Source organism: Nannobrachium achirus, assembly GCF_963921795.1.
Source record: "Nannobrachium achirus genome assembly, chromosome: 8".
In the NCBI taxonomy this organism is placed as follows: Eukaryota; Metazoa; Chordata; class Actinopteri; order Myctophiformes; family Myctophidae; genus Nannobrachium; species Nannobrachium achirus.
Genome location: NC_137817.1, coordinates 69660050 through 69732138, shown reverse-complemented (window position 1 = coordinate 69732138; position 72089 = coordinate 69660050). Strand labels below are relative to the sequence as shown.

Sequence of the window (72089 nt, the reverse complement as noted above, 5' to 3'; positions counted from 1 at the left end):
TTATCTGGCTTTACTAGGATGAGAAAATTATGGATAAATGTTTACATTAAGCTGCAAGTAACACGTCTTTTGCTTGAAGATCTGTTCTTTTTGCACACGCATCCATCCAAAAGTCCCTCCTCATTTAAACTGCCTGCTAGCAATGGGGATTTTGGACGTGTTGCAGATCCTCATCATCCTCCTGTCGCCAACTCAGATTGCCTGTCGCCTAACTGTAGAGAATGATGTGCGCAGGAACGTGCACGCAGCGTTCCTCACACCAGACGCTCACGCACACACAGCGACGCATCATTACTTCAGAATCAGATACAGTATTTTAAGCCCTTTAATTGCTCAAATCGCGGCCGAAGTGGATGTCTCAGTGACACTTGAGTTGACGCAGTTTTCCACTTTTTGACGGCTGGTGATATGACGGCGTGAGAAATACGATGTGTGGCGTGAGAGCGTGAGAAGAGGGTCATTTGCGTGAGTCTCACGCTCATTGCGTGAGGGTTGGCAGCTCCTTACTCCAAAATGTTCATTTTCGGGGAAATGAGCTCAAGTGGAGTAACCAACACTCAGATGTAAAGGGTGTTCAATAGCCCTGATTTATGCCAAAAATCAAAAACCTCAAAAATGTTTTTTGTCGCATTCCTAAGACACAAATTTGATAACAATAAATTTAACCCCATTCGTTCCGGATGGGGACCCGTTTCGAAACGGGTCCCCATCCGGAATCAATGGGGGTAAATTTACTCAAATCAAATTTTTGTCTTAGGAATGTTACAAAAACCAAAAAATATCATTGCCCCGTTTACATGCACGCATCTAATCGTATTAAAAACAAGATTTTAGATAAACCCGATCTAATTCTGCATGTATACACCTAAATAAACCCGATCAAAACCAACACGATTTAAATTCTGATCGGATGCAGAGGGGTGGTCTAGACTTTTTTACGACCCGATCAAAAGGAAAATCCTTCCATGTAAACGCCTAACCCGATTAGAATGTGACATGTCCTTTCAGCGCAGGCTTCCTGGCCATTTATTGTGGCACTTGCTGTGATGTTTCACCACATCTATTTAGTTTAGAAACGCATTTTTTAATCAATCTATAAATGTGCAGACTATCTGTGTAGCCTGCCTATAATCAAAAAGGAATCCACTTTCAAGTGAACTTCAATGCAAAAACTGTACACAAAGCTACTCCTGCAGGCCTGCCTACGTTTGTTTATAATAATAAACACATTTTCCCACCATAGCTGTTGTCATGCATCCTTTTTCAAAATGTAAAAAGACTTTAACAAAATAAAAACAAACCTGCTGCTCCAGGAGGGCCGAAGGACATTGTGTGCCTGCAGCCCACTGTCTGAATAATCTCTAGGAACTTCTAGAGGCAACACACACACACACACGCACGCACGCACGCACGCACGCGTTGAGCTTGTAGATTGGCTATGTTTGACTTTATGTGCATTGTGTCCCTCTGGAGTTTTTAGTTTAGTTTAGTTTATTTGATCATCACATTTTACAGGTCATACATTCATAAAATCATTGTTACAGGTGATCAAAAGGAATAGGCTGAAGCTGAAAGCTTGTGAATGCCTATCCTACGTATTCATGAATTAAGACATTTATTAGTTATAAGAGTGTTCAGATTATTATTTTCTTTTTCTTTTTTTTTTTTAAGAAAACAAATTTAAAAAAATAAAAAAAAAGATGGAAGAAGAAAGAAAAAAGAAGAAAAAGTGAAAAGAATTTAAAAAGAATTTAAAAACAAAGAATGTATATGGAAATAAAGGACTTGATAAGAATACTCATTTCATGATGATAACAATTCAAGAAACAGAGATATGTTATAAGAGTGTACACACATTTACCGTCTAGAGAATGATAATACATAGGTACAAAGTAATAGTAAAAGAAAATGATAATAAAAACAATGATAAATTCATGAATAAATAAATGAGTAAATAAATAAAATAAAAACTATACTTACATTTTGAGGTTAAGGCTATCCCTTAGTGGGGAGAGACCAGGCAAATGCCCGTCCAAGTTCAGCCATTGCCAAAATTCTCTGGCATATTTGAACTTTGAACAGGCATTTTTCCGTTCTCTCCCCACCTCCATGGTCTGCTTGAAACTCTCTAGGTATTCATCTGCAGTCAAAAACATAAAAAAATGGTGGTTAAAAAAAGTTATCTTTTGTTTTTCGCATGAAAAAGGTCAAACTGAAAGAAGTCCTTACAGGGTTCCGGCACTGGGGAAGGTTTTGGCACAGGGGGAGAGCCTTTGTAACGGTTCAGTCTTTCTTTGAGGCGGAGGATCCTGTCTGTCAATCTATGGACAAATGGGTCTGGTAGAGGAGATTTAAGAAAAGTTACAAAACACTTTATCAGTTGCTATGTCTAAACGGTAACACACACACACACACACACACACACACACACTCAACGAACCAACGCGCAGGCATCGATTGCAAGGATGTTCCGCGTTAACGTATGTGGACGTCCTGAAGAAGGATGAAACCGGAAAGATTGGAGACTCCGATGGAAGCTCGTCTGAGAACAGAGTTCTTTTCAACCATTAGTTGACTGACCCAATACACTGTCTCTCTGCATTATTCTTTGGTGATATAGTTTAACTTGGCACTACACTGTCATGTCACATTCCTTGGTCCTATAGTCTGTATAAATGCATACAGATGCAAAGTTAGAATGCATTCTAACCCCCTGCACTTCTAGAGATTGTAACCTAATAGAGAATCTTGGCATGTAAAGAGTTTATTGCTTTACTAGGCACCAAGGGGGAAATAATTTGTAATTTTGTGCAAATAACTGGTTTTACAGGGTTGAAGTTATTTCTAACCCCTTCCACTATTGGAATTTGCATAAGCATTAAATATATATTGACCGACAACCCCACAACAAGTTCCGCTCTTTGTTGCTCTTGATCTTATGGAAATTTCCCAGATGGGAATTCATATATAGAGACCCCTGGTACCCATAGATATTCACAGATATGGGCTTAACCCATTTAGTGCTCCAGACATGAACGGGTTAAATGTCCAGCGCGCCTTTCGCCTGCTCCGTCCGCAGCCAGTCTCTTATTTTGAAGGCCAGAAGTCGATTGCGCAAACATTTCCTGTTTGACGTCATGACGTCATTCACCGGAAGTGGTCATCGTCCCATACGGTTGGAGTAAAGGCCGATCGTTGCCTTTCAGCTTGTGTTATTATAGCGAGAATCTAATGCCATCCTTGGCTTCAAAAGTGTTTTTTGGAGAAAATGGACATTAGACCGTCGGCTACCATGTTAAGGGATTACTATTTAGTGCACGTGGATCCGCGATGATGATGAATCGGCGAGTCCAATCGTGCCAGCACTTTCCAACGGACCGTACGGTAAGCTTGCCAGCTTTACTGTATATACAGTATATAGCGCGAGTATAGTCGGGATCGGCAGTCCGAGTGCTCGAGTATTTTTCACGAGTATTTTCGGGATCGGCTACAAATGGGTTAATATTGATGGCATCAGCGATTTCCACATATGGGCATAATGGGGGTTAGGTTCCCCTGGCATCACAGGGATCTCCATAGCTCCATATATAGGCATAAAAGGGATTTTGGTACCCCTGGCATCACAGGGATCTCCATATATGGGCATAAAAGGGATTTGATTCCCCTGACATTACAGTGATGTCAGAGCGGGATGTCAGAGCGTGAGGGTCAGCATGATGTCAGAGCAGCAGATGTCAGATTTGGGCATAATCTGGAGAGACGTCCAGGAGAAGCCTAAGGACGAAGCTAAGCATAGCAAAGCATATCGACAGACCTTGTTAGAAGAACAAGATCGAGCTTGGGCATTGAAACAATGAGCAATAGTCAGAGGTTCTGCAAGCTATACGCGAACTTACGCCAGGGCCGATTAGCGCTCTATTTCAACCATAATGAATCCCTCATCTAACTACCTACCTACAAACCAAACTGCATCCATCATCTAACTACATACAGTACCTATCACCTTACAGCATCCATCTCCTAGCTACCTACCTACCTACCTACCTACCTACCTAACACCTACTGCATCCATCATCTAACTACATACCACCATACTGAATCCCTAATCTAACTGGATATACTGTTCCTCCGAAACAGTGTGGGCTTGCTCGTGACTATATTCTACAGCGTGCTAACTGTCATGTGAAGCTCAACCAACACTCCAGCTAACACCACTCCCAGATGTTCCACACCTCAATTGCACCTCATTGGCTAAGGGCCCTGCCTTTGTACTGTCTGCAACAGAACTCACACGATGGAACTCTATCTATAAATAATGAAGATAACATAGTGTTCTCACCTTGGGTTAGGGTTAGGAATGTGCAGGGGGTATATAAAGAAGGAGACTTACCGGTGAATTCAATGGAATTATTTGGCAGGACTTATTCAATCCACACAATGCTATAATTGCATTTTAAAACAGGGGACATTAGAATCGGTTCTAACCCCCTCTCCACTTCTAGAAATTATGCCTTCCTAGATAATATTATCATGCTGATAGACACTGAAGGTCTCAGTAAGCTAAAGTACACATTAGAGAAAACAGAACACAAAGACTCTTTTTAGACATCCCTGTATTCTATGCAATCGTATAGTTCATAAAAATGTGTCATACAGGGGTTAGAATTTCTAGAACCTCTTAAACACACAATGTTATGCACAACACTATCTCGGTGCAACCTAGGATCCTAGAGTGTACTGGAAAGCTACACTTTCTCTCTGCATGTGATTTGATCTTGCAGTTTATTCAGACACCACACCATCTCTTTAGACGCTATGGTCCTCTTGAATAGAATAGCATTGTTTGATGCATTTACAGATGCTTTAGTTTACCGAGTCAATACCCATTCTCTCTGGATTCTATGGTATCCATTATTTTATTGTGGCATACACTCGTCTTCTAATTCTGTGATGCTATCACTGTCGCTGTGTTACACATTCTCTATGGAGACATGGTAGTCTCCATATAAGAGTATCCAAAATAAACTAATATTTTGCTCTGTAGCAGTGTCTAGCAAAGCAATGGCATCTTTGTGCCACACCAACAATCATTCCTCCTGAAGTTCAACATCAATGATGGTCCCTCAACGGTCATTCAGCTTGCCATGGCAAAAAACACACTGAGAGAAGGCAAGAGTGCCGGACTGCGGTCTCGATAACATCATCATACAGTTTTGTAAACTTAACCCGCTAGGCAACAAGCTGCCTGACATGTGGTCTCTCTCCAACGTTATCCCGGTGCCTAACATTGGAGACCTCTTGAAGCCAGATAAAGGTCTACAACCGAATTAAACGTTGGAGTTAGCGTTTTGGCCAAACTCAATTCATCAGAAACCACCTAGGAATCATCTTTCAGACCCATGAGAGTTGATTGGTGAAACGTTGTTGTGAAACTTTAGGTTCCAAGAAAGAAAACAAGCTAGGGTATTTGAAAAATATCCAAAGACATCTCAATCGCACAGGGTATTTGAAAAATATCCAAAGACATCTCAATCGCACATTTCCATTGGGTGTTTTGGCCCACACCATTCATTCAGAAACCACCTAGGACACACACACACACACACACACACACACACACACACACACACACACACACACACACACACACACACACACACACACACACACACACACACACACTGTTCTCTCTGGTTATTATGCTATAGAACAATTTGAACTATGGCAATTTGGCTTTACTGGTTTGTAGGGGCAGCTTTACAATTGAGCAGGGGTATTTAAGAAGAAGAGTTACAGGTGAACTAGATAGATTGTCTAGGCAGGACATATCCAATCCACATAATGTTATAATTACATTTTAAAACAGGGTAGGTTATAATAGGTTCTAACCCCCTCTGTACTTCTAGTATTCTGCCTTCCTAAAGAATCTTAGCATACATATAGACATTGAAGGTCTCAGTAAGCTAAAGTACACAGTCCCAGGTTTAGAGAAAACAGAACACAAACATTTCATTTAGACCTCGCTGTATTCTATGCAATTGTATATTGTATACAATATGTTATACAGTGGTTAGCACTTCTAGATCCTCGTAAACACACACTGTTGTGTGTTTCCAAATAAATCATGATAATCTGTGATTCTATAGTCCCTATGAGACAATACACCCTACTTTGCAACAATTGATCCTAAGGTGTACTGGAACACTACAAGTTCTCTTTGCATGTGAAACAATACACTCTCTCTGTGCAACCTATGAATCTAAAGTGTACTGGAACACTACACTTTCTCTCTGCATGCGATTTGATTTTGTAGTTCAATCAAACACTATACCGTCTCTTTAGACGTTATGGTCCTCTTGAATAGTATAATATTGTCTCTCTGAAATGAACTCATATTTTGTTCTTTAGCAGTGACCAGCAAATCAATGGCATCTTTGGGCCACAACAATCATCATTCCTCTTGAAGCTCAACATCAATGCTGGTCCCTCCATGGTCTGGAGCTAGCCAGGGCGAAAAAAACATGCTGAGAGAGGGCAAGAGTGCCGGACCAGACAGCATACCCCCAGATGTTGTAAAGAACTGCAGTTTTGACAAAATCATCATACAGTTTTCTAAGCTTGCTCTGCTAGGTAAGAAGCTGCCTGATATGTGGTCTCTCTCCAATGTTATCCCAGTGCCTAAGGCTGGAGACTTCTTGGCTATTGTATCGAACACTAACTTCCCCCAGCAAACAAAACTCAGCTTCTTCTGTGAATAGACTATTTAAGTCTATTCTCCATATGCCGGTGAATGCCGGAACCTTAAGCCAACTCTGCAGAAGTCTCTAGACCGGTGGTACACCAAAATGTTTCGTGTAGTTCTCAACATCAGCAAGAGTAAACATGTTACAAACACAATTCTGTATGCTGAGATATTAAAGGTGAGCGATGAAATAGCTGCCATGAGAATGAGACTTGCAGGACACTGCCAAAGACACCAGGAGCTGCAGGCCAGCAAACTGCTGCTGTGGGAATCAACACATGGGCACCAGTCAGGAGGACATCCCACACTAACATAAGTGGATCTACTCAAGGCCAAGACCAGCTTAATGCATTCTATCCAGGTTCGATGCCAGCAACAATGCAGGTCCAGACATTACCATCACAATGGAGTGTGGTCATCAAGGTCAACTCATTTTTCAACCAGTCACTTAAGCAAGTGACCATTCCGACCTGTCACCATCATCGATGTATCCGAATCTTCTGCCATCAACTGTATGAAATGTTTCGAGAGACACAGTGAATCATCAGCTGCTCCTGGACACCCTTGCTGACCTAGGCATCACCGGGACAGCACTAAAGTGGTTCGCCTCCTACCTGTCGGACCGGACCTACCAAGTCTCATGGAAAGGTTTGCTTTCATCCCCCCGAACCCTCCAAACGGGAGTCCCCCAGGGATCCGTACTTGGCCCTCTGCTTTTCTCCCTGTACACTTAATCCCTTGGTGCTGTCATCTCTGCTCACAATCTATCCTGTTTTTGTCCTTCCCCCCCTTCTGCCACCCAGGTGGAAGAACGCATTGCTGCATGTCTGGCCGACATCTCACAGTGGATGTCAGCCCACCACCTCAAGCTGAACCCGGACAAGACGGAGCTACTCTTCTTCCCAGCTAAGTCTTGCCCCAGACAAGATCTCACTATTTCCATAGATAATGCATTGGTGACTTCAGTTCCAACTGCTAGAAACCTTGGTGTGGTCCTGGACAGCCAGCTATCATTCAAGGCACACATTGCATCAGTCACCCGGTCCTGTAGGTTCACACTCTATAACATCCGTAAAATCAGACCTTTCCTCACCCAAGGGGCAGCCCAGCTCCTCATCCAGACATCTGTCATATCAAAACTTGACTATTGTAACTCTCTCCTCACTGGTCTCCCGGCATGTGCACTTAAACCTCTCCAACTGATCCAAAATGCTGCGGCACGACTGGTCTTCAACCAGCCTAAGTTCTCACATGTCTCTCCCTTTCTCCGCAGCCTCCACTGGCTCCCGGTTGCGGCCCGCATGGAATACAAAACACTGATGCTGACCTTCAAAGCAGCCAAAGGTATGGCTCCTCCATACCTCCAAAACCTGATCAACCCCTACACCCCCATCTGTGCACTTAGATCAGGCAACACAGGGATGCTGACAGAACCCTCGCTAAAAACCCCAGGGCAAAAATCCACTCGTCCGAGACAGTTTGCCCTCCAGGCCCCCAAGCTGTGGAATAAACTCCCTGTTGCACTTAGAACAACGGACTCACTCGCTAGCTTTCGCCGTGGACTGAAGACTCACCTTTTCAGACTCCACCAAAACCCTTAGCACTACTGGAAAATCAATGTCCATACATGAAGCTAGTTAGCAATTGTTTTTTAGATTTTTTTAGAAACCTTTTTTATTATTTTATTTTTCTTTACAGATTATATTGTTTTTCTAGATAGATATTCATTTGCATTTGTTATATTGCTGTTGATGTACTGACATTTGTTTATTATTGTGATATTTTATCTGCTTATTGTAATTCGCTTTGGATTAAAAGCGTCTGCTAAATGCCTTACCTTACCTACCTTGACACTTTAGGGTCCATAACAAGGATACTGAGCTAAGGTCTTTGAATAATATTCAAAGACATCTCAAACACATAATAGGTGACATTTTCATTAAGAGTTTTGGCCAAAACATTCACTCAGAACCCACCCAGGACCAAGTAAGTTACCATAACCCCTGATTGGCATAAAGCTGAGCCTATTCCATGCCACTGTGGGGTCTGTCCTCCTGTATGGCTAGGAAAGCTGGACCCTGACACCCACCCTGCAGAAGTCCCTGGATGGGTGCTACACCAGAATGCTACGAGCTGTTCTGAATGTGGACCAGAACATCCACATTACCAACAAGGACCTGTACAGGCAACTGCCGAAGCTCAGCAAGAAGGTAGCAGCTAGGAGGATGAAGCTGGCCGGCCACTGCCACAGACATCGGTAACTCCCGGCCAGCAGGCTGGTCCTGTGGGACCATGTATCACTGTACCTTTTCCTATGCAAATAAAGTAAGCTATACAACCAATCAATCGACACTGGTGCTGTATAAGATGCAGCATAATATACTGTAGCAGGCTAAGCAGTAAGCAATAGCAGTAAGCAATGGCTGTTGTTACAGTACGAGTCAACAATCAGTAGGCTATCCCTTTATTCAGCTATAGCCTGTCATGTAGAAATATGTATTTCTATTCTCATTACTTGAAAAGAGTCCAAAACGGGGTCTTAGTGATGAGGACAGTGACAGCCTGACAGGATTAAGGCAATATAGCATCGGGAACCCAGGCGTTTCTAAATGAATCCCGACTTGTAAAGCAAGTGCAACTTTTTTGTTGGTTGTTTGTTAAACCCCACCATACTGTGATTGCTGCAATATATACATTTGCGTTGAGATAAGCCCAGAGCAGCCCAGCTCGCAGCCACAGCTCAAAGCAGTATCACGTATCACCAGGTTGAATGTAATAATCACGCTTTAGTATCCGACCTAAAATAAACATTATATGTGTCCAAAAGCAAGCACACGGTACAAAACTCGCGCGGAGTCCAATGCGTGAAGAAGAACAGACAGGGAAACAGAACAAGGAAACGCTCCGCCTCCTCCATCCCATCAATAGGGAACCCTGCGACAAAGGATTGGTCGGGGGACGTCCAAAAACTCCCCCCTGCTCCCCCATTGGTCCGGGGGGAGGGGTTGTCGGCGGGGAGGGAATTCTCATATGCGGACTGTTTGAGGGAGGAGTCGGAATTTTTGGGATTATTGGCGGGGTTGGGGGGGGGGGGAAACGCCATTGGCTGGCGATCTAATTTTTGGAGCGGCCGATCGGCCTGCACGGTGCGCACGTTCTTGAGTGAGGAAAGTGAAGGTGAAGAAAGAGCCCAAAGAGGAAGAAGAGGAGGATTCTATGCCGGCATGCAGCTCTCCAGTCAGTAGAATGAAAAGTGCGTGCATGCTGCTGGTGACGCTAACGATGGTATATAAAAATATCACACGTATGACACAAAGCCTGAAGAGCTAGTTCAGGTAGACAACTCAAAGGAGGGGTGCGTAACCTTGTTCCGACACGCATTACTCCGACGTTGCGTTCGTCCTACTCTCCCCTAACCCTATCTCTAACCCTAACCGATCGCGTAGCTACTTGGTCGGAGTGATGAGACGGCAGACGGATGTATTCCTCACTCCAAGGAGCGCCAATTCCTGATCAGCCGGTCACATGCTCTGATTGGGGCAGGCTATTTAATGTCAAATTTTAGAGCATATCCGTGGTAAAATAAGGGTAATAATAAGGGTAATAATAATAATAATAATCTATCTATAAATGCGAGAAGTCTCTGCGTGTCTGTCTGTCTGTCTGTCTGTCTGTAATCCGCGTATCTCGAGAACCGTTCGTCCCACCGGCTTCAGATTCGGCACACGTGTTCCCCGCCGCGGCACGGAGTGCAGTGCCGGGCCTCGACCCGACCCGACGCGCTGTTTTCCCAAAGCGGTGCAAAACGTTCGGAATCTCCTTATGCGGGGCTAATTGTTGACATCAGGCTATTCCGGAGGAAATCGGCGCAATCGCTGACTCATTGTGACATCACATCATAAAAGGCTCTGAGATCACATACGCCACATGAGTCAACAAAAAATGCCATGGTTACGTATTCTGATGTTCCTATATGGGCATAAAAGGACACAGGCAAACATATGGTCAAAACGGCTCTTATGACAACAGGTATAATGGGGTTTGCATTAAAGGGTGGGGCATTCATTCCCTTTTTCAAATTCGGCACGCGCGTTCCCCGCCGCAGCAGGTAGTGCAGTGCCCGGCCTCGACCCGATCCGATACGCGATTTTCTGGAACCAGCACGAAAGGTTCGGATTCTGATGTCTGACATCAGGGTTTTCCGGAACCGGCACTGTGTCTGCATAGATCTCCATTTATGGGCATAAAATGGATGCAGACAGACAGATACAGATATCTCCATATATGAGCATAAATGGACACAAGCAAACAGATGGTCAAAGATCTCCATATATGGGCATAAAATGGACGCAAAAAGACAGATACAGATATCTCCATATATGGGCATAAATGGACACAGGCAAACAGATGGTCAAAACGGGTCCTATGACAACAGGTATAATGGGATGAGCATAAATGGACACAGGCAAACAGATGGTCAATACAGGTCCTACAGATATCTCCATATATGGGCATAAAATGGACGCAGACAGACAGATAACTCCATATGGGCATAAATGGACACAGATGGTCAAAACAGATCCTATGACAACAGGTATAATGGGGTTTGCATTAAAGGGCGGGGCATTCATCCCCTATTTACATTGTTCCCGAGTTGGCCAGGGCGCCGACTAGACGCTTCTAGTAATAATAATATGGCAGGCTTTGGTAGTGTCGTAATGGCAGATTTTATTTACACTTGGTTGCTTGCTGAAAATATTCGATCTACAAGCTCACAACGACACATTGTGCTTCAGAGCGCAACCAAACATAAAATGACTTGAGTTTAGTTTAGAGTTTAGTATTTGTTTTATTTGCTGATGAAATTGACATCAAACAAATCGTCATAGTCATCATAGCTTTAATAGTTTTTATTTGTTTTTGTCAGCGAAAACAGGTAGTCCACGAAAATCTTTCTTCATAGTTTTAGTCTACAAAACTAACTGTCTGTCAGTCTCTCCAGTGGCGTCAGTTCAGCAAAAGCTAAGGTATGGCAACATGGCAGGTGTCTAGCAAGACACCAGTCATGTTGCTATACCTTAGCAACAGTTAAGTAGTATATAGTATTATTTTAACGCAGGCACAAGTAAACAACTATCTGCCACACTTGAAAGAAATGTGCCGCTGCTGCTAATCAACAATAATACATTGCATCCACTACACCTAAGACAGGCAACCTCTGTGAATAGCTTTAAAGCACAGCTCAAGACCTATTTCTTCACTCTTGCTTTTAGCTGAATTTTTAAATCATGTTTGTGCTGTTCTGAAAAAGTTTGATGATGTTTTAAATGTTTTTTTGTTTTATGTTTTGTGTTTTTTTACTTTTCTTTTCAGCTTTATTCTAATCATGTGTAATTTTTCTGTTGAGCACTTGTGCTTCAATTCTGCTTTGTAAAGCGCTTTGAGCTGCATTTCATGTCATGAAAGGTGCTATACAAATAAACTGTCTCTCTCTCTCTACAGAGGATAGCTGGAGGATACACTGGAGTCTCCACGCCATCAGGACCTAGCAGAATGTGTTAATGTTTTAAAGCAGGGGTCTTCAACGTTTTCAGGCCAAGTACCCCTTAACTGAGTGGGAGATAAAGCAGGGACACCCACTACATACTGTATAGAATTGTGTTGCAGATTTTCATCGATTTCATGAAAGCACTGCTATCAGTCAATGTTGGATTTGTGTTAACGTGTTCAGACATTTAACCACTTAAATCGCAGATACTTAGTAAATGTGACCTTTTCACTCTTAACGAGGTGGTGCCATAGTTTTGTACTTTTTCTGTTTTTCATGTGTCTAGGAGGTTCAAAGTACATTATTGGACCCCCTGGTGTGGTTTTTATGAGCAATTATGTATTCTCTTGGTATTTGTTTGTTTTCTCTTGGAGGCTGCCACCTTGTGGTCAAAAGTGTCAGTTAAAAAACAGATACTTTTACATCACAGAATCAACTCCTCCCCTAACTACCATTCACCCAACACTGTGGGGTGTGGCTAAATTCAGCTGGGTCACCACCCACCATGACATCCATGCATACTTAATGAACTGGGGGTGTGGCCACATAAAAACCCAATTTTAACTCTTTCTGTATACTTTTTTGGAAAAAACCTTCCTCCTAGTATAATCATAATACCTGATAATCATGTTTTAGAGGGGGGGGAAATCATGGCACCATCTCTTTAAGGCCCATTCTCACTGGGCCAAATAACAGATATAAAATCTCTTTCTCCAGATATTTTTCCATTCAAAGTGGATGGTAGATACAGATAAAAAAAAAGATTTGCCACAGATAAAAGTATCTGTGGCAAATATCTGTGGTTGATATTTTTTTATCTGTATCTACCATCCACTTTGAATGGAAAAATATCTGGAGAAAGAGATTTTTTTATCTGTTATCTGGCCCAGTGGGAATGGGCCTTTAACCTGTTTCCCAAAAATAGCCGATCTACACGCTCTCAATGCCTTGCAGTGCGAGGCGTTGAGAGCTTGTAGAGCTGCTAAAAGTTAGCAGAAGAGGGATAGGGATTTGAGGGTTCAAGTTGTTCATTGAAAATAATGATCCTATCAAACAAAGATTTGGTGGACCCCTGAAGTAACTCTGAGGACCCCCTGTTGAAGACCCTTAAAGGACAACTTTGGTTTTTTAACATAAGGGTTCATATTTTAGTTTATACTGAGTTATTCTACAAGTCAAGTGCTAAATTGTTTCCATTTATTGCTTTCGCTCGTTTTTCCCGTTTTTACCGCACAGGCGGCGGGCGATTGGGGCATGCGAACAGGCTGCTAATTCTGTGTTTTTAGAGACTATAACCCGGCGAAATCTATACGGTTGTTCACTTTTGCATACAGCTAGCCACTCTACGCTTCTGGCTTCCTTACAAGCATTTAGGGAATGTGGGAGGGGGCAACTATCATGCCTGCATCTCCCCACTCCACCCCCCAGCAGCAGCACAGAGCCTCCAGTGTGACCGTGGGAGATCCAGCTGTGTGTCGATAGCGTTCAGTCACAGACCAACATAATCATCATCATGGCATACTACATTTCCGAAGAAGAAACTTCGGACGATGAATTGGACTTTGAGTATGATGGTCGTGGATATTTATTTGAGCCAGAGTACACGACTCAAGAGCTATTTGCCAGACAGCAGCAACAGCAGCAGCAGCAACAGGCACTCCAGGCAGCCAGAGACAATCCCGATCTTCTGCCAGTACCAACTCGCCTATCTAACACAGATTGGTGTGACTGTGGAAACTGTGCCATTATGGAAACGGAGGCATCTTGCATCTGCTGCAGAGGATGGGAATATCTGTTCAATGTAAATAACATTTCCTGTAGATGATCACAATGTCTATAATCAATATTAGTAGGCCTGGCAGAAAGCTCAGAGGGTAGCCTATATCTAGGCATACTATAGGCCTACTAACCCTGTATACTTTTGTTGTTGTACATTCTTATATCCTATAGGTCAGGGGTCTTCAACAGGGGGTCCGCGACCCCTAGGGGGTCCGCGGAGGTACTGCAGGGGGTCCGAAATTATTGGTAAAAAAAAAAAAAAAAGATTTCAAAAAATGTTTTTTTTTTTTTTTTTCATTTTTCATTTTTTAAAATTTGTGTAAAAAAAATAAATCATGATTCTATCCATTTTGAATAGCTTGAATACATGATTACTATGCAATTGACAGATTGTTGATATTATTGACATTGGTTCTCAGTTAATAAGTAGTATGTTTAGAAATGTTAGTGGCACGGCCAACCCTGCTCGCTGTAACTTGTACATGTTTAAAATAAAAAATATGTCGTAGCCCCGACCCCCCCACCCTACGAGGTGGTAGGGGGTCCCTGCTCCATCTCCCCATCAGTTTGGGGGTCCCCGGCCTGAAAACGTTGAAGACCCCTGCTATAGGTCTACCTTTTTTATGTTCAATGTAAATAACATTTCCTGACTATAACTTGTGTTAGATGTGATAATATTTTTTCGAAATAAATTGTCAAGCATTTCCAATTTCATCATTACTACATTTTCATATAGACTGTTTAACGAGAGGCATTCTGGATCCATTACTTAAACACTGAATTCCCTAAAGGTTTAAAGGAAGAGTTGATGATAATCTGTTTTCTGTAAATTAATCTGGTTCTGTGATTTATCATATAACTTCAGTACAATCTTTTGAGCTTGTGGACATGCTATTTTCACTACTTCTTTAATTATTATTATTACATTCATGGAAATTACTAGATTCTTCTATGTTTTCCATACTTCATGAAAAAAGGTTTTCTTCCAAAAAATCTGCACTCTCATAATGTGTCGTAGCTTGTAGATCGGCTATTTTCAGCAAAGGGGTTTAGCAAACCAAGTAGGCTTACAGAGTTTTACAAAGTATTTGGGGTTTAAAGGGACATTTCACTTTAAAAAAATAAAAATAAACTTGTGGTCATTTTATCGTATAATCAGGCGTTTATGAACACCCTGAACAGTTTTTAATTTGCTTGATTCAATTGATACAAATCTTACCAGGCCCTCCAGGCCCAGGGCCTCTCCACATACACACCCATTGTAACTTCAAACTCCATTTTAACCATGGTAGATTCATTAAAAACACCCATTATTTTTTTTCTGGTGACTCATACGACCCTCCTAATACGTGAGCAGGCCGTGTTTTATCCGATAACAGTACGTTACTGTATGTCTGCTTGTTTTCGTGAATTTGGGTGACCATTTTCACTGTGCAAGCTCTGTGTTTGTTCGGTTATTCGTTCACATTTTTGCAACTAAAACCAAATGTTTGTTTTTCTGTGTGTTAACATCCTAAAGCTTAAAGACATTCAATGACTTGTTCTAGGCCCTGCAGTGGGAACTCAATGGCGATGCGAGAGTAGAAATAAACCACCAACCTTCTGGCATTTTATCCTTATGATAATTGTGTGACAATAGATGCATTTTACATAATGTGTATTATCAATAAAGTGGTCAAAGAAAACATGTGAATAGAGATCACAAGGTCTGGACAAACAGTCTCACCCAAAAACAAAATGAATACGAAAGCGATTCAAAATGACTTGTATTTTAACATTTTATTACAAGGTACAATGAAAATAGTAAAAAAAATATATACATAATAATAATAACTAGAACTGCACTCCGTCGAGGTGCCAAATTGCATCTTGTGCACAAGTAGGCCATACATGGCAGCAGAGCGTGCCATGAGGTGTGCTATGCTGGCCTCATTGGCTGTTAATGAAGACATTACCATTATGCTCTTATACTAAATTCTGCTGACATCACCAGTGGCATAGACCCACCAGGAATACTGGTCCCTCATTGGCTGTTAATGATGACGTTGCCAGAGATGCTGGTCCCTGATTGGGCTACAGTCTTCAACAAGAGGAGACACCGACATTCATACATACATACCCAGTCGATTACAGTAATTGTGCGCTCTGCTTGCGCAAGTGTGGTTGCAGTGAGGCTGACCATTTACATTATATATTGTAACATTATATTGTCCATGATATCTGGAATGTTCAACCCTTAAGTCAAAAGGTTAAACAAGGTCAAAAACAGGTTCACTTTGCTGGCATAAAAGTTCTCAGACTTAGAACAATAGTGTGTTGCCTATAGCAGTGTTTCTCAAATGGGGGTACGTGTACCCCTAGGGGTACGCACAGGTACTACAGGGGGTACTTGAGAGAACATGGAAAATGGAAACATTTAATTTTATGTTATGTTTAATGATAAAACATTGACAAATGTATTTGAACGTGCTGCTCTGTATATAGTCCCCCCAGGAATCCGTGGAGAAAAAGTCTTGAGTCCGCGGAGAACAATCCTGATTCTGCGTAATTCTGCAGAGAACAATTCTTGATTCCGCGGACATTAAAAAACAACCTAAAATGAACAGTTATCAAGCTAAAAATTATATAGTTCTAATAATCAAGTAAAACCCTTCATGAAATAGCTACAACTAATTGTAATTAGTGGTTAGAATGATCAAATATTTGAATAACCATTTTTGAGAATAAAAATCTAATATTAAATCTATTATTTTTGTAATTGTTATTGTTTTGAATACATACTTTCTGTTGCAAAGAATATATTCTCATCCAAACCATGCCCATAGTAACCAAATTTAGAGGATAGCCTACCTACTACCTAGTATGGGTGTAATATTTATTTATTCTCTTCTGCATTAGCATTGTTATTGCCAGGACCATAGAGCATAGAGGCATAGAGAGGAACTATAGATCAGGACACAGTTTCTGTCAGGAATGTGGGACCATCCAGCATCAGTCGACGTGCTAGCAGGAGGGAAGATAAGCTATTCCCCCAGGCTCTGTATGAGGTGGCCACTGGCCAGACCATGTATACATCGTTTTATAATAGTAGTAATAACTACTCCCGGCGCTCTGCTGCCACTCGCGGCTGTTATTCCGCGGACGTCAGAAAAGTCCGCGAATGGCTGAGAAATCCGCAGGTGGTCGCAAATTCCGTGATCGCGGAATTGCAGATTCCTGGGGGGACTATCTGTATAGCTAACATGGCAACGTTAACTCATTGACTGCCAAGGCACGAGTTTCACGAGTTATTACAGTACTCCCAGGCTGCCAGAGCCCGAGTTTCCCGAGTTGGAAGCCATTTTGAAAAAAAAAAAAAAAAAAAATTTTTTTTTTTTTTTCAAAATTTTTTTTTATAAAAAAATTTCTAAAAATGCCTCAAATGTATTAGGCATGATCGCAATTGTGAAATTGCATGTGTAGCCCCATAACAAACAAACACATCTTTCAAAATGTCAAAAATGGCTGTTTTGTCTGACTTTGAAGGCTTGTAACTCATGAATGCCTGAACGGATTTCCAAGCGGATTTTTTTGTTTGAAAGCTGTTAAAAAGTACTACACATATGATGCATATATGGTGCATGGGCGTGCACGATCCGTGCACTAAAAATTGATCCGTGCACTAGAAATCTAGGATAGTGGCAGTCTGGTACTTGGGGGCCATCTTGAAATGGCATTCAATGAGTTAACATTCTGCACTAAAATTGCAGTTCTAACCGTTAAGTCAACGTTAACATTATTTACGCGTAAAGTTACTCTGATAGCCCTACCGCTACACAGCTTCTCGTCGTGAGAACAGCTGCCCGTGGCAACTGTCACTCCCACACCGACATGCCACTTCCTGGTCCGAAGGAGTACTTCCTGTGTCGGAGGAATAGTTCCAGGTCAGCTCTGTCCCCGCCTCCAACACCCTGTGGAGACAGCACACCACATTAAACCTGTGTGTGTGTGTGTTCATGCGTGTGCATGTGTGTGCTTGTATCACTATGCTTGGTGTCTTCAGGGTGCGTTCACACAGGTGATATCATTTATCAAAACCTTATCAGAACCTTAACTTATCAGAACCATATCCAAATAAGAACACACTTCCCAAAATGCTTTGCGTGAAGTGGGCAGTGTCACTGCAGACCAGAGGCTCTGAAGCAGACTACAGGTGTGACCCCGCCCTGTGGCATTCTAGCACGGTCCATTCTGTCCTATTGGTTGGCGGTTGAACCCCGCCCCTTTGTCTCATCAAGGCTATTCCCAGCAGCTTGGCTTCTCCTAGCAGCTGGCCTACAACTTACCTTATGAAAACATTTTCCCTTAAAACCAGTCTTAAGGAGAGCTTAAGGGAAGCTTCCCTTATCAAAACATGTGACTTCCATAGGGAATGAATTGAACGGAACCCGCCAGGTTTTTGATAAATGATAAAACCTACATGTGTGTCGGGAGCCTGGACACATATAGGGGCGAAAATCGCAGGGGGGACAGGGGTTATTTTTTTTTTTTGAGAAAAAAATTAATGATGACATTTTAAAGTATTTAAGAGTGCTGCTAGAAAAACTCAATAGATAGACCCTCCAGAAAAACGCGGGCAAAAATCCTTGATTATGCGGGCTAAAATCCTTGATTTTGCGGGCAAAAATCCTTGATTATGCGGTGAATTATGCAGGTTTTTTATGTGAATTTATGCGGTGAAAATGAGAAACTATGCGACATATGCGGGAACTTGTGAAAGTTGCGAGAAAATGCGAAATTATGCGAAATATGTGAGAACTTTTTTTATATGTATACATTTTTTTTTTATATACACATTTTTCATAGTTATCAATTATATATATAAATAAAATTGATAACTATTGAACCACTTTAATATACAGTACACAGGCTAAAATAGACGATCTACAAGCTCCCAACATATCACTAAAGAGTGTGTATATATCTGCTATTTTCAAAGTAGTCAAAACATATTAATTTAAGGGTCCTAAAGTGAATTGAGAAATGCAAAACAGACTTTTACTGCCTTTCATTATTTTCAAGGCAAAAAAGCAAACCTTTGTCAAATATCTGCTATTTAATTACCTTAATAGGCTACTTAAAGGCAAAAATAATTACCCTATGACCTATGTCATTGCTAAGGATTTAGCTCACTGCTAAAGCAAAACTGCGGTTTATTTATGTGGTTTTGCTCTCTCTAAAGGGATTAAAATGTTATACGTTCAAGTGCTGAGCCTCTCTGCTTCCATGGAATACCTACTGCTACTTTTTTCGGAGTTGCTCGTTTGCTTTGAACGGCAACGTTTCAAACGGAGTGCGATGGAGACGACCGAGGCGTCCAAACAAGTAGGATACATTTTAATTTGTCGTTTCTTGACGTTTGATGGAGCAGCATGGTTCATTTAGGCTTCAGTGTTGAGCAAGGGAGGACCGAGGAAGAGTGTCTCTCTCTCTTATCCTTGCGATGCAGCGAGTGCACGCACACACACAAACACAAACACACACACACACACACACACACACACAGGAGGAGCTGGAACCCAGCTGTCAGTGTTCTGACAGCTGGGTGGCTGTCTGCTTCTGAGAAGGCTACTGAGTAGGCTAATGTATTGTGCCCAGTGTTTTGAGTGACAAACGGTCGCTGTGCCAAATTGCTGTCATTGATGTTCTTGAGGTAAAAAGTTAGCCATAGAAACACGAAAGAAACGTTGGTTATGACGAGAGGACTGTTTAATGTCAGAGTGTTTGTGTTGAAATGTCTCAGACAGTGCTATGGAAGAGTTCTCCTGCTTTGCTGGGGTTATTGCAGCAGTGAGTGATAGGGAAATGATAATTGATACATTCATGAAACTGTTAAAAAGATGTCAAAATGAGGGGGGGGAAACCGCCAGAAAACCGATATTGGCACGTAAAAATAAATAAAAAATTGCACACGCATGCGCGCGCGAGCCCTTTTGGTGCTCGCACGTGTCCCCCCCTAGCTGCCATGTAGGTTTTAACCCTTTTCAAAAACCTAGGTGGAGGCGGGGGGTAAGGTTCTGTTCAATTCATTCCCTATGGAAGTCACATGTTTTGATAAGGGAAGCTTCCCTTAAGCTCTCCTTAAGGCTGGTTTTAAGGGAAATGGTTTTCATAAGGTTTTCATTAGGTAAGTTGTAGGCCAGCTGCTGGGAGAAGGCTTGATAAGACCAAGGGGCAGGGTTCAACCGCCAACCAATAGGACAGCATGGGCCATGCTGGAATGCCACAGGGCGGGGTCACACCTGTAGTCTGCTCCTAGGAGCAAGAGGACAAGACACCCTGTGACGCGTTGGTGACACGTTATTATGATTGACACCGCACCTCCAGGCCTTACCTTTTTAGGAGGCGGAAGCATGTTTGGAGTCTATTCATTCACAATGAGAGAGCTAACGTGAACACAGAGCAAAATAATAGTTCAGAAGCTATGCTCACTGAACTAAATATTGTACCCGATCGTCACAAGCCACATAATATTAACAAAATTGTCATGCTAAAGTGGCTTTTTTCAGCGACACAACAAAGGAGAAAATCAACTGTATTATTGCTCTTTAGCTGTCCCAGCAACACACTCTCGCAGGATCTATAGCACCAGTAAACAGGACGTGCGCGAGATTTGCCGTCAGAGCCGGCGCCCACTTAGGAGGCTTTTTGTAGGCTTTGTGTACCATGTTGCACTCTAGTGGATCCAATGAGGATGAGCTATCTTCATAAATTAAATATCTTTGGTCTGCTTCAGAGCCTCTGGTCTGTAGTGACACTCACAGATATAAAGAGCTAGATGCCTCGTTCGCCTCTGCAGTTCATTGGAGCGACGTGCAACAGTTTAGTCCGGACATCCTGGAAAAACTAAGGGAACGCTGTCAGTCAAAGTGACTACTGGCCAATCACAGCGCGACTTTTCCGGGACTTATCCAAGGACTACAATTCAATTCAACAGAGCCAGTTCTGATGTTGCGCGGCTCAGCTGTTCTTACAGGCTGCGTACGTAAAGACCCGCCCCCACCTACCTCTGATTGGCCTAGCAACTTCCCTATGTGTGACGCACGTGGAAGCAATGCACACGTGATTCCCTTAGTCCCTCGATGCACATGCATCAGAGTCGAAGGAGGCGTCTACCTTTCTATGTTTATGGTGACACTGCCCACTTCACACAAAGCATTTGTGGGAAATGTATTCATATTTGGATAAGGTTTGGATTCGGTTTTGATAAGTTAAGGTTCTGATAAGGTTTTCTAGAGCTCTCAGCTAAGGTATGGCAACATGACTGGTGTCTTTAGCAGGCATGATCAATTTATTTTAAGAAGTACATTTTATTTTTTCTACGGTTTCTTGGGCTGGATATGGCAGCCTGGAACGGTTGTTCAAGTACAGCTAAACTTGGCATGTTAGTAAACGTGCCACAATTAACAATAATTGCACCTGTGCAGCTGACCTGCGGAACCTGGGAATATACCATTCTGTCAAGATGGGGAGAATACAAGTGTGGAGAATTTTGTGACCATTTTGTTACATTTTGCATTTGTAGTTATTTTACTGTAATTTAACAACATAATAACCCGCACAGATAGACAAAGAGACATTCATGGATATATAAAAGTAACTTTTATTTCCCCCCCTGGACCCAGGGTATGGCAGCTGCATGCTTGTACCACTCTGCTTGTACCACTTCAAGGTTCTGTATCTTTGCTCAGATGGCAAGAGGTGGAAGTAGCGATGCAGAGGCTGATCAGTGTCATTTGTTATTGAGAGTGCTAAGCGTGTGGAGGCCTTATTTTTCATATCAGCAAGTGTGGGAAGTCCGAATAGTGAGCAAGGAAATTGCGATTTACGATATTATCGTGATAATCAGAATATCTTCAACATCCATTATCCTGGAGCGGAACATTTGCCAAAAAACTGCAGATCTGCAAGCTCACAACGCTTGTAGATCTGCTATTTTTTGTCAAAGAGATTTGGTAATGAAAAAAAGACTGTATCAAGTACGTTATTTCCAGGTCCGTTTGACCAATTATAGAGGGTTTAAATGATATGCAGCTCGGCAAATAAAAGGTGATTTGATCCCAGTGCATGACGGAGGATAATTTCACGATACATTTTAAACTCCACGAAACGATTGTGTTTTTTTTTATCACGATAAACGATGATAACGATAATCACCCCATCCCTCGCGATGTGAGGCGTTGTGTGCTTGTAGATCTGCTGTTTTCACTAGTTTAGTACTTTTTATAGATGATGAATACAAAACGAACGGTTTTGGACATACAAGGTTTCCACCCGACAACGACGATATGCTATAAATATAAGGTGCTGGGAGTGAAAATTATAATGTAGGGGTGATTAAATTATAATGTAGGGGTGATTAAATTATAATGTAGGGGTGATTAAATTATAATGTAGGGGTGATTAAATTATAATGTAGGGGTGATTAAATTATAATGTAGGGGAGCCTCGGATTAAAAACATATTCATGGGGTCCTTGAGACAAAAAAGTTTGGGAACCCCTGCCCTGCCTAGAGTGTGTGTGTGTGTGTTTGTGTGTGTGTGTGTGTGTGTTTTACCTGCTGGTAAAGAAGCAGATCACAGGGTACCCCGGGTCGTGCGTGTCTGTGAACACGTTCTGGACGAACAGGTTCGGATCACAGCTGCGCTGCACACACACACACACACACACACACACACACACACACACACACACACACACACACACACACACACACACACACACACACACACACACACACACACACACACACACACACACACAGAAGGTCAACAAATTACACGTTTCGTCAGATTCAAAGTTATACAACAATCCACACATCCTAGGTGCCATCCAGACGAAAACGTTCTAGGTGAATCCACAAACGTTCTTAATCATTTCGATCTTTCGTCCACCCGGAGCCGGCGTTTTGGGATATATATTATATCCATCCATCCATCCATCCATCTTCGCTTATCCGGAATCGGGTCGCGGGGGTAACAGTTCCAACTGAGACCTCCAGATTTACTTATCCGAAGCAACTTCCTCCACTCCCTCAGGGAGTATACCAAGGCGTTCCCAAGCCAGTTTGGAGATATAATCCCTCCATCTGGTCTTTGGTCTGCCACGGGGTCTCCTCCCAGTGGGACGTGCATCGAGGACCTTCCTAGGAAGGCGCTCGGGAGGCATCCGTATTAGATGCCCGAACCACCTAAGCTGACTCCTTTCCAAGTGTAGGAGCAGCGGTTCTACTCCAAGTCTCTCTCGGGTGACTGAACTTCTCACCCTATCTCTAAGGGAGATACCAGCCACCAGTCTGAGGAAACCCATTTCGGCCGCTTGCACCCGCGACCTTATACTTTCGGTCATGACCCACACTTCATGACCATAGGTGAGAGTAGGAACGAAGATTGCTCGGTAGACAGAGAGCTTTGCCTTCCGGCTCAACTCTTTTTTCTTCACCACAGTGCGATTTAGCGACACAAAAAACCGCTCCTGCTGCTCCGATTCTCCGGCTGATCTCCTTCTCCGTCTTCCTCTTTCTCTCATTCGTGAACAAGACCCCGAGATACTTAAACTCCTTCACCTGGAGTAAAGCCTCATTCCCTACTTGGACTGCACAATCCATCGGTTTCCTGCTGAGAACCATGGCCTCAGATTTAGAGATGCTTATCCTCATTATATATATTACTATGTCATATATTTTTTAAACCCAGATAAGAGTGAATAAATCGGAAGAATCTTGTGTCTCTGTGTGTACAACCAAATATGCATAATCACATATTTCCTGAAACTATGACCCTATAGCCATGCCTCTCCCTTAACCTGCATGGTATGGCTCTGCATGTACGACCTGCATGTACCTTGCTTACTGCAAGTTAATCTGGATAAAGAAAGAGTGTCTGCTAAATCAGTGGTTCCTAAACTTTTTAGTTTGACCTCCAAAAGAAAGATTTGACGTTTGCCCGGTACCCAAGCTCAGTCAATAGAGCTCTCACCATCGTATGTCATGGGTACGATCCCGGGAACCACCAACTCAGCGTATGAGTAGCACAGCATGGGTAGGGCAAGTCGTGCGACAAGTTCTCAACCTTTTCAGGCTGCAACCCCCAAAATAATCATATTTTAACTGGGGACCCCCCACCCTGACGGGCACTAAGAGGCATTACATTTTGTACACGGTTCTATTGTGACACGGTTCTATTGTGAAAATAGCAGATCTACATGCTCACAAGGCCTCGCGAACATGTAGATCGGCTATTTTCACAACTCTGACTCACTCTAATATTTGACAATTTTGCCAATGTTTAATTTGTCGTTTTAGAGGTATTTAAAAAGTCCTTAAATTCTCACTTTAGAAATGTGCAGATAGCCTCTATACACTTAAAACGTTATGTTGGTGTGTTTACTGTTGAGTGAGGAAGCAATGTTGCACATTAAGTTAATCATCTGGGGACCCCCCGAAATAATTTGGGGACCCCCCTGGGGGTCCCAGCACACTGGTCTAGCACATTGTAACAGGGACAGACTGACAATAAGCCACTCCCGACCTACTTGTCAAGCTAGTGAAAATAGCCTATCTACAAGCTCACAACGCTGCCTGAGTTTGTAGATAGGCTTTTTTCCCCACTATTTCTTAAACATTTGTTTCAGAATTTAAAGTATGTCTTAGGTTTCGTTCTTAAGATGTATTTATGAAATTATTTTGGACGAAAAAAAGAAGACAAAAATACTAAATGTAGGAAATTAGTAAGATTGAGACCAGGAGCGCTCGTTTTTGGGCACAAGGTGGAGCAAGAGCTGCCTCCTTCGGGGAACTACCCATAATTGGTCCTACAGGGTTATAGATTTAGGAATAGTTTTACTGAGGTTAGGGTTAGGATTAGGGTTAGGCATAGTTTTACTGAGGTTAGGGTTAGAGATTAGGGTTAGGTTCAGGCATAGTTTTACTGAGGTTAGGGTTAGAGATTAGGGTTAGGTTTAGGCATAGTAGCATTCAGCAGGTTAGCATTCACCAGCGTGGGACTAATGGGAACAATGGAGGAACAATGAGACGTGGGACCAATGCAGTCAAATGCTCTACCACTGAGCAGCTCCCCAATGACATCGGCTTCTTCCAGGGCCTGCCCATAAGGTGAACTAAAACAAGTGCTCCGGTCCCAATCTTATTGGTACCTCAAACAAACTGTAACATAACACTCACAACCCATACAAATGGACTTGCGTGTCCCGACCGACTGTTTGGGAAACGACCCCGCACACAGTTTAAAAGGAATTAAGCGGTTCCTCACGTTGATGAACCTGCCCACGTTTCCTTCCCTGGTGGCGTCCAGGAAGTACATGTCCTCTGCTCTGATTGGCTTCACCGGTGCCTTGGCGATGGCCGTCTCCTCGCCTGATTGGTCAGCCGACGTGCTGTAAGACTGAAGAAGAGAAAACATTAGTGGTGCACGGATGGGCTCTGAGCGTCATCCAAATCCACCCGCAAAATTCATTAACCATTATATTATCCAATTTACAGAACCAACCGCAACCACAATCTGCATCTTCCATAATGTCAAATTATTATTTTCTGGTATTCCCAGTTTTCTTTTCTTTTCTTTTTTTCGCCCCATAGTTTTCATCCCACGATTTGTTCACCCAGTGCCAATTACCTAAGGTGTAATCCTGGGCTCTGCTCTCCCTCTGCCAACCTGGGGAGACAACGGACTGACCTCATGCTTCCTTCTATGCATGAGGAGTCCAAGTTGTTTCTTTTCACCTGAAAGGGGGGATTTCCCTGGGATGGACGTAGCGTGTGGAAGGAACACGTTATTCCAACCAGTTCCTTTCCCTTCCATCAGGCGCCCCGGCTGGCCAGGGGGAGGCAGTATAGAGACCAGGATTACTGCCATGTTTTTGTGAGAGTACCCATAGTGTGGGGATTTAAGGGGAGCAAATGCTAATTTCGTGCAATTTTGACTTAAAGCGCGAAATTTTGCACAGATGTAGCCCAGGGCTTGCTCTAATGATTTAGCTAGGGTGCCCGAGTCTGCGACCTTCGGGGTCGCCACAGCGGCCAAATCAAGTTGGGCTCCCATTGACTTTCTATACAGGAGGAAAATACCCAGAATAGTTTTTTTTTCTGGGTATTTAAGGAGGATCTGAGGGGTCTAACTAGGGGTTTGTCATGATGCTGAATCCATTGCAGGCATTTGTTTTGCACAAAAAACATTCAGTGGGCTAGAAATGGCCTCAGAAAACAATAAACGTATGGGTGAGTATTCATGTTAGTCGGAGGCCTTAGGGTTTTTTTTTTCTCGTGCTAATCAGTCTAAAAGTGCAAATGTTTGCACAGATGTAGCTCAGGGCATGCTCTAATGATTTAGCTAGGGCGCCCGAGTCTGCGACATTCGGGGTCGCCACAGCGGCCAAATCAAGTTGGGCTCCCATCGACTTTAGTGATGAAAAGTGATGAGTCATCACTTTTCAGAGTTTTGTGGGTGCTGTGGTGACCCCGAAGGTCGCCGACTCGGGCGCCCTAGCTAAATCATTAGAGCATGCCCTGAGCTACATCTGTGCAAAACTTTGCACTTTTAGACTGATTAGCACGAGAAAAAAAACCCTAAGGCCTCCGACTAACATGAATACTCACCCATACGTGTATTGTTTTCTGAGGCCATTTCTAGCCCACGGAATGTTTTTCGTGCAAAACAAATGCCTGCAATGGATTCAGCATCATGACAAACCCCTAGTTAGACCCCTCAGATCCTCCTTAAATACCCAGAAAATAAATCTTTTTCTGGGTATTTTCCTCCTGTATAGAAAGTCAATGGGAGCCCAACTTGATTTGGCCGCTGTGGCGACCCCGAAGGTCGCAGACTCGGGCGCCCTAGCTAAATCATTAGAGCAAGCCCTGGGCTACATCTGTGCAAAATTTCGCGCTTTAAGTCAAAATTGCACGAAATTAGCATTTGCTCCCCTTAAATCCCCACACTACCAGGACCTTCTAGCTGTGAGGCGACAGCGCTACCAACTGCTCGCGTGTTTGTCGAGGTTGCGGCACAATAAAATAACACTCCGCCAATCATAGAAAAACACACAGGGAAAAGAGGATCGAGTCCAGTCGGAGCCTGTATCCGGAAAACGCATTGACATTAACGTGACATGTTACTATCTGAAGTAATGGTACTGCCCTGTCCCTGTGATTTTTATATGCAAACCGCTAATAAAGTATTCAATCAAAATAACTTCAATAATCAAGAACATGAAATGACTAGAAGTGTTTCTCAAACCTTTACATTCCAAGGTCTCCCCTTAACTCTCAATTGAGACTCAATTTAGTCCCCCAAATGAACCCCTGTAATCCACTATGATAACCACTGGGCTAAAATGTTATTCTGTTCTGTAATGTAAAATAAAATGTTACAATTTAGCTTGGAAAATGTCTTTACTTTTTTTATCAAATGTAATAAAAAAGTACAGTTATGTACAGTCAATAAAGCTGTAATAAAATATTATTTCTGAAGGAATTAATTTTTAATGTCTTCATTGTTGGTTAGAAAATGCCTAAAACTTCAAGCTAAATTGTAAAGGTAATTGTAAAAAAGTGCCATTATCCGATTAATCTTGCAGCCTCAATATATAGGCTGGCTTTTGACAGATGTTTTAATTGCGTTTTGCCATTGTCGTATTGGCAGAGAGATTTCTCTATACTGGGCCGTGTAGAAGTAATCAAAGCCATCGGCTGTAACGTAAACGTAATGATCAGTCAATCAGTCAGTCAATTAAAAGGGTGCCCACAGTCAGTTTAGTTTGGCAGGTCCGGTGCATCAGCAGGCTGAGTTTGAATCGAATAATTGTTATTTTGATCAGCATTTGCCCGTTAGCCCTCCTATCTTACCACATCAATACAGCATGGAATTGTGGACACTCTTATCCAACCATAACAAAAAAAATATCCTACGATTTGGGTCTGAGACGCCCTCAAAGATTTGCACACATTTTCATGATTTAACCCATTTAGAACGGGTACACATTATTGTGTATCATTATTTTATGCTTTAACTATTGAAAAATAGCAGATATACAAGCTCACAGCGTGGCACAGAGTGCCGCGCTGCGAGCTTGTAGATCTGCTCTTTTTGAAAAATTGTGAAAATTAGAATTTTGACCCGATTCTATAAGTGAATCCTTCTAAGGTTTTTTGAAAAACCTGTTTCTATGTCAGCAATCTGGCCAGCCGTCGTCAAAGAAAAGCTCCTTTTCACTTAACTGGAGCTCAGTTAGTCTGTTCTTCTTCTACTATGTCAGTGGTTCTCAAACTTTTTCATGTGAAGGACCCCCAAACTAATATTTATTTGGCCACGGTCCCCCATCTCAAAATATTTAGTTCCAGGGACCCCTAGAAGCAAAATTTTAGTTACAAACGTTCGCTTTAAAAATACATATATTCAAAGATTTGCACACATTTTCACAACTTTTTCAAAAATAGCAGATCTACAAGCTCACAGCGTGCCGCGCTTGTATATCTGCTATTTTTCAACAGCTGAAGAATAAAACAATTCCAGGTCTAAATGGGTTGAGTCCTGTCAGACCTGGGTCTCCGAGGGTCTCTGGATGACGGGGACGTGGAGTGGGGGCGGGGCTCCGGGCGCCAGCCACTCAGTAACCACCTCCACCTCGTCGTCCCACGGCAGCTCCGCCCTCGCCTGCTTGAGGGGCGGGGCCATGTCAGGATCCCGCCCCCTCATCAACACTAGACCTACGGAGAGGGAGAGAAAGAGAGAGAATAAAGCAAGGTCGGCAATAGGCGGCACGCGGGCGAAAACTGGCCCCTCGGAAATCATTTCTGACCCCTCAGATTATTTTGAGAATTACGTTTCTTTTCTTTTAACCAATACTGGACTGACAGCCGAAACTTTCGCGCCGGTTCTGGAAAACCGCATATCGTGTCGGGTCGAGGCCGGGCACTGCACTCCCCGCTGCGGCGGTGAACGCGTGTGCCGAAGTCTGTGGCGAACATGATGTCAGAGCCTTTTGTGCCGGTTCCGGAACACCCTGATGTCAGACATCAGCTCCAAAATACTTGGGAGAGAGGGAGTGAGCGAGCTTGAGCATGAATGGAGTGAGACGGGAGAGAGAGAGCTTCTCTTGGTCTAATTGGTTCCAACCCTGCAGTCTTCTCTCCAGCTCTCTCTCTCTCTCGTCTCACTCCATTCATGCTCAAGCTCGCTCACTTCAGCTCGCCTCAGGACTTACTCCGTAAACTTGTCTTTCGAGAGAGAGAGAGAGAGAGAGAGAGAGTGTGTGTGTCCCTGATGTCATAAATATCGAACAGAACTTCATATGGGAATGCCCATATTTGGAGGAAGACGGAGCATATCTGTGTGGCTGGTTCAGACAGGGATCTCCATGTATGGGCATAAAAGGGATTCTGTTAGAGTGGTTCCCATGACATCACAACATACAATCCCTTTTTTATGCCCATACATGGAGGTCCCTATCTGAACCAGCCACACAGATATGGGCCATGTCTTGGCCATCTGGCCAGTGATGTATATCGATGACATCAGGGATCTTCATATATGGGCATAAAAGGGATTCTGGGGAATACCCATATATGGACTTTTACATATATGTCACCTGTGATGTCACAGTGATGTGGCAGGGGAACCACAGTGTCAGGCGTGACCTACAGACAGACAGAGATACGCGGACAAGATGTGCCAGTTTTCACAGTAAACAAAGACACAGACTGTCAGATAGACCAGTGGTTCCCAAACATTTTAGCTCAAGAGCCAAAAGAGAAATCAGACGTTTGCCCGGGACCCAACCTAGTGACTGAGCTTGTAGATCTGCTATTTTCAGTACTTGTCATGGTGGTGGTTCTCCTCCTACCTAACTGGCAGGCCCTACTAGGTCTTGTGGAAAGGTTTGCTTTCATCTCCTGCAACCTCCAGTGCATGACGGAGGACGATTTCACGATAAATTAAATCTCCACGATACGATTATCGTTTTTTATCACGATAAACGATAATACCGCTTATCATCCCATCCCTAATACAGACAGACAGATATAGACACAGTCAAACAGGTCCCTACCTGCATACGTGCAGATGAAGGTACCGCGGTCCAGGTCGTCTCGGCAGCGCACCCCCCAGCCCCGGTCGGCCGTCTGGAAGACCTGGAGCCGGACTGTCAGTCCTCTCTGGACCAAACGGTTCTGACACCGCGACCTGATACAGCCACACCACGGCCCACACTCATACACACTGTTATGTGCGCACGCACACACACACACACACACACACACACACACACACACACACACACACACACACACACACACACACACACACACACACACACACACACACACACACACACACACACACACACACACACACTCTAAATCTGTGGTTCTCAAACTTTCATATCAAGGAACCCCGAATTGACACTTATTAGCCCGCGGACCCCCCATTTGATAAGATATACTAGGGACACCCATGAGAGAAGATTGTTCCGGCTCTAGCAGTGATTCTCAACCATTTTCAGTTTGATATGCATTAGGCCAGTGGTTCCCAAACTTTTTAGCTCATGACACAAAAGAGAGATTAGACGTTTGCCCAGGACCCAAACTAGTGAAAATAGCAGATCTACAAGCTTGTAGATCGTCTATTTTCACTACTTCTAATTTTTTTACCCTCATTTATAGAATTTCTTAGATTTTTATTTGCTTTATTCCTGAAATTACTTGAAAACTATAATAATCATGAACATTTTTTAGGGAATGTTTAGAAAATGTTTTGAAATAATTAAAAACTAAATGTAGGAAACAAGAAATTAGGGGACCCATAAAAATGTGTCCGTGACCCACATATGGGTCCCAAACCAGTGCTTGGGAACCAGTGCATTAAGCTATCCACAAGTTTCCGCGGGAGTTTACTGGAGACTATCGGGACCAAACTTCCAGGTTTAACAGCAGACATACAAGCTCACGTCGCGTCGCAGATGCAACCCGTTGTGAGCTTGTAAATCGGCGCCGGAAGCTCGGTACAGACGTCTGCGCAATGCACTATGGGGCGTTGGAAACTCGTGGATACGGAAAGGAATTGGGCTCTTCCTTCATTAGTATCATTGGTAAGACCTGTGAAGTAAGTAAGGAGGCCAACCCTCGGAGGCCGGCCTCTTCCATGTGGGACCTGAGACCAAAGAAGGTCTCAGCAAGAAGAGTCACCAACGTCATTTTAGGGCATTTTAGGCTCCATGGCCATCCGCCATGACACTTTGGGTGGCGGAAGTGCCACCCAAAATAACATTAGCGTCTATGAGCACTTCGTCACTTCCGCCACCCAAAAGTGTCATGGCGGCGTCCAGGCGGCGTCCCATGGTGTGCCAACTTCCGGGTGTTGTCCCTTCCTGCCTAACCTTCCTTGCCTGAGACGAGGGTGTGGCTGTGCACTACTGATCTGGACATCTGATGATGACACACGAAAGAAGAAGACTTCAAGCAACTCTGACATCAGAAGGTTGACATTTCTCTATTAAATCGGGAGATAAACGACCGTCAGGTCGCATGTATACAAAATAATGTTGTCTGCAAAAAGCAACCTCATGGTGGCGCTAGAAGAGGGGCATGTGAGAAATCAGGGGCAGAGGTTGATTAGCGGATTGTTTGCCTGCCAAGGAGTGTGTGTGCAAAGTTTGGCATGGATAGGGGCAACGGTGCCGGTAGATAAGAGTAGGGCCATGACGGACAGACTGACGGAGAGACATACAGCCAGTGGAGCTTTTCATAGTAACTTGCGACCTGACGGTCGCAATAAATCGTTGTTTTGCGTGGTCTCGTCTAATATTGTAATATTATGAAATATGGACTTTTGATATTCATGTGCGGCTGTATGCCGTAAAAAAAAAAGAAAAACACATTTTAACAAAAGAAGGTTTGGAATAATTCAATGAATGTACAATGTATCTAGAATATATGAAAGTTTCAAGAAATATATCAACGTTTCAAGTTACTTTTACCCAACATTCTATGTTTCTTAGATGGATCTGTATCGTTTGCTGCTGCAGAAATAAAAACCAGTAAAACTCCCTAGATAAGAGACCGTCATGTCTCAAACACAAGTTTGAAAGCAGGCAATGGTAGCCAATCAGGATGGAATATGGAAAATGGGACAGATCCATGTTGATGACATGACTTTAGAGATACTGTGTACCGCTTTGCGTGATTTTAGGGCAAAATCTGTAGGTGCAGTGTCCAAAAATGTGCTTTGCAAAGATTGGCCTGATGGTGGCACTAGAAGAGGGCCATGTGAGAAATCAGCTGGAGGTTGTGATTTGCCATCCAAGGAGTGTGTGTGCAAAGTTTGGCATGGATAGGGCCATAGGGAGTAAGGACATGACGGACAGACTGACGGACAGACAGACGGACAGCCGGTGGAGCTTTTCATAGTAACTTGGCGGTCGCAAGGTGGAAGGTGTATTCCAGACTCATTAGAGCATTCGGAGATTGTGGAATAGTTGTCTGGCTACTGGAAGACTACAGACAAAGACAGACCTACCCTTCAGGAACAGGCTCGGTCAGTCTGTTGTAGGAGTAATGGCGCCCTCCGGTGGTCAGAGACAGGCACGAGCAGGTCTCAGGGTTGGTGCATCCATCAGTGCAGTCGCAGCAGCTGTCGTAGAGCTGCGGCCCACGGCCCAGGAAGCAGCCGTGCGGCCAGCGGTCCTTGTGGTAGGAGTGGGCGATATGGTGATAAATATCGTTGAGACGATACAATGTCTGCACGATATGCCTTTTCAGAGATATCGTATATATTGTGATTAAGGCTGGGACTTTAACTGATTAATTGCAATTAATTAATTACAGAAAATTAACGCAATTAAAACAAATTATGCATTTTAATCGCACTTAGTTTTTGCACCACAGAACCTTCAGTTTCGGGCATACCGATCATAGCGATGCCCCAACCAAGAAGAGACAACAAACGCAAAGGGAGAAGTAGCCGATCAGAGCGCTTTGCTTGGCCCAGTGGATGCGAAATTTAGATTCACTCGTATAACAAAATGTGTTTTACTTGAAATAAATGCTTCTCAGGTCAAATATTTATATACAATTAAACATGTGATTAATTTCAATGAATTAATTACAAAGCCTCCGATTAATTAGATTATTTTTTTTAATCGAGTCCCAGCCCTAATTGTGATACAATGAGGGAGCCTTATAAAACAATCCTGTTGAATTGTTAATACAGAGATCTATTGCAGAATTGAACTTAAACCTGCATGTGTCTAAATCAGTAGTTCTCAGACCTTAAAATGTCAAGGTCTCCACTTAACTCTTACAGTATACAAATGAAACCAAATGTAAGGGTCCATTTGGTTTCATTTGTATACTGTCAGAGTTACATACTTGTAAGGGTCAATTTTAGACCTCCCAAAAGGAACCCAGAGAGTCCCTGGACCCCACTTTGAGGACCACTGGTCTAAATGGTCTGTTACTCCTTTTTTCCTTTAGTTTGTGTTACCTTTATAGGTGGTTGTACTGTTAAGCATGGTGAAAAATAACCATAAAAACCAACATGAAAAAGAATCGTGATATGATTGTATATCGTCACTGTCGGGCAGAAACCTCCTATCTCCAAGTTTCAACTTTGTTTGTTTTTTCACAAAGCAAAGCCCTGCTTCATCACACAAGGCCCTCGCACAAAGGTAGTGAAAACAGCCGATCTACAAGCACACAACGCCTCGCACCGCGTTTTTAAAATGATAAATACAAAACGAACGGTTTTGGACATACAAGGTTTCCACCCGACAACGACGATATCGTGATACAGCTTGGAAAAATATTGCGATATTGTATTTTTTCCACATCGCCCACGCCTACCTTGCGGTAGCGGAACTCCTTGGGCCGCGAGCCATCGGGCGCCGGACACAGCTCCACGGCGGTGGGCTCCAGGCCCTGGCTCAGGTCCTTCTCCGGGGGCCGTGCCACCGCCAGGCGAGGAGGGTCCAGTCGAAGAGCAGGGTTGAAGCTGAAGAAATCCACCTGGTAACAAGCAGGCAGTGGCGTCAATTCAGGAAAAGCTAAGATGTTAAATGTTATCAGGCCCTCCAGGCCCAGGGCCTCTCCCCCCACACACCCATTGTAACTTAAAACTTCATTTTAACCATGATAGATTCATTAAAAATACCCATTATTTTTTTCTGGTGACTCATACTACCCTTCTAATACGTGAGCAGCAGGCCGTGTTTTTCAATAACTTTTTCATTTATTTTTAATTTATATTTTTTGTATTTAATTTCTTCCATTCTCCCAAATAATTATTAAAAATAAATGAAGAAAGTTAACGAAAAAACACGGCCTGCTCACGTATTAGTAGTATGAGTTAGTATTAGCATTAGTAGTATGAGTCACCAGAAAAAAATAATTGGTGTTTTTAATGAATCTATCATGGTTAAAATGGTGTTTGAAGTTACAATGGGTGTGTGTGTGTGTGTGGAGAAAAGCCCATAAGCTGTTTCCCTGTTGAAAGTGGAATATCCCTTTAACAGGGACTTGGCGCTCCACAGGGGGTACGTTAAGACACCAAGACGTTATAGGCACTCAAAGTGTTAATGTGCCAACACTGACCTGCAGCAGATGGAAAGTGTCCGTGGCGAGCAGGAAGCGCATCACGTCTCCGTGGCTGCGCAGGGCCGCACCGCAGGGGGCCTTGTAGACCACGTCCGGCTCCACCGCAACCTCCGGCTCGTCCTCGTCCTCCTCCTCCGTACCGTCCTCCGGCTCCTCCCCTTCCTGCTCAGAGGCCCCGCCCACGGTCGGCCGCAAGCCGATCAGCCTCTTGAAGCCGCAGGACTCCGGGAGCCGGAGGGGATTCTCCCCCCATAGAGATAGACTGCCACAGCTGGACATACAGGCCTGAGAGAGGAGAGAATGTTAGTGAGGCAGTAAGCTTGGATATCTGCTATTTTTCAATAGCGAAAGCAGGGGTCTTCAACGTTTTCATGCCAAGGACCCCTTAGCTGAGAGAGAGATGAAGCAGGGACCCCCAGATTCCATATAGTTTCATTGTTTGACAGCACAATCATCAGTGTATTTTGGATTCATGTCCATTTGTGTTTTCAGATATTTAACCACTTGAACCGTCAATACTTAAGACAACTTGACCTTTCACTCTGTGCTTAGTGTGCTCTTTTTCCCCTCTACACCAAAGCTCTTTGCCAAAAATAGCCGATCTACAAGCTCACAACTGCGAGGCGTTGTGAGCTTGTAGATGTGCTATTTTTGGCTAAAGTTCTCAGAATATGGACACTAAGGTTCAAGTGGTTAATATAAAAAAAAAAGGAGAAAAAAAAGGTTGTTATCACACAAAGATTTGGAGGACCCCCTGTAGTAACTCTGAGGACCCCCAAGGGATCCCAGACCCCCTGTTGAAGACCCCTGAGCTAAAGTATAAAATAATTCCAGGTTTTAATGGGTTAAAGAACAACTTTGTTTTTTTTACAACAAGGGTTCAAATTTTAGATCCATCGTTTAGATTTTAATGATTTTGATTTCAGTGGAGGGGGCTAAATATTTGAACACAGAATAAGTCCATTCCAAAGATGCACCGCAATCTTTCAGGTGCAGATGTGACTAGTAGTGTTACTGTAAATAGTAATAAAGACATCGCTGGCTTAGTGTGTCTAAAATACATATTTAGCCACTTGTACGCATGCCCCCACCCACTGAAATCAAAAAAGCAAAAAAGTAATCTGCTTTTAGTAGCATAAGAGGGGTCAAACTAGGGGTTTGTCATGATGCCGAATCCATTGCAAGCATTTGTTTTGCACAAAAAACATTCCTTGGGCTATAAATGGCCTCAGAAAACGATGCATGTATGGGTGTGCATCCATGTTAGTCGGAGGCCTTAGGGTTTTATTTCTCGTGCTAATCAGTCTAAAAGCGCCAAATTTTGCACAGATGTAGCCCAGGGCATGCTCTAATGATTTAGCTAGGGCGCCCGAGTCGGTGACCTTCGGGGTCGCCACAGCTCCAGAAAGACAATGGTTTAGTGATGAAAAGTGATGAGTCATCACTTTTCAGAGTTTTGTGGATGTTTTCTGAACTAAGTTGCTAAAACCTCTTGGAAACCATTGCTCCCACTGGATTAATAACTTAGAGATCTTCTACCTTTGGCTGTTCAATTGGAGAGGACAACAGCAACACATTAATATCCACGATGTAAGGCTCCAACTGCTTGCATTAGACGAGAAATGGTCGCGAAACTCGCGATGCGTGATCATGCGTCTTTAACAATGTGATGTGTCGTCGCATATTATTGCCAGCTATCCTAGGCTGTGTTAGGTTAATAACTATGACTCGTTGACCCTGATTTGACTGGTCATTTGACATAGTCAATCAGCACAGTCAGTCTGGCTTGTGCAGTACGTGTGTCAACTAACTGAATGTCAAGTAATCCTCTCCCCCTCACGCTAAGTTCCACTTTATTTTCCATTCTGAACGACAAGCCTAATATTGCATTTATGCTCTTTAGTTTCCAATAATTAAACTATAAGCCAGTGTTTTATTGCTACACAATAAATGTAAATAATGTAGCCTACTCTACATGCATAAATAATTATCCATTCATCCATCCATCCATCTTCAACCGCTTATCCAGCATCAGGTAGCAGGGGTAACAGTTCCAACTGAGATTTCCAAAGTTCCAAATAATAATAATAATAATTAAAATAAACAATTCTAATGATTATAATAAACATACATACATACATACAGTACATACTGTATAAATGTATCCGCCTTATTTCGCCTTCGCCTTTTTTTCGGACCTGGACCTGTTTCAAAAAAATATTTCTGGACCTTCAAGATTTGTATTTGAGGACCCCTGGGCCCTAGATCATTTTGCAACATACAGTATGTGCATTTGTTGTTGAAGGCCTGGCTGTTACAGCCCTTGTGTTTACAATAATATTTTGTTGTAGGCCTAGATCATTCTGCAGTTTTAAGCACCTTGTTCTGATGCACTTTTATCTCTGTAGGATACTACAGAAATAGTTGCACTATTTTGACTTTGTTTTATGCTAACATTGCAAAGAGAAAATATTTTATTTTGTTATGTGTGCATTCAAAAGTGAGAAATAAATGTTTTATGGAACCATATGGTGATTATTATTTAAGTTAGGGTTTGCCATAATCAGGTAGCTTTACAACAAAGGTACAGCAATGGTACAAACATTTATTATACAAAATAAATTATATACATGTATTATTCGGCTATTCGGTATTCGGTATTCGGTGGAATGTTTCCAGTATTCGGTATTCGGTTTCGGCCAAGAATTTTGCTTTCGGCCCATCCCTAATTATAAGTACCTTTCACCACTTATAGAGGGTTTAAATGGATATGCAGCTCTGCAAATAAAAGGTGAATTGATCCCAGTGCATGACTGAGGACGATATCACGATAAATTAAATCTCCACAATACGATTATCGTGAGTGTTTTTTATTGCGATAAATGATAATATCGCTTATCGTCCCATCCCTCGTTCCGACAGCCCATTAGTCCGAATCTGTTAAGAATACTATGCCTACCCCTAACCCTAACCTCAGTAACCCTAACTAAATTCGGACTAATGAACCTTCGGACTTATGGGCAGTCCCCAGGAGGGCAAGGTAAGAAATACAACAAAATAGCCTTTCTTTGACCTCTTCAGAATGAGACAAGGAACACTGACGAATAATACTATAAAACTAGCCCTTACCCGTTCAAAGATATGAGCTCCAAAATGATGTGCAGTGTGTGGGTTATGGGATGTGCACTGTGCATACAGTATATGAGGGATGGAAAGTAACTTTAACTGGTGCTTGCATGATAATATGTAGGAGCATCAATGTAAGAAATACCCGTTTCGTTTAATGAATAAATTATGACGTTCTGGGTCCATATCGTCCTACAACTTAACACTTTCCCTTGCCGCTTAACGTTCATTGTATAGCGTTAGCCCACAAAACAAACCGGTTGTTTGTTACACACGGAGTGACACAGACCATGTGTAAATTGCTCCCGTTTTCACCTCCCGGAGTCAAGACATCCGTGGCTAACCCTTCCTCATCACACAGTGTTGCGTGCCAAAAGTGGCCGATCTACAAGCGCACAGCAGCTCACATCCGCATCTCCGCGCTGTGAGCTTGCAGATCGGCCAACTTCCAGCGGACGCTGAAACTTGCAGGATGAGTGTGCACTGTGCAGCGATCGAGTCACAGCAGTCAGACGTGCAGTGCTCACGTCTCGGTTCGGTCTGAAAAAATCAGCCCGATCAACTCATGCGACCTTCGCTAATTCGAATGACACCCGCAAATGGAAACAGGCTAAATTCGCTTTGTCTTAATGCGAATTTCTTATAATTCGCTTCCTATTTTTGAATAAGCTTATGGAAACATGGCTATAGAAAAGGCAGGCAGGCAGGCAGGCAGGCAGGCAGACAGTCAGGCAGTACCGGGTTGCAGTCGTGGGGCTGGTACTGAGGCAGCAGCAGAGACAGTGGAGGCATGGGTTCTTCTTTGTGGTCAGCGGGGGGCGACGGAGGCTCCGCCAGGCCATTGGTCAGGAGGAGGGGAGAGAAGGGAGGAGAAGAAAAAGACGGCGACAGCCCTCCTTCCGCCGGAGACGCTCCCACTAAAAGGTAAACATGTTTACACTGGTTACTACGGTTACTGTTCACATGCACGCACACCAGTGGTGGAAAAAGTACTCACATTTTGTACTTAGTTAAAAGTATCAATACTGCACTGTAGATGTACTCCGTTACAAGTACATGTCCAGAATTCAAAATGTACTTGAGTAAAAGTACGAACGTATTGGGCCCGAAATGTACTTAAAGTAACAAAAGTAAAAGTACAAAATGTTAAAAAATAGCAGATCTACAAGCTCACAACGCGTCGCAATGCAACGCGTTGTGAGCTTGTAGATCGGATATTTTTCAAATAGCATAGTTATACAAATAGGTCTAAAGTCGTTCATGTATGTTTTATAATATTATAATTTATACCTGCAAAGTAACTAGTCACTAAAGTTTTCAAATAATTGTAGTGGAGTAAAAGTACAATATTTGGATCCGAGATGTAGTGGAGTAGAAGTAAAAGCATTGGAAATTGGAAATACTCAAGTACAGTACTTGGGTAAATGTACTTTGTTACTTTACACCACTGCCTCTCAGTAGGGCTGTCACCATTATGACATTTTACATGACGATTAATTGTCACTCAAATAATTGTGATTAACGATTTAATTGTGTTTTTGTCGTTGACAATTACATTTCTGTTTGGCTTTTAGCACATGACAGATATGACACATAACCTAAATATATGAAGAAATGACTGACATATTTGACAACTTTAAACAGAACATTGATAGTGGAGAAATAGCCAATCTACGTTGTGAGCTTGTAGATCTGCTATTTCCACTATTTAAAAAAACAAACATTTGAACACGACAAGGAAATGATTGACAAAATAATTGCTATTAGATAAGACGATGATGTAATAATTGTGACTAGGGATGGGACGATATGAAAATGTCATATTACGATTATTGTGATAAAAGAAATTGTGATTTACATTTATATCATCACAATAATCAAAATCCATTATCATTGGGCGGAACATTTGCCAAAAAATAGCAGATCTACAAGCTCACAACGTGTCACAACGTGACGCGTTGTGAGCTTGTAGATCGGCTATTTTTTTGACCCCGGCCAGGATCATGGAAAACATATTTACAGAAGGCTTTAGGGGCTGAAATGAACGGAGTGGATGTTCTAAAACTTTAGCGATGTAATAGTTAGGACAACTTTAAGATTTGTTTTATAAAAATAGTTACATAGTATAACTTTAAATACCCAGATTTTTTTTTTTGTTTCGGGGTATTTTCCTCCTGTATAGAAAGTCGATGGGAGCCCAACTTGATTTGGCCGCTGTGGCAACCCCGAAGGTCGCCGACTCGGGCACCCTAGCTAAATCATTAGAGCATGCCCTGGACTACATCTATGCAAAATTTGGCGCTTTTAGACTGATTAGCACAAAAAATCCCTAAGGCCTCCGACTATGTCACAATTGTTACATAATCATCTAATCACAATTTTTTGAGATAATCACAATTATTTTGCATAATCGTCAGCATTAGGGCTGCAACTAACAATTAATTAATTCATCCTTGCACCCCTAACAGACAGACAGACAGACAGGTACCTGTACTGATGACAACAGGGTAGATGCTAGGGTTGTTCTGGACGGGCTCCGTTTGTCCGATCCCTTCGATGTGCAGCAACGTGATGACGTCCAGGGCACGAACGTATTCTGTTAACAGACAGTAAGACCGGCAACGCATTATTACGCATTATCACTTTAAGAGATGAAGCAGGGACCCCCACAACCTGTTCATAGATTCCATATAGTTTCAATGTTTGACAGCACAATCATCAGTGTATTTTAGATTCATGTCAATTTGTGTTTTCAGATATTTAACAACTTGAACTGTCAATACTTAATAAACTTGACCTTTCACTCTGTACTTAGTCTGCTCTTTTTCCCCTCTACACCAAAATTCTTTGCCAAAAATAGCCAATCTACAAGCTCACAACGCCTCTCAGCGTGAGGCCTTGTGAGCTTGTAGATCTGCTATTTTTGGCTAAAGTTCTCAGAATATGGACGCTAGGGTTCAAGTGGTTAATATAAAAAAGGAGAAAAAGGTTTCTATCACACAAAGATTTGGAGGACCCCCTGTAGTAACTCTGAGGACCCCCTAGGGGTCCCGGACTCCCTGTTGAAGACCCCTGTACTAGACAATAGCAGATATACAAGCTCACAGTGTGGCACTCGCGAGGCGTTTTAATTGTGAACATTTTGTGCAAGTCTTTGAAAAATGTTGACCCGATTCAATGAATGTCTTCTAAATCCTTATTATTATTATTTTTTTTTTCATGTCAAGGACCCCCTGAATTATATGTATTTGGCCAACGACCCCCGTTGAAAAATAAGTCTAAAGTCGTCAAATATGACAGTAATTCCTTTGTATATTTAGGTCATGTATCATGTCTGCCATGTGCAACTTCAAAGCCTAAAAGCCAAACAGAAATGTAATTGTCAACGACAAAAACACAATTAAATCATTAATCGCAGTTAGTTGAGTGACAATCAATCATCATGTAAAATGTCATAATGGTGACAGCGCTGTGTGTGTGTGTGTGTGTGTGTGTGTGTGTGTGTGTGTGTGTGTGTGTGTGTGTGTGTGTGTGTGTGTGTGTGTGTGTGTGTGTGTGTTAGGGCATTAACGAATAGGACTGGCCAAAGTTAAACTGTCAAATATTAAGTAAGCAAGAGGCGACCGTCCAAGTGCTTGTCAGGGTGGGGGTCCCCAGTTCAAATATGTTTATTTTGGGGTTCACAGCCTAAAAAGTTTAGACATCTCATTCTTATGACTTCCTCTCCAGCCCAGCTTTATAAACTATATATATTTTTAAAGAGAAAACAATAAAATAAAAATAAAAAAGCAAATATTCGACTTTGGTGAACAATGTCGAATAGTGACCTTTATATTCGAATATTAGAATAGTTGGTGAATGCCCTAGTGTGTGTGTGTGTGTGTGTGTGTGTGTGTGTGTGTGTGTGCGTGCGTGCGTGCGTGCGTGTGTGTGCGTACCTGTGTCAGTAGCGGTGTGGTGGGTGATGCTGTATCTCAGGTGACACAGACATTCATCCAGCTCGTCAAACACCTGCTCCACGTCCACCCTGGCCCAGAAGGCCCTGGCCCTCTCTGCACATAAACAATGCATACAAAACACACAACAATCAAACTAGGGGTGGGTGATACGTAGGGATGGGATGAAATGAACATTTCATATCACAATTGCTGTGACTTACTTACGATATCATCGCGATAATCAAAATATCCCCAACATCCAGTATCCTGGGGCAGAACATTTGCCAAAAAAATAGCCGATCTACAAGCTCACAACGCGTTGCATTCCAACGCGTTGTGAGCTTGATCGTCTATTTTCTTTTGGCAAAGAGAATTGGTAGAGTGAAAGAAAGACTGTATCAAGTACGTATATTATAAGTACGTTTTACCAGAGTTTAATTGGTACCAATTATGCAGCTCGGCAAATAAAAGGTGAATTGATCCCAGTGCATGACGGAGGACGATATCACGATAAATTCTCCACAATACGATAATCGTGAGTGTTTTTTATCATGATAAACAATAATATAGCGTATCGTCACATCCCTAGTGATATGGTGATAAATATCATTGAGACAGTTGAATTGTTAATACAGCGATTCATTGCAGAATTCATTTAAACCTGCATTTTGGTCTAAATCAGTAGTTCTCAAACTTTAATGTCAAGGTCTCTTCTTAACTCTGACAAATGAAACCAAATGGACCCATAACGTAAGGCCCACATATCGCCCACCCCTACAACAAACCAGTCGCCCCGATTTTTTTTTTTTCACCGACTTCACACTGACCGCTCCGTGGGACGGTTCTAGTATTCTTATATTTGTTTTACTGAGGATAAGGTTAGATGTAACTTTAGGGTTAAGGAAGCATAGCTTTACTGAATAGGTTTAGGTTTTGGTACCATTTTACTGAGGTCAAGGTTAGGGATAAGGTTAGGTTTAACCGATTAGGCAGAGTTTACCGAAGTTACGTTTTGGAATACCAGACACCGACTGTTCTACCGGTCCTCCGGATAGACGCCCAAGGCGACTGGGTTTTAGGTTGAAGAACCAGGAGTCGGTTCCATCACATTTGGATCAGGGATGGGACGATAAAATTCGTTATTATCGTTTATCTTGATGAAAAACGCTCACAATAATCGTATCGTGGAGATTTTAATATCTACAATAGGTAAAACACACCTGTAAACATGATATAGTATTTTATTTTTTTTACTCTACCAAATCTCTTTGCCAAAAAATTGTCGATCTACAAGCTCAAAATGCAACTTCATTCACATTAGATCTGTTCATGACAGATACAGAACATCAGCGTGAACTTTGCCGTATCGTACTCGACGGAATGACACACATTGCATCTCGTTGGAAATGAATGGGATTTGTGTGATCACACGGATTGCACGCATGAAATTAATGGACAACATAAGAATTCATATTACCGGTATATTGCATAATGAAATGAACTGCTCAAATGCACCGCTCACTTCAAACTGGGTTTGATTTTATGAAACAAATACTTTGCAGATAGAAACATGCTAATTCAAGCTTTCCATACAGCCGCAATGTTGGTGAGTGTGACGTTGTCTGATACAATCACAAAGCAAACAACATTGGCTGCCAATGGTTGGTATTGCAACTCTAGTTTCAACATCATCATCATCTCGCTTGGATAAGATTTCGTCCACAATTGTACCATAGGAGAGACAAATGGCAATGTTGATCAAAATAACAATTCTTCTACACATTCTCTAATTGTGTAGGCTTCCTGTAAATTAAGTAATGCAGGTGTTTAACAATAATTTCACTCTATGAAAGCGTAGAATGACACGTGCAGGCTCTCAAGAGTTAAAGATCTATAAGGGTCCATTTGGTTCCCAACTTTCCATCATTTAGCTTGGGACCACCTGGAACCGCCTCAAGGACCACTGGTGGTCCCCGGACCACTGGTGGGAAAACCACTGAGCTAAGGGGTCCTTGGCAGTGGTGTAAAGTAACTAAGTACATCTACTTACTGTACTTATTGTACCATTTTGAGATTATTTGTACTTTACTTGAGTATTTCCAATTTCAAATACTTTTACTTCTACTCCACAGCATCTGTGATCCAAATATTGTACTTTTACTCCACTACATTTATTAGAAAACTTGACTAGTTACTTTGCAGATATAATATAATATAGTAAACCACTTTAGCCCTATTGTATAGGCTACGTTGGTTATTTGAAAATAGATGATCTACAAGCTCACTGCGACACGTTGTGAGATTGTAGATCTGCTATTTTTACTGTTGGTAGCCTACTTTAAGTACTTATTGATGCCAATACGTTTATACTTTTTCTCAAGTACATTTTGAATTCCGTACTTTTACTTGTAAACAGAGCATTTCTACATGGCAGTATTGATACTTTTACTTAAGTAATAAATGTGAGTACTTTTTCCACCATTGCAAATTAGTCTTACCAACATCCAGTGGATCTTCCATCATGTGTGGCACAGTGCTAACAGGCTAACAGTACCATTCACCATGTAACGCTCAGAGTCAGGGAACGTATCCAGCGATACAGCGACGCTTGGGTAACGTGATGAAACGTTGCAATGTGACTGTCACTGTACTAGTGTAACTAGGGACGTAAAGTAACGCAGTCACAAAGTAGTGGTGTTGAGGTAAAAAAGAAGCGGATCCTCGTTTGAGTTTTTTCAAACCGTCTGTTGTTTATCTTCTTCAAGGAAATGACGTGACAAGTACTGGAGATGGGACATTCGTGAACGAATCGAGTCTTCTGAACGGCTCTTTGAAATGAACGATTGGGATTCGGTTCACAGTAGTAGGGAGCCGTTCCTTTCTAATGAACAGTGGTGGGAAAAGTACTCAATTTCTTTAAAGTAAAAATATCAATACTGCAATCAAGTAGAAGTTTGGAATGTTGTCTTGAGTAAAAGTAAAACAGCCACTGAGCAATTGTCGGATATTACAACACTAGTTATTTTTTAGCCGTCATTTCAACCAGCTAGATTCCGGTTATATTCACACCGAAAATATACTTTGCAATTTCATAATTCAATTAATATTTATTAAAAAAACAACAGTAATGTGCATAACTGATCTCCTAATATTGGACTAACATAATTATAATATCCGTTGATCATTATTAAGTATAGTTTAGATCTAGCCGAGATTTAGCCGAGTAATTATAGTCGGCGTATCTACGTTTATATTTACACCGAATTTAGGGTGCGTTCGGAAACCCGCACCGGGTGTGTGCTCAGTGTAGTGAGTGCAGTGGGCGTGACGTTGGAGAGTGCGTTCAGTGTGGCTTATTTACGAACGACCAGTTTTAACAGGCAGCTGTGTGCTTTTTCACTGAACTCTGAAGGTAAACTTTCTGAAAAGCAGCAGTTGCTGACTCCCGAGTATGCTAACGTAACGTTACTATTAGGAGATGTAGGTCTAATTCACAACATTGGCATACCTGCTGTTAATTTACATGTTGATGTGTGTGAAACTATCAAGCCCAAACGACCAATTAAGCTGCAAGTGCTGTATTTTGCGGTTATTTCCTCCATTGTTCACAGCTGAGAAGCATTCGAGACACGGCTATGAAAACCAACCAATCAGAACACCGCACCACACCACCACACCGCCTAACCCCATCTTCTGAGTAGGGTCGGTGAGTGCGTGCACTCAACACACCAGTGCGCCGCGCACTGGATTTCCGAACGACAACGCACCAAGTGCACCGAATAAACGAACAACAACATGGCACACCAGTGCGTTGAGTGCGCATTTCCGAAAGCGCCCTTAGACAATTGAAGTTAATCCATATTTCAATCCATACTTATTTTTTTTAAAAACTGCACGTTGCAGAATGATCTCCAAATATTGGTGTAAAATGATTTTAATAGCCTGTGGTCACAATAAGTCAAGGTATACGTCTGGGTGTAGTCGTTTTATATACGTCATTTCAACGACTATGTTTAGACCATGTATTAAATAAAGTTATCCTTGGTACCAAGGCGCGGTAAGCCGGTAGAGTGTTAATTAATTACCGTGATTGTGTGTAGTCAATCACTGGAAACGTCCAGACAGCATAGGCTACTACTTCTCTGAATTACATTCTGACAGCAACACACACAGTCAAACACAGCTCTCCCCAAATCCCCGCCGCAACCATCATTCAATACGTATTGATTAAACAAAATAATTGTAATCGCTTGGCTTAGTTAGTAGGCGCCCAATACAGTTAGTTTCCTCAACAATGCGCACTACCCTAAAATGAACACAGGTGGGCAATGTCACCTTCTAATACGGACAGAAAGTCTATACAATTGTGTCTGCATTGATGGCTCAGAGGTTAGTGCTTCAGACTCATAACTAGGAGATAACTGGTTCGAACTTCACTGTTGTCCTTCTTTTCACTACTTTCGACGTCCGCTAACGGCTAAATGTAGCCGACTTTTAGCGGTCTAGTCGTCTAGTGTAAATATAGTCGACTAAACAATTTGCAAATCTAGACCTTTACAACACTGATTTTCAATGCGTGGTGTAGAAGATAAAAACACCACTAATAGGCAACTAATAAACCTCAAAATGCTCAGTGGGAGTATTGGTATCAAAATGTACTTAAAGTACCAATATTAGAACGTACTCATTATGCAGAATGTCCTGTTTCACAGGTTTTCCAATGAGTAAAATGTAGAAAAATCATTTGAAAATAGCAGATCTACAAGCTCACAATGTGTTGCGTTGCGACGCATTGTGAGCTTGTAGATCGGCTATTTTCAAATGGCAGGTATGTACCTATACAATATATGTCCGAAATAAATGTAGGCCTATATAGGGTTGAAGTTATTTGTAATTATAATACAAATCTACAGAACTAGTAACTAGAATGAGTTTTTTGAACGGCTCTTTGAAAGGAACGGATCCCAGAGATCCGGCTCACTTCAAAGAGCCATAAATCCCATCCCTACTATTGTTTATCTTCCTCAAGGAAATGACTTAACAAGTACTTATTCTTCTTCTTCTTCTTGGTTCCCGGCAGTGTGGACGCCGCAAGGCGCATATACTGCCCTCCACTGGTGACTGGTCTACTGGTTTGTATGTATTTTTTATAATTGCGACCGAAGGTCGCATATACTCTGAAGAATCGTGTTGCGACCGAAGGTCGCATATACTCTGAAGAATCGTGTCGCTTGAGTGTCCTTCCTTCCTTCCTTCCTTCCTTCCGTATCCTCGTGACCGTCCTTCCGTATCCTCTGTGATGTCAGTGTGATGTCAGCGAGTTGTGACATCACTTCCTGTACAGGGCGGCTACACGAAATGTGGATAACACTATATATGGAGATAGTCCAGTCCATCATGTCATATGGGACTACCGTCATAGAAAGTAGCCATTGTTAGGCCGGAGTCATTGGCTGTCTAAACATGGAGATGTGGATAACACTATATATGGAGATAGTCTAGTCCAATATGTCATATGGGACTACCGTCATAGACAGTAGCCATTGTTAATCCGGAGTCAATGGCTGACTGTCTGTACAGGAAGTGATGTCACATGACATACTTTTTATGCCCATATATGAGTCCTAACATGGAGATGTGGATAACACTATATATGGAGATAGTCTAGTCCAATATGTCATATGGAACTACCGTCATAGACACAGCCATTGACTCCGGCCTAACAATGGCTACTGTCTATGACGGTAGTCCCATTATGACATGATGGACTGGTATTATATATTTTTGGCTAAAGTTCTCAAAATATGGACACTAGGGTTCAAGTGTTTAATATAAAAAAGGAGAATGTTTTTCTTCTATCACACAAAGATTTGGAGGCCCCCCTGTAGTAACTCTGAGGACACCCTGGGGGTCCCGGACCCCCTGTTGAAGACCCCTGCTATAAAGTGCTACCTTTAGCTGCTTTGAAGGCCAGCATCAGTGTTTTGTACTCTATGCAGGCAGCAACCAGGAGCCAGTGGAGAGAGCAGAGAAGGGGGGAGACGTGAACATTTTGGCTGGTGAAGACCAATTGTGCTGCGGCATTCTGAATCATTTGTAGAAGCTTAAGTGCCGGGAGGCCAGTGAAGAGAGTTACAGTAGTCGGGTTTTGATGTGACTAGGACAAAAGAACCATCTATTCATCTTATTCAGATAAAACGTATAGCCTGCACCATTATAGCGTTAGAACCAATTAATCTCTCATTACCTTGTTTCAACAAGATTTCATTGTGTGTCACAAAGGTTACATCTCAAAGGTTATGGAGAGATTAATCCAGGAGCATCTCGCAGAGCATAAACTGCTGTTTGAATTCCAATCTGGTAGTAGATTCGGGCAAATACTGCGGCATGGTCATGCTGGACCTCCAAAAGGCGTTCGACACAGTAAACCATTCTATTCTACTGAATAAACTAAGAATGATTGGTTTTGATAACACATCAGTAGACTGGATGAAACCTGGAGGGAAGAGAACAAATGTTTGACATCAACGGAACCATGTCCTCGTCCCTCCCGGTGAACTGCGGCCTTCCTCAAGGAAGCATTCTAGGGCCGTTACTGTTCCTCCTTTACATTAACGACATGAATGCTGCCTGTAACTGCAAACTGTTCCTGTTCGCTGATGACTAGCACTCCTGATCTCGGGAGAGGACAAATTGCAGGTTGAGGAAGCTCTCAGCTCAGAAGTCACCAAAATTCATACTTGGCTTACTGATAACAAACTGTCTCTACAATTTGGTAAAAACATCATCCATTCTTTTTGGGACCAGACAGAGTGAGATAAATGTAAACGATTTCAAGGTCAAAGTTGATGACACAGTAATCTCTAGCAAGGAAGAGATTACCCATTTGGGCTGTATTCTTGACAAATACCTGTCTGGGGACAGCATGGCAACAATGGTGATCAAAAAAGTTAATCAAAGAACAAGATTCCTGGGCCGAATCTCCACTTTTGTCAACTAAAGTGCCCTCAGGACTCTTGCTGGGGCCCTCATTCAGTCCCACTTTGACTAAGCTTGCACCTGTTCTCCAACATCAAAAAGCCACTAAAGACTAATCTCCAACCCTCCCAAAACAAACTGATTCGGCTACTTCTCGACCATGACCCATGTTTCTCCCACACATTTTGCTAGCCTAAGTTGGCTCAGCGTTGAAGACAGGGTTAAACAACTAAAAATGGGATTGACTTTCAAAATAGCCAACGCAAATCCGCCCTCCATCCCCTCAGTACCCTTCCCGCATATTTGACCAAACATCTAAAAAAATGTAGCGACACCCAGAGCCATAACAACAGAGGGAACGCACACAATGATCTGCACAAACCCATAAGACAAATATGGGTAAATTCTCCTTCTCCCATTCCCCTTTACTCTGTACATATAATGTTTTATAATTGGGATGATATTGATTTTTTTTTTGTTATTTTATATGTTGATGAATTGAATAACAAGGACCTACAGTGGAAACAAGACCGAAGGGCTTTTTGGGGGGTGTTCCTTAAGGCAGTGGTTCTCAACCTGTGGGTCGGGACCCCATGTGGGGTCACCAAATTATTTTGGGGGTCCCCAGATGATTAACTTAATGTTAACATTGTTTTCTCACTCAACACTAAACAGACCAACATACAGTATAAGTGTATACATGGTATCTGCACATTTCTAAAGTGACAAATTAAGGACTTTTAAGACCTCTTTAGTACCTCTGGCCAAACATTGGCCAAATTGTCAAATATTAGAGGCCCGAAATTGTGAAAATAGCAGATCTACATGCTCACAACACCTCGCAACGCAGTTGTGAGCATGTAGATCTGCTATTTTCACAATGGAACAGATTGAGTCAAACTCATTTTGTAATGCCAACTCCTACAATTCCAAGTGCTTGTGGGGTGGGGGGTCCCCAGTTAAAATATGATTATTTTGGGGGTCGCAGCCTGAAAACCACTGCTTTAAGGCAGGGTGGTTGAAGGTTGACTGTACTTGTGCTGTACTAAATTGTCGTCTAATGAAATATTCAATCAATCAATCGATCAATCAATCAATAAAGCTGAAAATGTTTTTTTAAGAACAAAACAAACAAAATAATAATTTAAATAACTATGATGTAGTAACACAAATTTGGACAGGTTTTCAGTCTGAGGTTGGTTGTGGGGTGATTCTGACGACATCATCAATACCACCAAGTGATTTCTACAAGTGACTTTTACATTTGTCTCAGTAAACGATTAACAGAGCTTGACATGAACGAGAACTTACTTCCTCAAAGCCACCGGAATAACGGATTTAATTGCCTGTTTACTGGAACACATTAAACATAAACACACCTGTTGTCTTGTTGACTTGAGTGTGTGCGTGCGTGCGTGCGTGCGTGCGTGCGTGCGTGCGTGCGTGCGTGCGCGTGTTTGTGTGTGCGTGTGTGCGTGTGTGTGTGTGCGAGTGTGTGTGTTGTCTAAACTAAACAGTAAACTTCAGTAAACACTGACATTCCTCTGGCCTCCGACATCAAACACGGCTGATGACTCATCACCCACGTCAGCTAATCACATGTCAGCTGAGAGGGTGAGCAGGAAGTAGGTCCATGATTTATTCCCCCCTTCTAGATCTTAACCAACCCTATGTACGTATGACGAACACTGACAATAGCTCATCTACAAGCTCACGTGACAATGCATCGCAATGCAATGCATTTTGAGCTTCTGATCAGTTATTTATGCTAATTTAGAAAATGTTGTTTTATCATTTTATCTCTATATACATATATATGGGTCAGTGACGTGACGCCCCAAAAAATGTGTTTTTAAAAAAACTTTAAATTGCAGGCATAAAAGTTATTTACTTTTGTTCTACTCACTCTCAACCTTATGGAAATACATTTTGTTTTTAGATATTTTATTGGAATCAGACTTTATTCAGCAGTTTGTTGTACTTGTGCCTAAAATCGTCATATGGTGTGACATGAAAATAATTGTTCATAAAATGAAAATGGAGTACATCTTTCTTAAGTTACTCACTTTATCAAAGTCCTTTATCATAACTAACCAGTGATCCACTATAGTTTTTTGAAAATTAATTATATCTGTATATTTTTTTCATAATCGACACTCTGTGTGAGGCCCATGTTCATGATCTTACAACATATTTTAAATGTATTCTGTCAAAACTTTCTCTAAAATTACACAAATATTTGTGACTCTTCCTGATAATATTCTCTATGTAATCCATAAACATTTTTTTGGTTTAATCATTAATAAAGGTATGATTTCTCACTATTTGGAATGTCACACCAAATGATTTAGTGTCACACCGTATGATCATATCTTCATGTGTCAAAGCAAACTGTGTTTTAACCTACCTATTAGTGAGTACTGAACTGAACTACTGATTGATTAAACAATTACCCAGGATAACATGGCCTTAATATTTCTGAACAGGATATTATTGTAGGGCTTTAACATGGGATAAGAAAGAATTGTAGTAGTAGATGGATGATGAGGATGTGCACAGGAATGCTACGCACACCTAAGTCTTCTGCCGGCCCACGGCAGAAGGATCCTAAAGGGACAATAAGGCGCATAGCCACACTTGGAGCCAAGGCATTGAAGGCAACATTTTATTAACACCAATTAGTGGAAACAGAACTCAGCATTCAGGTAAATTGCTTTTTTCCGAAGTCTCCTGAACTTGAACACAGCATTTTGTGTTGAACAAATGTAATTAGGAATCATGACATTACACCACATCTCCACTAGCTAAAGAGTGCTGGGTTGCGCAACTCCGAAAATAGCTGATCTACAAGCTCTCGCAGCACAACGTGTTGAGAGCTTGTAGATCAGCTATTTTCGCTAGTTTTGTCTCGGGTCCTACCTTAACACTGTCCACTGTCCAGTCCAGTGAGTGAAAGTACAAAAGTATTAGATCAGATTAGATTATACATTTAGACTGTATTGTACATCAGCCAGTCGTATTTGGTGAGGGTAGCAAACCGGCTGCCTTGTTGCGGTTCTGCTATGCCACAGACAACCTCCTGCTCTTCGTAGAAAATGCAGTCTCGCCCCTTTGGCTCCTCTCTCCTTGCTGGGTCATTGTTTAGTTTCTCCCTGTACTTTCTCGTTCTCTCAGCACTTGTCATTTTCCAGCTGACAAAAGAAAATGCAATGTATAGTTTAAGACAAAGAGAAAATATTGTTTAGATTGAAACAATATGTTAAGGTTTCTGTGAAGGGGTTTCTGCTCTGTCTGATGAATTTGAAGTATCACTGAATGAAGCTAAATTACATTTTATGTAAAAATGTTTAAAACAAATGTTTAAATGTACAAAAGAAACATGGAACTTTGTTATTTGTTGTTATATCTGTAGTTAAATACAGTATAAATCATATGGTGTGACAGTCAAGTCATATGGTGTGACAAGCAGACATGTCACACCATATGATTAAGTGTCACACCATATTACTGTTTTCTCCATTTAGGTTTACCTTGAGGCTACTATGTACACATTAGCATGCTAACAGCATGCTAGCTATAACAAAGCAGCCTAGATCTACATGGAAATATGACCAAAACTTCAAATAACTTAAGCTTTTTTTAAAGAAAAGGTGTCACACCAAAAGACATCCAGAATGGTGAGTTTGTCAACGTTTCAACAAGATGGCATTTCATGAAAATGTTAAAATCATAACTCACCTCAGACACCTGTCTTGCAGTTGTGCTGGGAGTGCTGAATAGCCTTACAGAAGAAGGACCTCTCTAGCCAATAGGTGTCCAAATAATTGCCTGTTTAATTTTTCCAAACTAGTGTCACACCAAATGATTTTGGGTTGGGGGACAAAATGTTTTTGATCAGAAATGACTGAAAACATTATGCTTTGACTTTGAAAAGATATAGGCTCAAAATAGACATTTTTTTTTAGCCTAAATTCATTTTCAAATGATTTTTAGCAATTCTTTTTCTTAGTTTTATTCAAGTTCCCACTTTGAGAAACAAGGTCAGGACAGTCACACCATATGAGTTTTGCCATGTTTGGTTGAAGATTCTGAAGAAATGAGGAATGAAATGTTTTAATCTTGAGTAAGTTCACATAAAGCTTAATGTCCTGCACAATATTCAGAAGGTTTTTGACAAATATATTTTTTATTTATACATGTTTGACACCGAGGACAGCGAAAACGTTACGTCACGTCACCCACCCAGATATATATATATATATATCATCAGTAGGCAGGTTTGGTTGTTTCAAATAGGATTTCAAAAAGATTTTGTTTTCATTAATGCAAGCATATTGGTCTCTATTTGAGCATGCTAACTTTCCAGGATAAAAAGGGGATAACGTTTCTAAATCTATTGGCTTGGAATCCCCATCGATGATGTCATTGGTAAGCAGGTTTCAGAAATATTTCTGTGACGCTGTAGTATAGGGGTGTAACGATATAGTAACTGAATCAAAAAATCGAATTTAATTTGCAAAGATCTACTATATCGTTTGCAAAAGCAAAATATCGTACCGCTTTGGCTTTGTATCATACCCTTTTAAATTGTAATCAGTATCGAATCATTTTGCAATGCAAATAATTGATGGTATGGAAGTATTTGGGCCTTGTATTTAGCAAATTTAAGGGGGAAAATGAAAAAGAGTGGGTCTAATTACCTTCCCATTCCATATAGATACTCTTGGTCTATCGATAAATGTGTGTAATCTCTGTGTTCATGTCAAGGTGGGTTTGTCCATATGTGTTGAAATATAATGTCCATGTATTTGCTAGATAATCACAGCGTTTACTTCCATATAAATTCTTACATGTTTTACACAGATTTCATTCCTTTGCTAAATAGTTACTGTATCGATTTTAAATCATTGAATCGTATCGTATCGCCATGAATGAACCAATATCGTCCATGTATTGTATTGTTAACCAAGTATCGTGATGCGTATCGTATTGCTGTTAAAATGTATCGTTATACCCCTACTGTAGTATGATCAAGAATGGAGATCATTCATGAACAAACACAAAAGGTTAGATTAGAATATGGACATAAGCGGTTTCTGCTAGACAACAATGATATGAAAGTCAGCCGTGGATTTCTTTAGGTTTCATTATTATAGAACAACAAACGTGGAACGTGCCAAGAAAAAGTGTTTCCCCTTTGGACTTGTCAGCGGGCATTTCCTCAGACATAAAGTGCTGCTGGAAAGCAGCCAAACTGTTTTCCTCTCATTCTGACCAAACCTGTTTTACTTCTATATGACAGGAATTCTGTTTGCTCTGCAAGTCCCAACATTAATGTCCAACCGCCATCCGTAGACAGACAAATGACATTGAGATTTTTTTTTATTTTGTCGACTAAAAGTCCTTGACGAAACATGTTTGTCGACTACCTTTTTTCACTGACGAAAACTAAATAAGAACTAAATCAACTAAATATATTGACAATCTCGTCAACAAATAATAACTAGATTAAATGTTAGGGAGGGACTAAGAGATTAGAAATAAAGACATTTTGTGTTTGGTTGCGCTTGGGTGCTGAACACTTAAAATAGACAATCTACAAGCTCACAACGCATCGTGCTGTGACGTGTTGTGAGCTTGTAGATCGGCTATTTTCAGCATAAGTGTAAAATGTGGCATTACAACACCATCGAGGCCTGCCAAATCACTTTACAAAATAAACTGTATATTTAGTCGACTAAAACTAGACTAAAACACTGGTATGAGCACACACATGTGCAAACACTCAAGCACAGATACAAGTAAGACGCCTTAACCCTTCCATTGTGTTAGGGTAGGGTGGGAGGATAAATGACCTAAAAATGAAAACTTTTGAAAATGATTACGCCCATTTCAGGGATGGTGCATTGGGTCATTTGGGAGATATTTTGTATTGGGAGTTGGTACTTTGCATGAAATAAACACCCCACCCCACCCAAAAAACTAAATTGGACATGTGTTTTTCCCACTTTTCCCCCCATTTTTTCACAAGAAATTAAATAAATCTTAAAGAGAGGACCTTGGTAAACCTGGTAGATGTTGTAAAGTTCTAATATAATAAAGTACATTTACATAATGCATTATGGCTCCTGGTTGAGTGCAAGTGTAGCCCCCATAGTAAAGCCAATACCCACTGTATTACCAGCACACAACAGCCCCGCCAATCAGGCTCAGCCAAATAGGTAGTGGCACACAGGGCCGTGCAGAGAGCAGAGCAGTATAATCAGAGAGTGGTGTCACCGCGGGGTCAGAAACAGCGCTGGTCACGTGGTTCATTGTCACTTTACACCTCATAGACTTCAATGCATTTTGTAAACTTCCGGTTCGCCGTTTGTCACTATACGCCAATAGATGTGTGCGTAGAAGACCTGGCCCCATGAAGTGAATGGGAGTGACGCAACTCTCCATTCTAGGGCTCTGGCAGAGAGCATTGAGTGGTCAGGTGCTCAGACCTCACAAAAGGGTGCTTCTGCATGTGTCGATTTTGGGGGTGGTCTTTTTGTGGGGGTCCCTCGTGCCATTATACACCAGAAATGTAGCTAGTAGTACATATAACTTAGTATCAAAAATGTTTTTAGTATCAAAAAGTGCACTTTGAGGCAAAAGGGCAGGTGCCCAAGCACTCAAAGCCCACCCCCCCCCCACTCTTCACGTGCCTGTTGGCACTACAGGTTGCATGTCGGTCTGGCGAGTGAGAACTACAACCTGGCGTAGTCGGCAGGAGGAGGAGCATGATATCCTTGCGTGAGGGTCGTGACGGACGTTGTGTGCCACGGTCGGTGCGTGAGGGTTAGAGGGTTGTAGATTAGCGGGTTAGCAAGGACACGCTTTACACTTCAGGGGGGTCGGGAGGGGTGATTGTAAGACCCCATAGTTAGTATAGTCAAGACATACAACAGCCCTGCCAATTTGACTCAGCCCTATTGGCACGACAGGTTGTGCATCAGTATGGCGAGTGGTAGCCTAGGGTTCACATGGAACCCTTTGAACATGCTACTACCACCAAGATCTCCACACACGGCTTCTGTGCCATCGCGGCGGCCCTCCTACTCATCGTGGCATAGCCCTAGTGGCATTCCATGGCCTACGATGGCCGGGTATGGCCCCATCGCTCCAGCGGCGCCATCCATTTTCAGGGCTAGTTGATTCAGTAGGTGAGTTGTTACACATTCCTTAGCCGTTTTCAACTTCCATGGCTACGGTCCTGCTGTTTATATCAACCGACACCTTTAATGGGGTTTGATGAGCGAATCGCTCGAGAGTTAGATTCATCTTTTGACCCTATACTCAGGTCGGATGACCGAGTTGCACATCAGGATTCCACCAAAGTTTCCTCTGGCTTTGCCCAGCCCAGCCATAGTTCACCATCTTTCGGGTCGTATTGAGTGGAGTGGGAACGATCCCACCTGGGATAGCCCGGGTCATCCTTCACTTTCATTGTGCCACGGGGTTTCGATTGAGCCCTACGACTCAAACGCGTTAGACTCCTTGGTCCGTGTTTCAAGACAGGTCTGGTGGGTATCCGACATTGTCGCCAACCCCTCACACCTGCTGTACGAAGGCCGGCTCCTGCCCGGGCAGCGCGACACAGTCAGGATGCACTGGGGGCAGGAGGAGGTTGACAGTCGGACCGTGGGCGGGAGGAAAACCCTGACCAGCGTGTCATGGCCGACCATCTGAGGATGTCCACTGTTGCGTGGTATGGCGGGTCACCCATAGACACCAGAGTCTCACCCACTGCTCTCAGTAGCCCTCAAGGACCCAAGGTGTCGGTTGCGGTCTCGTGAGAATCGTCGGGTGCCCCAGTCATTGGGGGTTTGCCTGGGGTCTTGCAGGCTTGGCTGTCCTCACAGAAGGCCAAGGAAGCTACTGCAGGGACATCCACATGAGGAAGTCCAAAAGAGCACGGATAAAACGGCGAGACTCAGACCCAGTGGGGAAGGCGGACCTGCCCAGTGCGACGTACGTGTCGATGTGTTTGGCGTACGTGTACAGCGTACGCGTGGAAAAGACAAAAAAACGAAATTAGTTTGTGTAATCTTTAATTTTAAAGAGGGATGAGGGATTATTTTCAAGATACAGTATAAGAGTTAATCTATGTATTGTGTTTATTCATTCCCAAATGGATTTGAAAGTATTTATTCAACAGTATATAGGCAAACAATAAGAATAGCTTTGCCTACCAGGCGGAATTGGCAGAAAATGCCCCTTTTGTGGTTCTTTTTTTGATTTTCAAGGGGTGGGGTGTTTTATTCAAGATACAGAGTTACTTTTGGTGTCAAAAGTCTTGTATTGATAGTGTTAATCATGTCCCAAGTGGGTGTGTTCAAGTTTAAATATGTAAAAAGTACATTTTGCATTTCTTTATTGGAACAAGGCTTCATGATATCCTCAGAAACAGCTATTTTAATGCAACAACATTAAGTATTACCAATTTAGTTAATTCTGATGGTCTCTATCTTTGAAAGAAAGTGACACTTGTGGTGTAACGGGTCAAAAATTACCCGGCAGAGAAGTGTGCGTGGCTCAATTCCCCCCAAATTTCATTTTGTACATGTTTGAGAGAGAGACACTTGTCCTCAATTTGCATTTGCGATTAGGAGTAAAATAAAGTGAGTTTATGAAATTAATTTACTTTATCTTCTTTACTGTATACAGGTCAATTTTGACACATAACAAACACCAATAGTGTCAATTTTTTGTTCATTGTGTTAATAATAGGAAACATAATCAAGTTAAAAAACTAATAATTTATTTTTGGAAGTTTGTTCTAATATTAGTCTATTATAGCCAGATAACATAATTAGCCATTGTCTTCATTATAGGACATGAGTTTAATTAGTGCATTTGAAATGTTTATTAATTGAAAACTACTTATTTGAAAGATGACACCCTAACCCAAAGTAATATTTTACTAGAGTTTACATGGTTATGAATGAAAGAAGTCAGCTATGTGGTGGGGGAGGAAACAAAATGAAATGTAGATTGTTTTGAGTATTTTGCTCTGAGTTAAATCACAGGTCAAATTTGACCCGCTAACACCAAAAGTGTCACCAGTTTTCTAACACAATGCAAGGGTTAAGCGACCGCAGGGCGCAGGGAAACAGACTTAAACAAATAGTCAGTGTAAATATGGCAATGTACACACACACACACACACTCACATGCAACAGAAGATGCTAGTGTCCATTTCTTCATAGATGCCTTACAGCGTCCTTCGCCGATCCGCAGACGGTTCAATGTTTTCCAGACAGCCCAAGGTTGGTCATGGCCAGTAGCGAGACATTCAACTGGGGTGATGCCTTTCTCTGTCCACTGGGTTGTCTGGCTTCCCAGGCTGTTCCACTGCTTCTGCCACTCTGTAGTCCTGGCAGCAAATGGTGTGGTCTCCAGTTCTACAGTGGCGTCCAAGAAGCTGCTCCTGGACTTCAGCCGTTTCTGGGGGGCAGTGTGGTCATGGAGTGAGTGCCGGGGGCAGGGGATGGGGTTTGTTGTTACTATCCTGCAGGTCTCGTTGAGGATAGGGTGTAATTTCTGCGCGTGGCTTCATTTATACCATGCTGGGCAGGCATATTCGGCGGTGGCAGCCTGTGTTGGACGGTGTCATAAGCAGCCAACAGATCTACAAAGGCAGCACCTGTTATCAGCTTCTTCTGGTGGCCGTCCTCGATATATTGGGTGAGGTTTAGCAGTTGGCATGATTTTGATGAGCATGATTTTTCGGTTCTGAATCCAGCTTGTTCTTTGATCAGTTTAGCGTCTATCTGGTGGAATAGTCGGGTAAGGAGTAGTCTCTCGAATAGCTTGTAGGTGATACAGAGTATCTTTTGGGGAGGTTTGGGTCTTTCCCAGGTTTTAGAGCAGGGCAAACGAGACAGATTGTGTGTGTGTGTGTGTGTGTGTGTGTGTGTGTGTGTGTGTGGGGGGGGGGGGGGGGGGGGGTCACAGCTGATTGCAATCAGTATGGAGCAGCCCAAACGAGACAGATTGTGTATGTATGTGTGTGTGTGTGTGTGTGTGTGTGTGTGTGTGTGTGTGAGTGTGAGTGTGAGTGAGTGAGTGGCGTTACAGGCAGTGTGACGGGCAAGAGTAACAGTGTGACACAACTGCTGCAGGTTTTCACAGTAACTGCTCCCTGCGGTCGCAACAAGGTGGGGGTTAAACAAAGAGACCACCTGACTCATTCTATGTTTTTTTTTTTGTTTTTTTATTTTATCTGCACGCAGTTGCTCCACACTGAGGCAGTGTCTCTCAATTAGGAAATCTGAATCACTAGTGTGACAATACATACCATACCATAAATGAAAAACAGGAAAATCCCTCCAGTTTAAAAGTCTACTGGATAAATAAAAAACTCCTCCCCCATGCACCCTATTGATACATTATATATCTAGATATACTGGACTATAAAGTCAGTTTTGCTTCACATTATGTTATGAGTAATCATTTTATCATGAGAACAGAAGCTTCTCACATAAAACTTGAATATTGTATCCACAAGTTTCCAGCGTGCATTGCGCAGAAGGTGGGCGGCAGTTCCGGCTCACGCCTCACAGCTGCGTCACAGCCGAGCCGAGCCGAGTGTGACGTAATCCCAACTGTTAGTCCCAAAATACCCCGGATGTGTCCCACACATACATTTTCGTGGAAACAGTTCTGAAAGCTATGTCTTGAAAAAAATCACAAACCACCCAATAGATTTTGTGACTCTGTGTCATTTATGATATTTAGTTACATTTGATAACATTTGTGTTTGGAGAGAAAAAAAATATCTCAACCTGTGGATAAATTAGTACTTTTTCATCATCAGTTGATACCCATATGAATGAAATCTCCAGTCTGATGTGTTTATTTCTGGAACACAGTTCATGACACGGTCTAAGATTCCCCTGTGGGTTTTTTGAGAGAACCAATAATGCTGTGCCATTCGGTACTTTGGTACTCTACAAAGTTGAGAGAAGGTGCATGTGTGTTTGTTCATGATGCTAGCAGTGGCTGCATGTGCTGTCCACTCTGTTGGTGCTGAAATGATGGATCGTACTGCAGTATAGGGCATAGCAGTGGTGGCCATTGTGTGGTTCTGCTTATAGAAAGCCCATTCATTTTCCCATAGAGATCTACATATTATTTTTTATATAAATTGTTTTAAGCGTAGAACCAACCCATCCAGGCTAAAACATTCGATTCTGTGTCAAAAGTATTTGGATATTTAATGATATAAATACCCTGTTTTTGTGGTTTTCAAATATATTTTGACACGGAATGAATTTTTATTTTTTATTTTATTTTTTATTTTTTAATATAAAGTGACTCAAACTACACTCATCGGGGAGATCTCGCTCACACACACATCATTTAGACAACGGAGCGTCGGCAGGTATCGCTACTCACCCCACGGAGGTTAGGGTTAGGGTTAGGTTTGGTTGTCGAAAAGATGACTTAGAAATAACACGCTCCCTTTTCTGGGACTCTCTGTTTCCATCCACAAGGTTGTAATGTTTCTTACTAATGTCACAACGGCTCATTTACAATAAGTCATTTTCGGACGCATTTGAGCGTACACGTGTGTGCGTATACTGTATGTGTGCCTGGATCTGATTTTACAAACGGATGATATAGATCAGGGGTCAGCAACCTTTTTGAAATGAAGTGCCATGTTATTATCTAGATTGTCATCAGTGTGCCATGTCAACATACATTTTAATGTCATATGTTGATTGTCAGGACATTGTTATAACGATCATCGCGACTATAAACCCACCCATCTCCCCAGTCAAAGTTCAGAGTTTTAACTCTCCTACTGCCAGATTATTTATTTATTTATTGGGTCTGGCGCCATCAAAAAGCGGCTTACCTTTGCGACGTTATAGTAGATAGACAGACAGACATTTATTTATTTATTTTTATTTTTTTTGGTTGTGCAATAGTGCACTTTGGTCTGCCAGGCAGCAGAGGGCGGCGTCATGCGAGAATGAATGTGAATTGTCCTGCTATGTGTTGCCGTACATTCAGAGCAGTCACTGGCTACAGAGCCTCCGGGCCAGAGGAAATCAACAAGGAAGTGAATTGTTCTCCGTTGATCTAACGCATAATGGATTTTTTACACCATCACAGCGGAAAATGTGTTTACAGTAAACGGCCGCGCGACGCCTCATCAGCTTACAGTCATCAGACGAACGAACCGAACGAGCGCCGTATTGGCATCGACGTTCTGTAAAAAATGGGGCGAGCGTTATCGTTCGAAGCGTGGGGAGAGTTAATGAACGTAGAATTATGTGCACGATGTAATTAGCTGCAAATTAGGTGACTTAATTTTTTTTAAATTAAATTTTTATCCCACGATTTTTGTAACCCATTTTTTCACCCGGTGCCAATTGCCTAAGCTGTGATCCTGGGCTCTACTCTCCCTCTGCCAACCTGGGGAGGGCCCCGAACTGAGCTCATGCTTCCTTCAATGCATGAGGAGTGAGCAGGCCGCTTCTTATATCACCTGACAGGGGGAGCTTCCCCGGTTGGACGTAGCGCGTGGAAGGAACACGTTATTCCAACCAGTTCCATTCCCCTCCATCAGGCGCCCCGGCTGGCCAGGGGGAGGCTTTATAGAGACCAGGATTACTGCATGTTTTTGTGAGGGTATCTACCCTAGGAGACACGGGGAGAACATGCAAACTCCACACAGAAAGGCCCTTTTGCCAACCCCACCTAGGGTGTGGGCACTGATGACGCGGAGGAGGGAACACGCCCCCAGCACCCACAGTGTCCCCCGGCGGGAATCGAACCCAGGACCTTCTAGCTGTGAGGCGACAGCACTACTGACTGCGCCACCGTGCCCCCATTAGGTGACTTAATTTAATTTAAAAATCCTCGCTCACACACTTCAGCCAGTGTGCCAGTGATCACCCTCCCCTGTGCCAATGTTGGCACCCGTGCCTAAGGTTGCCTACCCCTGATATAGATGATATATTAACTTACAGTCTGTGATTGCATTGATATGAGACTGCGTTATCAGCCATCCTCTGTGCTCTCAGACAACTGTGTTGACTTGACTGTAATGTGTGTTTCTCTGCTGTAAGCTACGTAAAACATGTTGTCCTTAGTGGGGCTAATAAAGTTGTTTGAATTGAATTGAACATCCACAATAATATTAAAAACACAATCTGTTTAAAGGACAACGTTGTTGTCACACACACACACACACACACACACACACACACACACACACACACACACACACACACACACACCAAACTGAATTCCCCAGTATTTGTACATAGTACTGTAGTGTAAATAGCCGTGAGTGTTTCTGGTAATGACGGCCTGTTGTGTAAATAGCCGTGAGTGTTTCTGGTAATGACGGCCTCGCCTGCATTGAAACCTGAGCTATAACTAGAAGGCTGTGTCATCAGTGTGTCACCGCTTGATTGATCAGAGACAGATTTCTGGCTGACAATTACATTGAACAATACCTTGGAACTAAAGTAATACGCTACTCGACTGGCCCAGGAAATCAGTGTAACAGTCAAGGTATTCATTTCTCAATACGTCAGAGGTCAATAGAAGGCAAATGTGTGTGTGTGTGTGTGTGTGTGTGTGTGTGTGTGTGTGTGTGTGTGTGTGTGTGTGTGTGTGTGTGTGTGTGCGTGTGTGTGTGTGTGTGTGTGTGTGTGTGTGTGTGCGTGGGTAGGTGGGTGTTTGCATCTTGGTTGTTTAAAGATAAACTTCCTCTCTCCTAACTCACAACCCACTCAGTCCATGAGATAATAGTTGATGATGGATGCCGGAAACACACAGAATGTTTTATGTCACGCTATGTCCTTCTCCGCAGTTCAACGACAAGACAATTCAACATGCAAACATTGACCATTAAGCAATAAGGCTTCGAGACACAGAACATGAATTGACGTTTAAATGGAATTAGAATACTACTAGAAGCGACCTGGCCAACTCAGGAACAATGTAAATAGGGAATTAATGCCCCGCCCTTAAATGCAAACCCCATTATACCTGTTGTCATAGGACCTGTTTTGACCATTTGTTTGCTTGTGTCCATTTATGCCCATATATGGAGATATCTGTCTGTCAGCGTCCATGTTATGCCCATATATGGAGATCTCTGTATCTGTCTTCTGTGTCCCTTTTATGCGCCCTTCGGGCGGCCAAGCGTCTAGTCTGGTGCCGGCCTACTTGGGAACAATGTAAATAGTGAATGAATGCCCCACCCTTTAATGCAAACCCCATTATACCTGTTGTCATAGGATCCGTTTTGACCATCTGTTTGCCCTTGTCCATGTATGCCCATATATGGAGATATCATGCCCATATATGGAGATATCTATCTGTCTGCGTCCATTTTATGCCCATATATGGATATCTCTGCCCTTCTGGCAGCCAATCGTCTAGTCGGGGACCGGCCTACTCGGGAACGATGTATGTCCCGCTCTTTAACGCAAACTCCATTTATCTGTTTGCCTGTGTCCATTTATGCCCATATATGGAGATATATTTCTGTCTGCGTCCATTTTAGGCCTATATATGGACATCTCTGTATCCATCTGTCTAAGGACCCTGCAATAATACTCAGCCTGCTTGCTTTGCCACCCGTGGGGAATGATGCCCCTCCGATTGTTAGGCAATACCCATCATACCCGTTGTTCGGTTATAGCGGACATCAGCGCATACGGAGAATCCAAACCTTTCGCGCCGGTTCCGGAAAATCGCGTATTGGGTGGGGTCGAGGCCGGGCACTGCACTCCCTGCTGCGGCGGGGAATGCGCATGCCGAATTTGAAGCCGGTGGGAAGAACGGTAAGTGATGTCAGAGCCTTTTATGAAGTGATGTCACAATGAGTCAGTGCTTTTTTCCTCCGGAACAGCCTGATGTCAACAATCAGCTCCGCATAAGGAGATTCCGAACGTTTCGGGCCGTTTCGGGAAAACCGTTCATCGGGTTGGGTCGAGGCCGGCCAATGCACTCTGCGCCGCGGCGGGGAACGCGCGTGCCGAATCTGAAGCCGGTGGGACGAACGGTTCTCGAGATACGCGGATTACATACACGCACGCAGACAGACAGACAGACAGAGATTTGTCGCATTTATAGATAGATAACAGAACGATGAAAGAATAAAACTAGAGTGCTGAACAAACTATTAAATGAGAGGAAGAGAGAGAGAGAGAAAGAGAGAGAGAGAGAGAGAGAGAGAGAGAGAGAGAGAGAGAGAGAGAGAGAGAGAGAGAGAGAGAGAGAGAGAGAGAGAAGAGAAGAGAAGAGAAGAGAAGAGAAGAGAAGAGAAGAATAGAAAGCTCTGGCAGGGTTAGGGTATGTGGTTTTACATGATGTGTCATTTTTTTTTCCAGGTAAGGCTCAGTGGGATATACCTGAAGTACCGGTATATGGTTTCACTTGACAACAATATGTTTGGGAGTCCGCTCATAATTCCCACATGTATGGTTAGCGTTCAGTTAAAATGGGGCCAGTCGGATCAACGGGCCCTCTGAATAATGGGAGTATAGATATGTCACAGTGTTTTTGATATTCAGTGACATTGAGACGTTTTGGGGCGCGAGGTGGAGCAAGTGGTGCCTCCTTCCAGGGACTGCCCATAAGTCCGACATCTCATTAGTCCTACAGGGTTAGGTTTAGGCATAGTTTTACTGAGGTTAGGGTTATCATTCACCAGGTTAACATTTGTGGCGGCAGTGGCTCACGGGTAGAGAAACCATCTTCTACCACTTTTTTCTAGTCTCATGTTCAAATACTGGATTCTGATTTAAAACAGTGGTAAATAGGCCAACAACCTTGAGTTGGCTCATGGACCCCACCCACACTGAAACAATGAATGATTGTAACTAAAGATCCTTGCAAGTTACAACTGTGTTTTCTTTCATTTATTAGGAAAAAGTAGTAGAAAAGCAATTTACCATTCGAGGTTGTGGGTTGTTGGCTGTTACCACTGTTTCAGGGTTGTGCCACAAGCCGCAGGCTTTTTTTTGCACTGACCAATGGACACTTTTGTTTGCACTATTAAGTAGTATTAGTATAGAAAGTATTACTACTTGTGTTTGACATAACGGTGAGATACTAATACAGCACTGACTAGCATTGACTCTTATGGACACTTTATTTGATTAAGTCACTTTCTTAGTTTGCGTCTGCATTGATAAGTCGAACTTTAAGTATTAAAATGTGTGTTATGACACACATATCTATCTATCTATCTATCTAGATGTCTATCTATCTAGATGTCTGCAGGACAGAACCCGGGGAGAACATAGACTCACACACAATAATTATTATGAACAAATACTGTAAATGACTCATAATCCATAACACAACTCCCCGATACATGCAACTTACAAACTCTCACATGACTAACTCTGCCACCCCTCTGGAAGCAGCCCAAGAGAGAACACAAGCATGCATGCACTCACGCACACACACGCACGCACGCACGCACGCACGCACGCACGCACGCACGCACGCACGCACGCACGCACGCACAACACACACACACACACACACACACACACACACACACACACACACACACACACACACACACACACACTCATAGTGTGCAGACAATGTGTGGGAACAGAGGAAGGGGAAGAGGGGGGCTGCTGATAAACATCTAGTCCAACCTACTAGGGATTTATTCCCACAAGGGACGTGTGTGTGTGTGTGTGTGTGTGTGTGTGTGTGTGTGTGTGTGTGTGTGTGTGTGTGTGTGTGTGTGTGTGTGTGTGTGTGTGTGTGTGTTTGTTTGTACACAGTTGCCAAGTTTTGCTCAACCGTCTTTCCAGATGAGTGATATGTGAAGTTGTGAACCCAAACCAGTAACCACTTGAAACCTAGCAAATGTTCAGTTAAGCTGGCAGATCTTAGCTTGTACTACAAGCTAAGATCTAATATAATATCAGACCAGTGTATATGGAGATATGCTGTGAGACCCCAAACATGCTTACTCAGTTATTAAACCTATGAAGTCTATCACATCTGACATCATACATACAATCCCTTTATGCCCATACATGGAGATCCCTGTCTGAACCAGCCACACTGATATGGGCTGTCTTCCTCCATATATGGGCATTCCCATATTAAAAACTCTTTCTGTGCCAAGGGCCAAAATGGCCCCAAGGTGGATGTGCCAGGATTTTGTATGTTTTTCTTTACTATGCAATGAGAAAAAAAAAATAAAAAAAAATATATATATATATATATATATATATATATATATATATATATATATATATATATATATTTTTTTTTTTTTTTTTTTTCCCCCACAGAAACAGACACAGTTGTTGTGATTCAGTGGCAAAATAATAATTTTGTCAATCAGACAAATGGTTCCAGAGATAGAGCTGTTTGAATCAAAAAGTGTCCATCCACTAGAATGAACACACATTTTCTCAATCAGCTAAACGAGGGAGCCAACACACAAACAGAGAAAAGCATCTCTCTGATCTCAGGTCATTTTGACATCTTTAAAAAAAAATTATAATAATAATTAAAAATTATAGCCTTTGATCTAAAGACGTCAAAGACGTCATTGGCACACAGGGCCCATTGAAAAAAGCAGTCATGAGACGTCATTGGCATTGAGTGAGTTAAGTCCTGTTAGATATGGGCTTGATATTGATGACACCAAGGATCTCCATATATGGGCATAAAAGGGATTCTGTTAGAGTGGTTCCCATGACATCACAACATACAATACATTTTATGCCCATACATGGAGATCCCTGTCTGAACCAGCCACACCACTGTGATGTCACCTGTTTATGCCCATATACGATACGATGAGATGAGATATACTTTATTAATCCCCGAAGGGAAATTGAGGCTTTACAGCTTCATAGTGTGACAATACATAAATCAGGGGCGGCTTCAGGGGGGAGCTAGAGGGGGCTTCAGCCCCCCTGGTGAAGGCTTAGCACCCCCTAAGCCCCCCCACCTCACAGACTCAATTGAGATGAAAAATATTTAAGTAATTAATAGATCAAATATATATGAATATGTGAAAGACAATTGACTGTCTTCTATGTAAACTATACTACTTTTTATGCTGGAAAGCATCTTCAGCCTCACAAAAACCCTATCCGTTCACCTACAGTCCTCAGATTTGGAGCTGGAAACTACTGGTCTGTTCAGTTATCCATATAGGTGCGAGGGAATCACGTTTGTCATATTAGTACTATTCATTATTGTTTGTTGCCTAAATTAATTAGCCCCTGCTCTAAAAAAGCCAGCTCCCCCATAGCCCCTGGAGCCGCCACTGACATAAATAAACTACTAGACAACAGTAATAATAATAAATATAGCTGCAAGCAGCGATAAAGTGGCCAAGGCAAAAGCATCAAGGGAAAGCAAAGAAGACATCAAAGAGAAACTAGAAGCAGTGTTCTTCCGAACAGGTCAGGTGTTTTTTTTGGCCTACTGGTGACATGTGAGAAGGGTGGCATCTGTTCCTTGGCCTAGTGGGAATGTGTGTGCAAAATCTCACACACATAGAAGGCTGCGTTTGAGACAATTTGTTCAAAAAGGAGCAATCCTGCAAACCTTGGAATTCAATTTTAGCCAATTAGATAGAATATGATATCGGACAAATCCGTCATGATCACATCACTGTAGAGATACTGTGTACTGATTTGTGTGATTTTCGGATAAAATTTGAAGGAGTAATATCGAAGAATGTGTTTTACATACTGTAAGTCTGCCTTCTGGTTGCGCTATAAATGGCAGATGTGAAAAATGCACGGCACAGGTTTTTCCTTGGCCTCTGGGAAGTGTGCATACAAAGTTTTACACTAATCGGTGGTTATAGGTAAAAGCACTGTAATGTTTGATACTGATCACAACATAAGCTCTTATTGTGAAGTTGGAGATACACGTTATGAGACACCTTATTGTGACAAGCACTAGACCGGATGTCAGTTGATCGCCGGTACTCCTACAGAGAGAGTGAATAAAACAAGAGCTCCCGCGTTAAGCTGAAAGTTATATCTTGTACCTGTGTCTATTATTATATAGTTGGCTATAGTACACGTTGTATATAGACCATCACAACAAGCACAAATTGGCCTCTACACAACATGTATGCAAAAGACTGTAGGATTTGGGAACCACTTTGTCACGGGGCAGCCCGTGCCCTATAGACATATGCAATCTGCTTAAAGACATTGCACACACGCACGCACACACACACACACACGTGTAGCCCTATGTATGGTGGATCACTGTATGTGTGCTTCTTCCACAGAGCCTATGGGTGTCGGCCAATGGAGCCTGATGATTAGGTGCATTGGGAGCACCTGGCCAGTGCTCCCTGGCTCCCCATAAAAGACTGAGTGGAAAGCCAGTCTCTCTCTCCCTCCCCAGACGACAGCACCCTTTGTTTGTTCAGTTCCTTTGAGTTTACACTCTTTACAACACCCCACATCATACTTACCACACATACATGCATTGCTGACACTACTGATTACTGACTTACACACCTCATACTCTTGTAAATATGAGTTAACCCTTTTAGTTAATACATTATTATTATTTATACCCCTACCATGTGTCCTCCTCAATTAGTCATTGCCTACGGGCCAGGTCGTGACAGTGCAAGTCAAACAGAACAGGGCTGTACCACTCCACTTAAATAGGGGTGGAGGTTGCCAATACTGTGGAGGAGGGGGGGGTGTTAGACAAAGACATTGAGCAAAGTTTTTCTAACAGCTCTGTACATGAATTCCAAGCCTGAATATGTAGTGTAAAACACTTTCACATTTATTGAAAGGGTAATGTATTCAGAGAGACTGTAAGCTGCTATATCAGCCATTTCAAGGTAATTGGTTTCCAGGTTAGTGGTAGGATCCACTCCTTTAAAGGGAGGCTGCAAACCAGGGCAACTCTGTTATGCTCAGCAGAGCGAGATGAACAAATCTCAGTGAGAGTTGCAAGGGCCCCATAGCCTAGTGCAGTGTTTGTTATTTTTGCCTTTTTCTTGAGTTTTGCCTTTTGTTCCCGTTCCCGAGTTCTCTATTTTTAGATTGTTGGCAAAGTTTATTTTTGCCATTTTTGAATTTTGGGTTTCACTGTACAAAACTGCATGGTGGGGGCTGGATAAATAAAAATCTTAACGAGACACAACAGGAAATCAAATGATGTTTTTCAGGACAGCTTTTTCAGCCTCCGCCTCTTTCAGGATATGAACAGGATAACAGGGGCGGTGCCAGGAATAACATGAATATATAGAGATAAATACTGAATAAAAGTACAAAGGTATTGGCATCAACTTGACATTTTTTGAAAATAGCAGATCTACAAGCTCACAATGCAATGCAACGCACGAGCATTTACTGGAGTAGCCTAGAAGTAAGACTATACAAGTGAAGTATAAAATACCTCAAAATTATACTAAGGATAGTATTTGAGTAAATGTACTCAGTTACTTTTACACCACTGGCATTGTAGACCCAGATGCTTGTGAAACATGATAAAGAAATAGTCATGCAATAGTATGAATTTCAGTTTATTTACCCAAAGGATTTGCAATTGCAAAATATTATAGCAGCATTATTTTCTGTAAGTGGCTAGCAGAGTCAGACTTAACTAAACTTAAATTGTTTTTATTGAAAAACGTTGAGGGGAAGGCGGCTGGGGGTCAAAATTTGGCATTGGCATTAAACTCAAAATACATCAATTCAATAATCAACGTTGCAGCTAACATACAAGCATTACATTCCAAAAGAAATCGTTTAACATTTAGATCCCAAAACCAAAAACAACATAACATTTCAGAGCACATGGTCAGCTTACCAAGTCACATTGTTCCTCCATCACACACAGCTAGTGTATCGAGTGGATCGGGTAGGTATGGTCAGGTGAGGTAAATCTAAAAGCCAAATTATAGTATGGGTAAGTATAATGAATGAAACTGTTAGAAATTGGAATAGTTGTTAGAATAATGAACAGTGTACAGACCTGCAGCTGCTGCATAATGTAGCAGTGAGTAGCAGCAACCACCAGCACCATGCGGCTTGAGAGGGGGGAAGTGGCCTCAACTCAACCACTATTTATACCCTTGCTTAAGAAGGTTGCCATGTTTGGTCGGGTTGCCATGTTCAGTTGCAGTACCAGGGTTTTCACGGCAAAATGTTGTAAAATGTATTTTAAATGCATGAGGTAAGGCTTGAACAGGGGACTTCTGGAATGATAGACAAAGGCCTGACTTATGACCCTTTAAAGTTTGAGTTTTCAAACGCTTCGTATAGCGCCCCCCTTTGGCCAATTGGAGTAAGATTGCTTTCAGTGATATTTGGACTAACCCTCTACATATTTGCCAAATGCCATGAACGTGTCACTTTGCATGTATGATTTAGAGGCAGAAGAATAATTTGCATAAAACTGCAATATTGAGTGAATTATTAAAAAATAATGTTTCGCTTTAAAAGAAATCTGCCGAGACAGATCTGACCGTATTGCTCCAAAGTTCATGTAAAAAAAAGTTTTGCGCACGTTACGCGAAAATCCCAGGAGGAGATAGATTTTGACTGTTTTTCATATAATTCAAAATTGTGGGAGAAGTAAAGGTCAGAGGTCAAAAGTCAGAGCGTAAAAGTTGTTCGGCATGAGGAGACGCATAAGTGTATACAGGTTTCATTGCTGTACCTGAAACAGGGCATGAACTACACCAGTTCAAAGTTGGCATTCTTCAAAGGCTTCCTACAGCGCCACCCTTTGGCCAATTGTTGCGAGCTTCGCGTTTTAGCCGTTTGGCATAGTCCTCTGCCATACTGCCGAGTTTCGTAAAAAGCGACTGCACGGTCTAGCCGCTAGAGAAAAAGTGGCGGAAGAATAATAGTAATGATGAAGTCCAATATCAATGAGTGGCCTTTTGCCACTTCGTGGCCTTGGCCACTAATAAACCTCTATTTATATAGCACCTTTTTAAAACAAAGTTACAAAGTGCTTTACAGGAGACACAAAACAAAACAGCAAATGGACGCAGAACAGAGACAGACAAAGGTTAAAAGGTTAAAAGAACAATGCAAAAAAACTATACAAAGAAGTAAATACCTAATTACACAATGGTAAAAGGAACAAAATGGTATAGAACCTTGCAAATAACATTGAGATAGGGGTTAGGGGTTAAAAGCAAGTCTGTAGAAATACGTTTTAAGAAGGGATTTAAAACGGGGGACAGACTCGAGGCGGATCTCTAGGGGCAGGGCATTCCACAGGGTAGGGACTCTAAAGGAAAAGGCCATACGTCCTTTGGTATTAACGTTACAAGTCCAGGAGTGCTTTGTTTGCCGATCTCAAGGTACGGGAGGCTCATAATTGGTCACCAGGTCGGCTATATAAGCGGGGGCAAGGCCCATCCTGGCCTTGCATGTAATGAGTGAGATTTAAAAATGTATTCTAAAATCAATTGGCAGCCAGTGGAGGGATGCTAAGATTGGTGTAATATGATCATATTTTCTTGTGTTAGTTAGTAGACGGGCTGCGGCATTCTGAACCATTTGGAGGCTATGGATGGATTTTTTTGAGAGACAGGTATACAGGGAGTTGCAGTAGTCGAGGCGTGAGAAAACAAAGGCATGGACTACTTTGGACAGGTCAGGGAGTGTCTGGAATGATTTGATTTTTGAGATATTTCTGATGTGATGAAATGAAGATTGGATGACTTTTTTAATGTGCTGCTGTAGGTTGAGGTCTGGATCGAAGGTTACAGTGGACCAAGATTTATTTCAATATGGGCTCTAGCAAGGGGGGGGGGGCAAAAACTAAAACCTCAGATTTATCCTCGTTAAGCTGAAGGAAATTGTTGTGCATCCAGATTTTGATGGCGGAGATACAGCTATGGAGGGTGGCTACACTGTTATAATTACGCATGAGGTCTTTAAGTAATTCATGAAAAACGTGTAATTTGGAGGATTTCCATTTCCTTTCGGTTTTCCTTAGCTCTCTTTTAAGAGCTCTGGTATGGTCAGAAAGCCAAGGTGAGGCTTTGATGGACGGTTTAGTCCGAGTTTTTAAAGGGGCCACAAGATCTAAAATTACCTGGCAGGTCTCATTAAAGTAGGTAATCTGATCATTAATATAATGGTGGGGAGCTGGGGAGGTTGCAGTGGAGTTAAAACTAGTGATGAATTTACTGTCAGTTGATGGGTGTTTTCCTAGGAGGAGAGGCAATCGATATACTAAAAACAACACTTTTGTGATCTGAAAGAGAAAAATCTAGGGTTTCTAATTCAGAAATGTTAACACCATAGGACAAGACTAGGTCGAGTATATGACAATCT

The 72089-nt window shown here is 42.3% G+C and overlaps 1 protein-coding gene across 2 annotated transcripts; it reads right to left on the bottom strand.

Annotated features, from left to right (window-relative positions):
* Positions 1-15958: 15958 nt before the first annotated feature.
* LOC308290365 (histone-lysine N-methyltransferase SETDB2-like) lies at positions 15959-44493 on the bottom strand. Of its 2 annotated transcripts, none has more exons than XM_080732166.1 (12): positions 44274-44493; positions 41776-41889; positions 40326-40433; positions 38576-38754; positions 34709-34996; positions 33962-34123; positions 32637-32803; positions 30172-30341; positions 28665-28831; positions 25380-25511; positions 22667-22755; positions 15959-18019 (listed from the first exon to the last, which is right to left on the bottom strand). In XM_080732166.1, exons 1-12 carry the CDS (start codon positions 44296-44298, stop codon positions 17881-17883), a joined length of 1740 nt encoding a protein of 579 aa, XP_080588292.1. In that variant the 5' UTR covers positions 44299-44493; the 3' UTR covers positions 15959-17880. The 2 variants fall into 2 exon arrangements, 1 of the variants encoding a protein (XP_080588292.1); XR_013962284.1 differs by having other exon boundaries at positions 18009-18019; positions 22667-22750.
* Positions 44494-72089: the final 27596 nt, after the last annotated feature.

Bases quoted from the DNA above. Each gene is read 5' to 3' on its own strand.
- LOC308290365 (XM_080732166.1), bottom strand. From the start codon at position 44,298: ATGATGGAAGATCCACTGGATGTTG. The intron at 38,755-40,325 runs GTACCTGTCTGT...TTTACCTTTTAG, and splicing joins CCCTGTTGTCATCAGTACAG to TGGGAGCGTCTCCGGCGGAA. The intron at 34,124-34,708 runs GTCAGTGTTGGC...GCTTGTTACCAG, and splicing joins ACACTTTCCATCTGCTGCAG to GTGGATTTCTTCAGCTTCAA.